The sequence below is a fragment of the Theobroma cacao genome, chromosome 6 (genome assembly GCF_053813885.1).
Source record: "Theobroma cacao isolate CCN51 chromosome 6, ASM5381388v1, whole genome shotgun sequence".
NCBI classification, from domain to species: domain Eukaryota; kingdom Viridiplantae; phylum Streptophyta; class Magnoliopsida; order Malvales; family Malvaceae; genus Theobroma; species Theobroma cacao.
In genome coordinates, this window is record NC_142644.1 from 5589867 (window position 1) to 5660826 (window position 70960).

General features: G+C 35.4%; 6 protein-coding genes and 1 long non-coding RNA gene across 9 annotated transcripts; 6 read left to right on the top strand and 1 right to left on the bottom strand.

Annotated features, from left to right (window-relative positions):
* The first annotated feature begins 2386 nt into the window (after positions 1–2386).
* On the top strand, positions 2387–4061 carry LOC148762010 (uncharacterized). The gene is made up of 3 exons (XR_016026986.1): positions 2387–2483; positions 3131–3214; positions 4051–4061. It is a non-coding gene; the product is annotated as an uncharacterized LOC148762010 (long non-coding RNA).
* A 17696-nt stretch (positions 4062–21757) lies between these two features.
* Positions 21758–33201, top strand: LOC18595510 (histone acetyltransferase HAC1-like). The gene is made up of 17 exons (XM_007023493.3): positions 21758–22145; positions 22444–22867; positions 23800–23914; positions 24159–24453; positions 24537–25037; positions 25161–26971; positions 27149–27445; positions 27541–27819; positions 28426–28554; positions 28656–28856; positions 28990–29132; positions 29237–29549; positions 29735–29874; positions 31059–31137; positions 31260–31652; positions 32168–32385; positions 32500–33201. The coding sequence occupies exons 2-17, from the start codon at positions 22641–22643 to the stop codon at positions 32612–32614; spliced, it is 5256 nt and encodes a 1751-aa protein (XP_007023555.3). The 5' UTR covers positions 21758–22145; positions 22444–22640; the 3' UTR covers positions 32615–33201.
* A 424-nt stretch (positions 33202–33625) lies between these two features.
* On the top strand, positions 33626–40311 carry HCF173 (high chlorophyll fluorescence phenotype 173). Of its 2 annotated transcripts, XM_007023495.3 has the most exons (13): positions 33628–34323; positions 34617–34829; positions 35183–35387; positions 35515–35590; positions 35722–35857; positions 35995–36099; positions 37559–37639; positions 38928–39017; positions 39104–39169; positions 39437–39493; positions 39575–39652; positions 39728–39775; positions 39889–40311. In XM_007023495.3, exons 1-13 carry the CDS (start codon positions 33760–33762, stop codon positions 39958–39960), a joined length of 1791 nt encoding a protein of 596 aa, XP_007023557.1. In that variant the 5' UTR covers positions 33628–33759; the 3' UTR covers positions 39961–40311. The 2 variants fall into 2 exon arrangements, 1 of the variants encoding a protein (XP_007023557.1); XR_001928459.2 differs by lacking the exon at positions 39889–40311 and having other exon boundaries at positions 33626–34323; positions 39400–39493.
* Positions 40312–40680: 369 nt separating this feature from the next.
* Positions 40681–42098, top strand: LOC18595513 (uncharacterized). Of its 2 annotated transcripts, none has more exons than XM_088807158.1 (3): positions 40681–41206; positions 41477–41521; positions 41897–42098. In XM_088807158.1, the coding sequence occupies exons 1-3, from the start codon at positions 40821–40823 to the stop codon at positions 41952–41954; spliced, it is 489 nt and encodes a 162-aa protein (XP_088663284.1). In that variant the 5' UTR covers positions 40681–40820; the 3' UTR covers positions 41955–42098. The 2 variants fall into 2 exon arrangements, with proteins under 2 accessions (XP_088663284.1, XP_017978561.2); XM_018123072.2 differs by having other exon boundaries at positions 40696–41206; positions 41991–42098.
* Positions 42099–42657: 559 nt separating this feature from the next.
* LOC18595514 (uncharacterized) lies at positions 42658–44331 on the bottom strand. The gene is made up of 2 exons (XM_007023502.3): positions 43924–44331; positions 42658–43071 (listed from the first exon to the last, which is right to left on the bottom strand). Exons 1-2 carry the CDS (start codon positions 44176–44178, stop codon positions 42907–42909), a joined length of 420 nt encoding a protein of 139 aa, XP_007023564.1. The 5' UTR covers positions 44179–44331; the 3' UTR covers positions 42658–42906.
* Positions 44332–45269: 938 nt separating this feature from the next.
* LOC18595515 (Ribosomal protein L20) lies at positions 45270–49024 on the top strand. Its single transcript, XM_007023503.3, has 2 exons — positions 45270–45545; positions 48750–49024. Exons 1-2 carry the CDS (start codon positions 45360–45362, stop codon positions 48939–48941), a joined length of 378 nt encoding a protein of 125 aa, XP_007023565.1. The 5' UTR covers positions 45270–45359; the 3' UTR covers positions 48942–49024.
* Positions 49025–51729: 2705 nt separating this feature from the next.
* LOC18595516 (coniferyl alcohol acyltransferase) lies at positions 51730–54336 on the top strand. Its single transcript, XM_018123655.2, has 2 exons — positions 51730–52273; positions 53148–54336. Exons 1-2 carry the CDS (start codon positions 51863–51865, stop codon positions 54111–54113), a joined length of 1377 nt encoding a protein of 458 aa, XP_017979144.2. The 5' UTR covers positions 51730–51862; the 3' UTR covers positions 54114–54336.
* The last annotated feature ends 16624 nt before the right edge of the window (positions 54337–70960 follow it).

The following is a 70960-nucleotide window of genomic DNA, read 5'->3' on the forward strand; positions in this document are numbered from 1 at the left end:
GTTGTAGCGGATGCCTTAAGTCGTAAATCCTCATCGTCGTTAGCAACACTTCAAAGTTCTTATTTTCCGATGTTACTTGAGATGAAATCTCTAGGGATCCAGTTGAATAATGGTGAGGATGGAACCCTACTTGCTAGTTTCGTCGTGAGACCTTCATTGTTGAATCAGATAAGAGAATTGCAGAAATCTGATGATTGGTTGAAACAGGAAGTTCAAAAGCTGCAAGATGGAGAAGCTAGTGAGTTTACACTCAGCGATGATGGTACTTTCATGCTTAGAGACCGAATTTGTGTTCCTAAGGATGATCAATTGAGACGAGCTATTTTGGAGGAAGCTCATTCTTCCGCCTACGCTTTACATCCCGGAAGCACCAAGATGTATCGGACTATTAAAGAAAGTTATTGGTGGCCGAGTATGAAACGAGACATAGCAGAGTTTGTAGCGAAATGTCTCACATGCCAACAGATCAAGGCGGAGCATCAAAAACCGTCAGGTACTCTTCAACCTTTACCGATTCCTGAATGGAAGTGGGAACATGTGACTATGGACTTTGTATTGGGTTTGCCGCGGACACAAAGTGGGAAGGATGCTATTTGGGTGATTGTGGATAGATTGACTAAGTCCGCCCATTTCTTGGCTATCCATAGCACGTATTCTATTGAGAGGCTGGCAAGACTTTATATAGATGAGATTGTGAGATTACACGGAGTCCCAGTTTCTATTGTGTCAGATCGAGACCCTCGATTTACTTCTCGATTTTGGCCGAAATTTCAGGAAGCTCTTGGAACTAAATTGAGATTTAGTACTGCCTTTCATCCACAGACAGATGGTCAATCTGAGAGAACTATTCAGACCTTGGAGGATATGTTACGGGCTTGTGTCATTGACTTTATTGGGAGTTGGGACAGACACTTGCCATTGGTGGAGTTTGCTTATAATAACAGTTTTCAGTCTAGTATTGGGATGGCACCATACGAGGCTTTGTATGGAAGGAAATGCCGAACTCCGCTCTGTTGGGATGAAGTAGGTGAGAGGAAATTAGTGAATGTGGAATTGATTGATTTGACAAACGATAAGGTCAAAGTTATCCGAGAGCGATTAAAGACAGCTCAAGATAGGCAGAAGAATTATTCGGATAAACGAAGGAAAGATTTGGAGTTTGAAGTCGACGATAAAGTTTTTCTTAAGGTTTCTCCTTGGAAAGGTAATAATTTGAAATTTCCAAGAATTAAATCTTATTTGATTATACTATTGTGATAATTTGTGGTATTTATTGGATGATGAAAGGTGTGATTCGATTCGCGAAAAGGGGAAAGCTCAATCCAAGATACATTGGACCTTTTCGTATCATTGAAAAGATTGGGCCAGTGGCTTACAGACTTGAATTACCCCCAGAGTTAGATCGAATTCATAATGTCTTCCATGTCTCGATGTTGAAAAAGTATGTTCCCGATCCTTCTCACATTTTAGAGACACCTCCCATTGAGTTGCATGAGGATTTGAAGTTCGAGGTGCAGCCTGTACGTATTCTAGATCGAAAGTATCGAGTGCTAAGGAACAAGAGCATTCCAATGGTGAAAGTATTGTGGAAGAATGCTCGAATGGAGGAGATGACGTGGGAAGTCGAGAGCCAGATGAGAAACCAATATCCACATCTTTTATTCGAATCAGGTAAGTGAAATTTTGAGGTCAAAATTTTATTTTTAAGGGGGGTAGTGCTGTAAAGCCCGACCTTATAAAATACTATTCATGACATACATGTGATGATAGCATGATTGCATGCTAGGAGAGTCCCGAAAAATTTACAAAAGTCGGTATTGTACCTAGAGGTACAACAAAGCTTATTTAATCCTCGAACTAGATCAAATAGGAATTTTAAGGTGAGATTAAGAGTTTCATAGTTCATGGATGACTTAAAATGGTAATTTGGAGTTTGAGGATCAATTTGGAGTCAAATCGGAATTTTCACTAACTAGGGGCAAAATGGTCATTTGCCACCTGGGGACAAAATGGGAATTTTAGAAAAGATTTTTTTTGACCCCATTTGACTTATTAGAGTATAATTTGACTTATTGAAGTATGATTTGAGGTTTAGAAGTGAAAAATTTTAATTTCGATATAATTTGGAGTATAGGGGTAAAATGGTAATTTTGCCACCTCAGGGGCAAAATTGTAATTTTCCACCACCAGGATATTTTTTCCAGCACATGGTCTTCCTTGTCTTCATCTTTGACCCTTGACTAAACATGTGGTGGAGATAAAATGTTTAAATTTTTAAAATTTTAAAAACGGGCCAATGACATGATGCCATGTGTCATGCCTTTATTAATTTATTATTTTCCTTTTTAAAAGGCACAAAATCAGCCCATCTTCCACCCCATGGCCGGCCAAACCAGCAAGAAGAGAGAGAAAACAAAAACAAAACCCTAGAGAGAGAAAATCAAAGAAAAAGTGTGAATTTTCAAGGAAATTAAGTGAAAAAGGTGAGTTTTTTCTATTAAGCTTGAGTTTTCTTATTCCCAAGCATTTCTCTTTATTTTCCATGATTAAATTACATGTTTTCATGATGAATTAAATTCTGGAAAAATGGGTTAGGAGAGAGAAAGTTGTTGGATTTATTTGATTTTAATTTATGTTAGTGTTTTTAGTTAGTTTAGCATATTTAGAAACAAAACAACAAGAAAAGAATTTATTTTCTCCCCCAACCATTAATGGCTGAATTTACCATGTAGTGAGTGAGGATGAGTTTGATTTTATTCTAGGAGAATTGGTTAAGGAATGATGAATTAAGAGCCTAGAAAAATAATGGGAATTTTCGGAGCAAAAATATGAATTTTTACCCACTAGGGGTATTTTCGTAATTTGCTGTTGGGACTGATAATTTGCACCACACTGAGGGACATTAAGTTAATTTGGGTGCAATTGAGGTATAGAAACTGAAAAGAATTAAATTGGAGTTTAAACGGACCCGTTAGGAATTTAATCGGGTGATAAGACGAATTAGGCCAATACCGGGTTTAGATAGTTACCAGTGCATTTTGCATTCCATATCATGCATTGGTAATCTAAATTAATTTAATTTTGATTTAGTACCAACTTGGTGAAACTCTCGATTTTGTATTGTGTCAAGGTGGTGAGTCCTCCGATAAAGGCAAGGAAATTGCATCCGAGGACCAGTAGACAGAGTGCTTCGAAAGTCTGCATTCTAGACATAGTGAGTAAACTTACTGTCATTTTAATTATCTAGGGTGGTTTTTAGATGCTTTCATGAATTCTATGGAAAAAGGAATTTAAAAAGATAAATTTTCATGTTTTATGAATAAATGAGTTTCAATGAAATTAAATTATAAATTGTTTTGAAATTAATAGTGATTTTGAAAAATAGAGTACACGGAGACTGTTAATTGTGGCAATTTGATTGTTTAAATTAACTGGCTTATGATAAATCGAGCATGATTGGCTAGTTGGCAATTGTATTGAAATGCGAATTGTTTGGTTACCTTGAAAAAACTACGAATTACAAAATTGCCATATCATGTTATTGAGTTTTATTATATGGTGGATTATATATTAATTAATCACTGCAGTAGGGGGTTTCTGTGGACCAGCCTTTTAGAGGGGCACGGTAAACCCCATTATATTCTTACCTCGAACGGAGAGGCGCGTAGGGTATCTCCTGGGGTAAAGTTTAGGGTTCACTTCACGCTAAACCACCACGTGAGGGGGAACTCAGCCAACGCCAAGGAACGGCTATGTTTTCAAAACAAAAACATGATTTATGTGAAATGTGAATTTTAATAGCCTTGGCGGTCTCGGTAGGATGCCTCGGCCAAGGTGTCCCCGAGAATGGATTTATGGCACAAGCCTAGATTTTTATGAGATTCATAAGCCTCTTTACGTGTTTCGAAAAAAATGTGTTCTAATGCTATAACACAGTTTATGATGATTTACTTTATTGTCTCCATGTACTCAACTCTAGATGTTTAGGATGATGTTTGTTTACTCATTGAGATTTTATAATCTCACCACCCTCCTTTCCACCCATTTCAGGTTCAATATAGACTGTAGATAGCTGATCTCATCGAGGACTACAGTGGGATCTGCATTTTCCAAACCGTAGGTTCAAAGTCCTCTTTACTTTTGTTTATCCGGGGGCACTCTTGTTATTGTAAATTAAATTAAATATTTTGGCTTACTGTATTTAAGTATGTATAAATTTATTTAGCTTTTACGTTATAAAAATTATTCACGTATAACTCTATAAATATTGTTTTATAAGAAAATAGAATATTTTACTTAATATTTCTTTTATTTTCTTATTATATTCAAATAACCATAATTTCGTTTTAAATGAAGATTTTAGACTTTTAAACTCATTTTGAATATGAATTGTGTGTTTTGTACTTGTACATTACGTTTTAGCCAGTTTTAAGATTTTTGAGAAAAATGACCAAAATACCCTTGTGAGACGAAAAATTAATATTTTATTTGTTTAAAGTTGGAAACAGCTTAAAATATTTTAGAACACGATATTTGACAATGGTTGCTCACAAGGGAACAGAGAAACTGATAGTAAAGCCTTGCGGGGTTTCGGGTTGACATTCCGGGCAATAAGTGTCTACCGGGACACCGCGGCGGTTGTCACGGGCTCGAGGGGAGTACCGGGTCGTGACAGTTTGAAAAATGAAACTTCAAGCATAAATGCATACCACAAGAGAAATTCTGTTAGGGCAGCATCTAGGTGTTATTCTTGTAATAGAATTGGTCATTTATCATATGATTGCTATAGAAAAAGAAGTGTACAAACAATAAGAAAAATATGGGTTCCAAAAAGATCTTATGTTGCTGCTAACAATCAAGGACCCATCAAGGTATGGGTACCTATTAAGAAAAACTAAATATTTGTTTTGTTGATTGAGCTGCACTCAAAAGTCACATGTTCAAGAGCTCAACTAAAGGGGAAACAGCTTTGGTATATGGACAGTGGCTGCTCAAGGCACATGGCTGGAGATGAAATGCTATTTGCTCACCTAGACAAAAGAAAGTGAGGTATTGTATCCTTTAATGATGATTCAAAAGGTAAAATTCATGACATAGGAACAGTTGGTAAGAACTCCTAAACTTAAATTGGTCATGTATTGTTGCTTAAAGGTTTGAAACATAATTTATTAAGCATTAGCCAATTGTGTGACAAAGGTTTTAAGGTATGCTTTGAATCAACAAAATGTGAAGTGATAGATATAAGCACTAACAAAATCTCATTTATAGGAAAAAGAATAAAGAATAAGTATGTTGTATTTCTTGAGGAACTTGAAATGGATTGTGAAATTTGTCTTATAACAAAAGTTGAAAATGATGGCCAGCTATGGCATAGGAGACTTGGTCATGTGAGCATGCATACCATGTCAAAATTAATTAGGAAAAATCTGGTTATAGGATTGCTTAAGCTTAAACTTGAGGATGATCAAATTTGTGATGCATGTCAATTAGGTAAACAAACTAGAACATCTTTTAAAACCAAGAAAGTTATCTCCACATCTAGACCTTTTGAATTGATGCACATTGATCTACTTAGTACAATAAGTACAACTAGTATAGGAGGAAAATCTTATGGCTTTGTAATAGTTGATGACTACTCTAGGTACACTTAGGTATATTTTCTTGTTCATAAGAACGATGCTCTACCAGTATTCATAAGTCACTATTGGAAGGTTGAGAATGAAAAATGACTAGCTATATTTAGTATTAGGAGTGATCATGGAGGTGCGTTTGAAGGAGATGAATTTGAGAAATTTTTGCAATGAAAAGAGGTTGGATCATAATTTTTCTGCACATAGAACACCCCAGCAAAATAGAGTTATAGAGAGAAAAAACTGAACCTTGAAAGAAATGGCTTGAACTATGCTATGTAAGAATAATCTACCTAAATACTTTTGGGCAGAAGTTGTTAAGATAGTAGCTTATATCCTTAATAGAGTGTCTATAAGAGCCAAGATATCAAAGACCCCATATGAGCTGAACAAAGGTAGAAAACCAAATATCTCTCACCTTAGGAGCTTTGGCTGCAAATGCTTTATGTTAAATAATGGAAAATAGCCTTTAGGAAAGTTTGATGTAAAGAGTGATGAAGCTATATTTCTAGGATATACATTAAACTCAAAAGCCTATAGAGTCTTCAACAAAAGATCTTTAACAGTTGAAGAATCCATCCATGTAGGTTTTGATGAATCCAATACCCTACAAAAGGAAATTTCTTATGATGAAAATGATACGGATTTCCTTGAAAGACAAATGGAAAAGATGAGTTTAGATGATAAGAAAAATAGTGAGGAAAATACCCTAGGTAGAGAAACAAAACCTCCACCCTTAGAAACCTTACAAAGGACTGAAAATCAACATCATGATCTTTCAAAGAGTTGGAGGTACATCAAGGATCATCTACAAGAGTAAATCATAGGTGACATTTCTCATGGAGTTAAAACTAGAAGAACAACTAGAGAGACATGTGAGTTTTCAGCATTTATCTCTCAAATTGAGCCTAAAAACTTTGAGGAGGCAGAAAAAGAGGAAAGCTCGATAATAGGCATGTAAGAGGAACTTGATCAGTTCAAAAGAAACCATGTGTGGTCATTAGTTTCTAGACGTTTAAACCACCCTATTGTCGGCACAAAATGGGTGTTTAGTAATAAGGTAGATGAGCAAGGGAATATAGTTAGAAATAAAGCTAGGTTGGTAGCACAAGGATACAACCAAGAGGAAGGAATTGACTATGATGAAACCTTTGCATCGGTAGCTAGGATAGAAGCCATAAGGTTGTTGCTTGCTTTTGCATGCTTTATGAATTTGAAATTGTTCCAAATGGATGTAAAAAGTGCATTTTTAAATGGTTTTATTTAAGAGGAAGTATATGTTGAACAACCTCTTGGATTTGAAGACTTTGAAAAACTAGATCATGTTTTCAAACTTCATAAAGCCTTGGATAGATTAAAACAAGCTCCTAAAGCTTGGTATGAGAGGCTTTCAAAATTTCTGGTTGAAAAAGGTTATGTTAGAGGTAGTATTGATACAACATTGTTTATCAAAAGATACCTAAATGATTTAATTGTTGTTCAAATTTATGTAGATGGCATTGTGTTTGGTGCAACTAATGAGGCTTTATGCAAGAACTTTGCTAAAGAAATGCAGGGGGAATTTGAGATGAGCATGATGGATGAGCTGAAGTACTTTCTTGGCCTTCAAATCAAATAAAGTGAAAAAGGAATCTTCATCAAACAAGAAAGATACATTCAAGACATGCTCAAAAGATTTGATATGCTGAAGATGAAATCAATTTACATACTTATGAGTCCATCCACCGACTTTATGTAGATGAAAAAGAAAAAGATGTTGATCAAAAGCTATATAGAGGTATGATCAAATCATTACTCTATTTAACAACCAGCAGGCCTGATATCCAATTCTCTGTATGTTTCTGTGCTCGTTTTCAATCTCAACCCAAGGAATCACACTTAACTACTATTAAAAGAATTTTTACATACCCTTTAGATACACAAACTTTAGGGATATGGTATCCTAGGGAATCATCATTTAGTTTAGTTGGATATTCAGATGCAAATTTTACTAACAGCAAAACAAATAGAAAGAGCACTAGTGAAACCTGCCAGTTTCTAAGTAGTATGCTTGTATCATGGCAAGCAAAAAGCAAAATTCAGTTGCTTTCTCTACAGTTGAAGCCGAATATGTATCTTTAGGCAGCTGCCATGCTCAAATATTATGAATTAAACAACAACTAAAAGACTATGGAATATCAATGCATAACATTCCAATATATTGTGATAATACTAGTGCAATCAACATTTCAAAAAATCCTGTACAACATTCTAGGACTAAGCATGTTGAGATTAGACATCACTTTGTTAGAGATCACATAGTGAAAGGTGACATTAAAATTGAGATTGTAAATACTTTACATCAATTAGCTGACATCTTCACAAAACCCTTAAATGAGAATAAATTTTGTGAGATTAGAAGAAATTTAGGGATGATTAGTATGTAGGAGTTGTAGGAAATTTTTTTTTACACATAAAACAGAAGGCATTTAGTCGATTAAGAGAATCTTAATCAACTAAGAGTATTCTGTCACTTTAAATAATAAGACTCAGTGAGTTAGAGAAGAATGAATAAAATAATAAAATAGAATAGTATACCGGGTGAAGGAAATGGGTACAAAAGATCGCCCAGTTGAAAAATAAAAATGATAGGCAATTTTCAAATTTTGAACAAAAGAAAAACTGACAATATTTAAGGGGGAGACAGATGATTTTTTTTTAGAGAATTAAACTACCCTTAACTCCTCCTCTCTACACTTTCTCTCTTTTAAAATCGACCCATCTAAAACTGAAACCCCTCACTTTCAAACTCTTGAAACCTTGAATCAGAAATTTCTGGAGCCAAATGGCAAAATCAGCTCAGTCCAAAGATATTCTGGAGAAGAAAAAGGGTAAACGTCCATTGGAAGAGAGTCTGTAAACAAATGTATAGAAGAAGAAGAAGAAGAAGATAATGTCCACTACTGAGATTGGAAAAATTGAAAAATCGTAGGCAAAGAAAGAATACAAAACCGAGAAAAAGAAAGAGAAAGAAAAATCACTCAAGAAAGGTAAGACCTCATCCTCAAAATTTAGAAATAAATTTCACGAGGATAAATTCAAAAGGATTGAAAATGCCCTTATTACTTGTGATAAAACTATTGATTGGAGTAGTTTTAAGGAGTCTCTTGAATTTCAAATGGTTTTGTCAGATTATTTTGAAGAGATGAAACTGAAAAAATTTAGTACCTTCAAGAGCCGATCCTATAGTCCTAGTCTAGTTAAAGAATTTTATGCTAGCATTGCTTTAAATGAAGATGAACTAGAGGACTCAAAAGACTTCAGTAATGAAGGTTTAAATGTCTTTATGAATGGGAAATAATTTGTTGCGACAGCAGCAGACTTGGGAAGTTTGCTCAAAATTGAATATGAAGAAGGAGATTTTGAAATGTTTGAGAACTATGATCCATCATCTCTATGGGAGATTATAATTGGAAGGAAAGAAAAATACTCTTCTAAAAGTAATGTCGGTCTCATTACAAGCCCCCAAATTAGAATTTTGGATTACTTTATTGCTGCAAACATTCATGGCAAAAGTGACAGTTTTGGCTACATTAGCCTTCATGATTTATGGCTAATGGAGCATGCATTCAATGGCACTCTACTCAATCTAGACAGATTTATGATCGAAAGGATGAGAAGAGCCTATTGAGAAGACAAAATAAATTAGCCTTATGGAAATGTCATCACATCTCTAATACAAAAAAAGGGAATTTCGAGCTCTAAGTATGAAGCAGACAAAGTAAAGAGCAAAGACCAAGCTATTTACCTTGAGAGTTTGCCTAAAATGGGGTATAAACTTGATGGAGAGAAATATGATAAAACCCCAAGGCCACTTTTGGAAAAGAGTCTTCACTCCTTGCTCAACCAGAAACAGCTCCATCACAATTTTCTAATGAAATACTTTTCAACCTGTTCATGAGGATTGATGGAATGTTGACTGATCAAAGAGTAAGAATGCAGAAAATTGAAGAAAAATTGGTAGAGCTCGAAAATATATTGAAGGAAAAAGAAAAAATGCCGTATGAACCTGCAGCTGCTGATTCCTCTGCAACTCCAAGTCTTGCAGAAGGACAAGGTGCTGCAAGTTCTACTTTCCAAGCCGAGGGTCATGAACCTGAAGTGGATCAACCAAGGAAAACCCCCTCACCTGAACCACAAAAGGAAGCTAAATTAGAACAAGGAACTGAGGTGCTTGGCTCACTGGATAAAAATCCTCCATCTCCTCTGGAATCTTAGAAATAGCATCTTTCTCCTTCTCGTTCTGAGAAAGTATCAATCGTGGACTTTTTCATCAGATGGTCAGGGAAGAGCAGGCATAAAAGGAAACAGCTGAAGCACAAGCACAGAAGTCTACATTCACTAAACCAGCTCCCACAACAGAAAAAAAATCGAGTAAAGGAAAATAAACTGCTGCAGCTCCACAGGCCAAATCAAAACCACCTAGCAAAGGAAAGAAAACAATGGCCACCAAGACCAAGTTCCTCAAAAGAAAAAAATTCTCCAGAATAGTTGAAAAAGCTAAGCCATCAGCCATCTCTTCTCCACAAGACCCCTTGAAAATTTTTGATAGATCATCACCTGAACCCTCACCACAAAAATCACCAACAGAACCCTTACCTGAACCCTTAAATGTTTTCTATGGCACTAATGAGTCTACCTGTTCACCCTCTTCAGAAGATGATTGAGCACACTTAGGATTTGATGATTACAAAAAAAGGGAAGAATATGGTAGAAAATTTAGGGGAGACTTAGGGGTAATTTAAGAACATTGACTACTATTTTTGCCTTGACTGTTGAATAATCAAATTTGACTTTGATGATAATGTTTTTGGATACTGATAAACATTGCTGTTTATGTTTTTGGATGTCAACAAGTTGGATGTTGAATATTTAAATCTGTTATTGAAGTTTTTGCCATTAAGTTTCTGCTGCTACTTTGGTGTTGATATTGGGTTGTCATGCTGATGATTGATCTTTAGTATGATAATGTGAATGGATTGTTTTTATAAATGAATATGGATGTTATTTATACTATACTTGTTGGATGATAAATGGCATAGATAAAATCTGGTAACAATATGCTGTTAACAGACACAGCTGATATATTGATGATAATCTGTCAACAGTCACCTACTATCAATTACTCTATATATTTACATATATATATATATATATATATATATATATATATATATATATATTCTGAATATATAATGTCATTATCTGTATAACATGAATAAAAAAATTTGCTAGAATGAATAAGTAAAATAAGCACACACTAAGGGGGAACACACACTTAGGGGGAGAAATCCTCATATTGTGTAGAACTAAAAAAGAATAAAAGGACATTGTGCTGTTAATCAAGGAATGTCTTGTCATCATCAAAAAGGGGGAGATTGTTGGCTCTATTAGTTTTTGATGATAATAAAACATTCCTATTCATTTGTGTCTAATAATTCTATTTGAGTGTGCAGGACAAAAATTGTATACCAATGGTAAATAAATAATTCCATAAGACATATCAAAAAGTATATGCATAATAAGCCATAACTAATCAACAATAAAGAAGCTTTTTAGTTGAATAATGAAAGGTTAGTCAGCTAAAATTCAAATCAAAAGTTGGTGGGCTCAAGAATATTGAGAAACAGAAAAGACTTAGTTGACCAATAAGTGGGTTAGTCAACTTAGAAGCTATTGCTAGAAATCTGGACTTTAAGACAGAACCAACTTAGTCGATAAAGAAGTAAGTTAGTCGACTAAGTGCTCACTGCCAGAAACTAAAAACAAAAAACAGAGACAACTTAGTCGACTAAGACATAAGTTAGTTGACTAAGAGCATTTTGCTAGAAAATTTGCATTGTGCACTAAAAGACGGATTAATGGCCAAAACTGTAACAAAACTGTTTCCAACGGTCAAAAACTGTCTAACTCACTTCAAAGCTAATTTTCCAAGTATAAAAGGAACTTCCAACGGCTAAAAATGCAATCAAGGCTTCCAAGAACACAAAAGAGCTCAAAAAACCAGCAAATACTCTCTGCTCATTTATTGCACTCAACTCTTATCTTTGTAATTATGATCTGCACTTCACTTTGTACCACTTAGATCAAACTTGTGATCATAGGTACACTTTTATCACTTCTCTCCTTGTATTCTTAAAGTGAACGGGTCACTCTAAGGGATTGATTCAAGTTAGGATTGCTTAATTGAGTATAGGTTCTAACTTAGCCTTGAAAAGTTAGGTGTTGGGTTTTAATTGATCCCGGTAAAAACTATTGTGAAAGGTTTTGGCTAAACTTGGTAAAAGCCATTGTAAAAGCTTGGTGAAAACTTGTGAATTTCACTGTTCTTAGTGGATTGATTGAAATATTCTTGGTTGAACAATCAAGGCAGTGGATGTAGGTCTTGGACCGAACCACTCTAAATTCTGCTGTGTTATCTACTCTGTTTTTATTTTTATTTTCATTCCTTATCTTCACTTGCATTTGTCCCCATTTAAAGCAAATTTTTGAAAGAGTCAAATTGTGCTATTCACCCCCCTTTTAGCACATTTACTTAGACCAACATAATCCATGATTGTCTAATTAAAGACCAATTGAGGTGGATCCATAATTATGTTCGAACTATCATTTTTCAATCCACATACTTCAAGACTTCAACACTGAAAATTTGAATTTAGATTAACCTCTTCTTCAATCAGTAATTAGAGTCCTTGTCCAAATCAAATTCTAAAGAAATATAACTCTTAAGGGGATTATCCTATAAGAGCTCACTACATTGAGGAATCCTACTACAAATTAAGCTCTTCTTTGCACATGGACTCCAAGCAAAAACCACACAACAAACAAGCTGGAACATTATCCTCTTAGTCTAAAAAATTGAAATAGCTCCACCTCCCTTAAAACACCATCTTTAGCCAACTCATCAGCAACATTATTAGCTTCCCTTAAAGTGTGCATCGCTCTCTAAATGGATATTAAGTTTTACAAGCATCCAATAATAAGCATATATTGCCTAAATCGCCGAGGTACTTTTGAAGGATTATTGACCCACATAACCATATTCCAAGAGTCATTCTTTATCCACAATTTTACTTGTACATTCTTCAAGTATCTATTAAACAAAAAGAAGGCTTCTCTGATTGCTTAAATCTCTGCATGATTCGCATCATAAACAACAACTGACTTGAAAAATTTGATAATGGTTTCTCCCATACAGTCATGTAGAATCCCCTCAATTCTTGCCTCTCCCAAATTTCTAGCTAAAGTTTCATCTACATTAAACTTAACCCACTTTGCTTGAGGAGCCTCTTGTATGGGATTTTTCCTTACTACCTTCGAATTCTAAGTTATGACTACTTAAACCAGGTTCCTGAAAACGTCTTTAGCCAATTTCTTTATCTCTGGCCACCTAACTTTACTCCAAATAGTAACTTGAAGTTTAATTAAATCAATAGTTGTTCAACATCCCAAATCCTCCCATAGAAACTATGTCATTGCTGTAAAGCCAAATTGACTAAGAAATTGCATAAAAAGCAATCAGCCAAATTTTCATCCTATCACCTTAAATCCTTACTGATCTATAAGCTAAGAAAAAATTCTTTGGATTATTAAGAGTCACCTAATTAACCTCTTAATCAAAGAATCACTTACCCCATAGCCTTTATGTTTTCTCACAAGTGAAGAAAAGATGGTTCACAGTTTCTAGACAATTGCTACAAAGAACGTATTTTGCTTTTCCCTCCCCATTTAGTTTTCTTTTCACTAATTCATCTTTGATAGCAGTTCTCTCACATCAATTGCCACACAAATACCTCCATTCTAAATGGTGCATATCCAGGCCAAATAACAAAAAAACTTAGAGGAAAACATACCGCTCGGAGAAGGTTTCCAAATAATCCCATCCTTGAATCCATCACTTAATGTATGCTCCCTTAAGTAACTCCATAACCTTGTCCACTACTCGAATTCTTAGCCAAAGAGTTGCCTCTTAAGTTCAATTTGCCACTGCCACCTATTCTTTGACCATTGCCCATACTCACATAATCTACCTTCTTTGTTCAGAGCTAACGTAAACAACCTTAGAAATTCCACCTTTAATATCATATCCTTCAACCATGCATCATGCCAAAATAAAATTGAAGTACCATCACCTACAACTTCTAAATTAGTTATAACCTTCAAGAAAAATTTATTAGTAGGCATTACAAAAGATATGATATTTTTCCAAATATTAGAGCATTTACGAGTAATAACAGCTTTGGCTAACAGGGCACACGGATCATAATCATTCTTTGTTGCCACAATTCTTCTTTCTAATTTCCATATCTCCACAACCATTTCGTAAGAAGTCCTTTATTTCTAATTTCAAGATCTACAAGTCCCAGACCTCCATCTTCCTTAAAATCACAAATTGATTCCCATTTGATATAATGCACCCCCTATTATGATTAACTCATTTCTAAAGGAATTTACATTGAATTCTAATTCATCTTGTATCCCACATGGTGTCACGACCCGGAACTCCCATCGAGCCCGTGACAATCGCCGCGAAGCCTCGACAGACATTCTTCCCCCGAATGCCTTTCGAGACCTCGCAAGGCTTTTGTACAAGTTTTTCCATTCCTCTCTCTTTTTTTTTTTGAATAATAAAATAAAATAGAAATATTAATTAAAATAATCTATTTTAATGTAAAACAATATATATATATTTTTGAAACATCCAAATATTAATTTTCTGCACATAAAAACAAAATAAATTTATACATATTGTAACATAGAAAACTGGAATATACAATTTAAATTACAATGACACGTGGGCCCTCAAATAACTGATAAGGTTTAAGTCTATAACCTTGCTTTCTAGGATGCAACTCCGAAATTTACTTCTCGATGCAATTGACAGTCTATTACCTATTCTGAGCCTGAAAAATGTATAGAAAGAAGGGGTGAGATTATAAAATCCCAGTGAGTAGATAGACATCATCAAAATAATCTAAAGCCAAGTAATAGGAGACAATTAAAAACAATTCATCCCAACCCATATAAATAATTGGATTTCATCCAATTACTCAACATGGCTTATGCACTTTTCAAAAACTTGGCCCTTGCCAAAAATCTATTCTCAGGGATACCCCGCGAAGGCATCTTATCGAGACTGCCAAGGCTGTTTATTGTCACACACACAAACACATTTCACCTCTGAAAACACAACTGTTCCTTGGCGTTGGCTGAGTCCCAGTTTCACGTGGTGGCCAGCGTGAAGTGTACTCAAATCCTACCTCGGGAGCCTACGCGCCTCTTCAATCGAGGTAAGCTCAATAATTGGGAATCGTGCCCCTCTAATTAGGCTGGCCCACGGAACCCCCGTCATTGCAGTGCCCACTTTATAATCCACCAACCAATAAAATCACAATAGTATAACATGGCTCACTTAACACATTCAAGGTAAATCAAAGCAGTTCACATATTCTTTAAATCATAAAAATAACCAGTCATACCCACATTTATCATAAGCCATTTAATGTAAAATCATGGATAAACAACACAATCATAGTATAGGTCTCCAATTACTCTATTTTTGAAATCATTATTAAATTTTCAAAAATTTTATAAAATTATTTTATAAAATCTCATTTTCCCATAAAACACAATAATTTTCCAATTAAACCATTTTTTCATAAAATCACACAATTAAATAAATCTACTCTAGATAATTAAGACGATAGTAAGTTTACTCATTGTAATAGGAGTACATATACTCCTATTCTCGGTCCTCGGGTGTAGTCTTTTACCCGTATCAGATAGCTCACCACCTATCCACAATACATGACACAAAAAAATTAATAATTTGTGTCAAATCAATATATATTATTTCAGGCTCTTATCCATGCGTATGCACTAGATAGGGTGTGAAATGTTTGCACAATCGCTTAATCACAATGTTCGACCTAACTCGCCTATACACGGTGTAAATTTCTAAAATCTCCAATTCAACTCCAATTCCATCCATTTCATATTCAATTATCCAATTATATCCACAATACCTCAATGACTGTGATTGTGGTCCAATTTATCAGTTCGGACCATAAATTACGCTTTTACCCTTAGTGGGTAAAAATTTCATTTTTTTTGCACCAAAAATTCCCATTTAATTTCCAAACTCATAATTCATCATTTTTCCATCTAATTCTCTTAAAATAAAGTCAACCTCATCCTCACACACCATTGGCTAGATTCGGCCTAGAGAAATTCATGGAGAAAATGAATATTTTTCTTGTTGTTTTACTCATAAACATGCTAAACTAACACTAAACACTAACATAGTTCAAAATCAAATTAATCTAACAACTTTCTCTCTCTAAACCCATATGATCATATTTGAATCCATCATCAAAACACATAATTTAACCATGGAAAATAAGGAGAAATGCATGGAAATGATAAATCTTAAGCTAAGCTTGAAAAATCATACCTTTAAACACTTGACTCCTTGAAAAATCACACTTTTTCTTTGAATTTTCTCACCCTAGGGTTTGTTCTTATTTCTCTCTCTCTCCTGCTGGTTTTGGCTGACCCTCCAAATGAAGAATTCTGGAATTTTCAAGCCTTTTAATAGGCTTAATAAAATATTATTATTTTATTTACTTTTTTAATATTTTATTATTTTATTTTTTTCTAGCCATCTTTTTTACTTTCTTTTTCTACCACTCAATCCTCTTCACTTATCCATGTCTTCCATGAAATTTCTAGACTTTTCCAAAGTTTTGGTGGAGCAAATTTTTAAAAATTACACTTTTGCCCCCGTAAAGTGAAAAATTACGTTTTTACCCCAAAAATTGAAAAATTGCCCATAGACATATTTTTCATCCCTTATACTCATGCCATTCTCCAATTTGTCAAATGTGATCTAAATTCTCTGAAAATCTCAAAATTTGTCCGCGAGTGGAAAAATTACGATTTTGCCCCTAGATAGTGAAAATTCCGATTTGATTCCAAATTGATCCTCGAACTCCGAATTACCATTTTGAGTCATCCCTGAACTATGAAACTCTTAATTTCACCTTAAAATTCCTATTTAAATTAGTTCGAGGCTTAATCGACTCAATAGTACCATTAGGGGCAATATCGTCTTTTAATTATTTTTCGAACTTCCTAAATATACAAACATTCTATCGAGCATATGAATGACATTATAATTATTTTACAAAGCAGGGTTTGACACATGGCATCATAAATAAAGACATAAAAAAGATAGGCAGACTATTGATAATTAGCTTTAATAAGGTACCTTTGCCTCCTCTAGATAAGAATTTGGACTTCCATCCTTCCAATTTTTCCTCTACCCGATTCATTAAAAGTTTCCAAATCTTCAAGGAGGCTAGGTTCATACCCAAAGGCAACCCTAAGTATGAAGTTGGTAAACTATCAACTTTGTAATTAATTCGGGGCAGCCCAATAATTCAAATCATCTTTACTAACTTCAACACCAAATAAATTACTTTTCTTAAAGTTTATTTTCATACCAAACATAATTTGAAAAAAATGAAGCATTCTTTTCAAGTTCAATAATTCTTCTAAATTAGGCCTACAAAATAACAAGGTATCATCAGCAAAACTATAGATGCGAAAGATGTGTTCTTGGTCATCAATGATCACACCATTACAAATGAGATTCTCTTTAGCCTTGCCCATCATGAAACTGAAATCCTCAACTACTAAATTAAATAGAAAAAGGATAAGGGGTAGCCTTGTCTCAAACCCCTTTACACTTTAATTAGCTTGGTTGGAGAACCATTTACCAAGATTGAAACTGAAGCAGTTTTCACACATTCCATTATCCACTGACACCACCTTTTACCAAACCCCATTTTTTTTATAATAAATTCTAGAAACTCTTAGCAAACACTATCATAAGCTTTCTTAAAGTTAACCTTTAACAATAGGCCACATTCTTTAATTTTATTCAAAAGATCCACCATTTCATTTGCAATTAGCACAAAATCAAGTAATTGCCTACCAACAATAAAAACAAATTAGTGTTCCCTTATTACCCCACCAATTATTTTCCTTAATCTATTTGCCTATAATTTAGCAATTATTTTATAGACATATCCCACTAGACTAATGGGTTTGTAATCACCAATAATATAAGTATTCTTCCACTCAAGTATCAACGTGGTAAAACTCTCATTCACATCATGTCCCAATCTTCCAATATTGTAAAAATCAAAAATAAAAGACATTACCTTCCTTTTCATCATCGCCAATTGAGTTTTGAAGAAATTCAAGTTAAAACCATTTGGATTAGGTGCCTTGTTTCCATTACTTTCCTTGATTACCTCCTACGATTCTGATTCTAGAAACGAAGCCTCCAAACCCATCATAGATTGTTTCTTTAGCCTTCTAATACCACATTGTAGGTCTGCCAACCTCATTATTTTCCTTATAGAAAATAATTTTCGAAAATACTTAACCATTTCCTTTTTAATTATCACTGAATCTTCAATCAAATCAGTGTTAACCCTTATACTACCTAGTATGTTCACATGTTTCCTTTTCGAAGCCATGGCATGGAAGTATTTAGTGTTTCTATCTCCCTCAAAAATCCATTTAGATCTAGATTGTTGCTTCCATTTACGTTCTTCAGTCTTATTATATACATTCCAAAGTTTAAACCTTTCTGCATCACCCTATCTTTCATTTCCCAATCAATATGATTTCTTACCAATCTACCTCAATTTCTTGAATTTCAGTTTCAAGAGCCTTAATCTCGAAAGATCACCCCCAATTGCTTTTTGGTCCATTCTCTAATAGTTGGTCTTAGATTTTTGAGCCCCCACCATAACATTGGACTTTTAGAGTTCCTTGTCTTTGCCTTATCCCAATTGTCCTCTATCAAATCTTGGAAAGTACAATTATCAAACTAGTAATTAAAGGTGCGAAAAAGTTTAGGACCCGAATCCCAACTTTTTTCTTCTAATAACACTGGATTATGATCAAACAATGAGCTTGATAAGCATTTTTGGACCAATGTTTCAAAATAATTTTACCAGTCCGAATCAAATTAAAATCTATCTAACCTATCAAAAATAGCCTTCCCTTTTTGCTACTTCATGTGTAATTTCCCCCATCATTGGTAAGTCAACCAAAGTAGCATCCTGAATAAAATTAGAAAAAGCATTGGCAGATCTTTAGACATCACATTTACCAATCTTCTCATTTTCAGTTTTTACAGTATTAAAATCCCCACCCACACGCCACCATATATTCTAAGATTGAATTTTATACAATAAAGAAACCCATAAAAGAGATCTTTTTACCTCATTATTTGATGCATACACAATTAGAAAACCATATTTTGTGGATAACCCATGAATTACACCAATTACAAGAATGAAATGCCTATTCAAGACATGTTCCTCCACAGTGAAAAAATCCTCACACCATATCATCATAAGTCCCCCAGATTGACCGTCCGCCTTCACACCGAATCCTTTCACTCATTCTTTACACCACGTTGATTCATATGAATTATGCACAAGATTTTTCAATTGCGTTTTTTGAAAAAAATACAACATTTTGATTCTTATGTTTAATTAATCTTTTAATAGTTTTTTTCTTTTCACCCCTACAAGGTCCTCTAACATTGCAAGTAAGTATCTTCATTAATAAACACTGTATGCACAACTTAAAATAGATCCACTACTATGAACTTACTAGACCCTGTTCCTTCTTTCCCAGGTTGTCACGGTTTTTAATGCACCTTTTTTAACAAACTTAAGACCTATTATTGCTTTTACTAACCATGTAGCCTTAGCATTCTTTTGAATTAAATCACATGCCAAATTTTGGTCGTTCTTAAAGAAGGTTTTAGTTGCCGCACCCTATCTAGAATTGCTGTGTAATACCTTGGCACATTCAAAAATCTTACTTCTATTTTAAAAATTCTTCCTACCTCTTGGTTTGCCCTTCTTTCTCTTGCTCACATTATTAATCCCCATATTTTCACCATGTTTTGGTCCCTTACTGTGCTCTTTATTTTCTATTGACACCGACTTCCTTAAAAGTATTTCATCTTACTTAACCTAATTTTCATTTTCTATCTAAAAAATCTCCGCAACTCCTACATTTAAATCACCATTATCATCACCAATAAAACTTTGAGACATTAATCGAAGTTCCTCATCACTTGACATTAAATGATAACAATCAATAGCTAAAGGCGTGATGGCTAATGGGTTATATGTTTAATCCGACTTCAAAGAATGCTTTGCATTCTCCAAACTCTCTTGATCCGCTTTCACAAATTGACCCCAACAATTTCCAAGAGCCTTAAAGAAATTAACATGCCACGAATGAATTAGAATTTCCTTTACTTTCACCCAACACAAGAATTTCGATTTACTTATGCATGTCTCATAAGGGACCAAGCTTGAAAACCACTATTAAAAACAATCCATGTAGTTAGTTAGAAGAACTTCCATTTCCTCCCTACTATGGAATGTGCAACCATACGCAGACTCGTAGTTTCTCTAATTCAAACCATTATACCTTTTGTAGTCAATTGTTGTTCCATAACCTGAATGTAGGACCTCTCTTTTAAGAATCCCAATGCAATTTTCTTCAACCATTCCTTGTTCACCTTATGTATGAACACATTGGTACTTTCCCTTTTTCTCAACCTTTTTGCTACACCCTTTTGATCTCACCCTTATGTTTATAAGCATTAACTAATGCCTCTTTAAATGTACAGCAGACAAGAATGGACTGCTTTACACGATCAATTGGTGAATCGTGCCTCAGTCTTCCCACCTCAAATGCTTTTGTGATCGTGATTTTTCTTTTAGAAAACACCATCCCATCCCCTAACGGATTGTTTTGTTTGCTCCTTCTCAAACCGGAATCTCACAAAGGCATCATTCGAATATCCCTTTCTAATATTTTGTGAAATAAACACATCCACAACAATGCCAAACTAATCAAACACTACCTTAATACTAGCCCATGACATACTTACCATTAGATTATCAACATAAACTATGAAGAGTGATCTCCTCCATCGTGCCAACTCAAATTTCCTATGATACCTAGTGCCTTGAAACTATTGCTTGCAGAAACCCATGGTTGCTTCATCTCTTTCATGCTGACCTATAAAAAAAAAAGAAAAAAAGAAAAAAAAAATCTCTTAACTCTTTCTCTCATTTATTTTCGTAACTGAAACATAAAACATTTAATAGATTTAACAAAATTACATATCAAAAATCTACATAGCAATTTAATTTTTTTTTAATGATTAACACTCATTATTTGAGGTATGGCAAAAACATGCACAGAATAACAGTTAAGGGAAAAAGTCTAAAATTGTAATTGAATCAAGTTATTAATTTGGATTGAATATTTGAACTTGTTTCGTTCGAGTTAGAGTTACTTGAACAACAAATCAAGTTGAATTGAGTTTGAATTTTGTAATACTAAATTTGAGTAAGTCGAGAGTTTTATTTAATTTTTTATTTTTTTAATAATCTTAGAATATTTATATACATATTTAATTACATAATTTAAACTTTTATTTAAATTTTAATTTCCAATTCAAGTTTGAACTCCAGATAAATGAATTAATGAGATTTGAGTCTAATTGAACTGAACCTTAAATAATTTAATTACTTTTTGAGTCGATCGAAAGCTCAATTCTTTTAATCGAGTTGAGTTCGAGTTTGGCATTGCATTGACTTGGCTCGACTATACCTTTGAGAAAGATAATCCATTTATAATTTTAAAAAAAGTTAATAAAATTATGTAGCATCAACAATCATGGCAATTTTAGTGTATAGTTTTGCTTCTAAAGTATTAATATGGAAAAAAAATTTGTTTAACTCCGTAAAGGGCATTGAAGTAAATTTCACATAGGCACTTCTTTAACAGCTTTCCTCGGAGCCCCGACTTGTCTATTTATTTCGGCTCACAACCATCTTCGTCATCCTCCTCATTAAATAAAAAGTAAAATTGCTATTAGTTATATTAAAATATTAAAAAAGGTCATAAAAAATCGGGAAAAAAATAAAAAATAATCATCGTCGAATAAGTACAGAGTTACTTAAAATTTCTATTATGCAGAGCGTGAAAAAGAAAGAAAGGGAAAAAACAAAAAATCCCCAATTGAAACCCCTCGTTGTTTTTTTTTTTTTTGGCAAACCCCAAGCACAGAAAAATTAATTTGATTCCCCCCTTTCCCTGTTTCCCCTTTTTCTCTTCGCGATCTTCTCCTTCTGCTCATTCTTCTTCTCATCTCCCTCTCTGTCTTCGAATCGTACGCTCGTGTCAATTTTCCATTCGCACGTGCGACACAAGCGGTGTCTTGCCGATTCTTTTGTCCTTTTTTATTCCGATCGTCGTCTTCGTCGTCTTCGTCGCAATTCTCGGTCTTACCATCGGAATTCTCGAAGCTCCGATCGCAGCTGCTCTTGCTTCTGCTTTCAATTCGCATTTTTTCCTCAGGTTCGTTTTTTAGGGTTTTCGTTTCTTTTTAATGTTTTTATGAAATTGATGTTCTTTTTTCTTTATTAACCTAGGGTTTGTTAGTGCTTAGTGCTTAATTCTCTAATTAGGATCGTGTTATATCTTGAATTGTTAAATTGGGGTTTCCGTTGCTTCATTGACCAAAATTCCCCAATTTTTCGTCCAATTTAGCCATTTTGGGTTTCAATTTTGTTAAACAATGTGAAATTGTTGCAATTGAGATTGAATCATTGGAATTTGAGTTAATTTATTCAATTTGCTGAATATCTGTAAGCAGGGTAAGTTTAATTACAGAAATGCCATGAAAGGGATGTATTTGAAGTGACAATTATAGGAGGGCAAAAAGAAAGAAGCATGAGTGGTGGTGGATGGTGCGATTGTAACGCGAGAGTGTGGAATAAGTTATGCAGTGGTTGTTTCTAGTTGTGGTAGTTACAAAGACAAGGCGAAAACGAAGAAGGAATAAGGATAGAAATGAATGTGCAGGCGCATATGTCGGGACAGATATCGGGGCAGGTACCTAATCAAGGGGGATTGCCCCAGCAAAATGGGAACCCTCTTCAGCCTGCCCAGATGCAGAATTTAGGCGTTGCTGGAGGCATGGGTGGTGGTGGCGTTGTTGGCGGTGGAGGTCCTCCGCATAATACACTGAGTATGGACCCTGACCTCATCAGGACACGGGAATTTATGCGAGGAAAGATGTAAGATTTTCTATAAGCAGTAGTATTGATTTGCCTTGTTGTATGAATTGTTTGTATCTCCTGATTGATTTAGTTTAATTGCAGAGCAATTTGGAATAAAAGCTGCATTAGATATTGTGTGAATGCTGTCTGAATGTTATTTAATACCAATTGAAGCTATTTATGTTTCATCATTTTGTATGTGTGTGCATGGACGATTGTACACGTTTGTGACATGCATGTGCTGCTGGATGCTCAGTTGCATGTCAGTACCATTCTTTTGTTATAGATGGTGGCAAAATATTCAAATTTGTTTTTCTACTTCTACAAACTGTGTATAGAAGTTAGCATACAAAAAATAACTAAGTCACAAGATGACTTTAGCACTTAATTGTCTATATTTCGCCTAAACTCAGTGATCTATGTTCAGTATGATTGGTAGAACTCTAGTGTGAATAGAACAGTGAAAAAGTGTGATAATTGGCATTGAAATAGTTGTGTATCTGTATGTGTAGGATTTTATGCGCCTGTTTATAATGTTGATTCTGCATGAGATATATATTGACGTATGCATCATTCAATGGTATTTTCAACAAACTTAAGGGGCCACTGTCTGGTGCAACAGGCAAGGCTTCTGGTTTAAGTTGTTAAAGAGTTCTCTCTCTTGCTCTTTTTTTTTTCTTTTTCAAAAGAAAGGAAAAGCTAAAGGAAAAAGACCTTGTTTATTTTTTCTTGTCAAGACTCCTCTTAGGTGGGTGAACAAATATGTGATGATTCTTGTGATTTCACATTGATATGTAGATTGATATAATCATTACTGCTATTTAGCTTCTATGTGAGATCAGTCTATTTATCAAGATTAGGCATTTCCGTCATAGAATTGTTTTGTTATTATATCTGTGTATAATGTTCATTTTTGATAACTAGTGCAAATTTCAATTTTTTTTTCCCAGCATTGAGGTTTTAAAATTGCGGCACCAGCATCCTATTACTGAGGCATCAATGATCAAGTTTCTGGATTTTGCAAAACGGTTGGAAGAAGGTCTATTTAAGTTCGCTCAAACAAAGGTTAATTCTGTTGTCAAATTTCTATGTTTTGAGAAAATCTGTATCTTCATTGATGTTTTTACCCATTTCATTTGTATGGTTCATTGCTGCTGTTATTTCTTCACTTCTTTTCTTTTTATGTTTGTGAGTTTCTTTCTCACTGTAGAAGCACATTATTTTGTATTCTTCTGAAGAATTTTATGTCTATGTGCTACAACTTTCTTTTTTCTCCCCTTATTTCTGATACTTGGAATATGTCTTCTAGGAGGAATATACAAATTTGAGTACTTTAGAGCACCGTTTACAGAATATAATAAAGGAGAGCAGAAGTGTGCACAACCAACGACATCCGCAGCTTGTTAATTCGGCATCAGCACCAGTTGGTACAATGATACCCACCCCTGGTATGTCACACAGTGGCAATCCTAGCATCATGGTCACATCTTCTATAGATACTTCTATGAGTGCTGCCAATGCAAGCATAGCTCCTACAACTGTCAATACAGGAAGCCTGTTGCCAACTGGTGGCATGAATAGTAGTTCCTTCAACCGATCTGAAGGTAAATTTGAGCCTTGCTGTTCTTTTGTAATCAGATTTAGATAGCATTTTCTACTGAGGGTAACTGAAATGTTACTTTTGTAGGAAATATATCGAATGGGTATCAACAATCACCTGCCAATTTTCCTATTGCTTCTGGTGGAATGTCATCAATTGGTGGGCCAAGAATGACAAGCCAAATGATTCCCACTCCTGGATTTAATGGCAATAGCAATAACAGTAGCATTAGTAATCAGTCTTACATGAATAATCAGTCTTCCAATAATGTGGGTGGGCTTTCAACTGTTGAATCAACAATGGTATCACAGCCACAGCAGCAAAAGCAACATGTTGGTGGTCAAAACAGTCGTATTTTGCACACGCTTGGCAGCCAAATGGGTAGCGGCATCAGGTCTGGCTTGCAGCAGAAAACTTTTGGGTTTTCTAATGGGTCCCTAAATGGTGCATTGGGGATGATGGGCAACAATATGCAAATTGTAAATGAACCGGGGACTTCTGGGGGATATCAGACTGCCACACCTTTTGCTAATACATCAAAACCTTTGCAACAACACTTTGATCAACATCAGCGACCCCTAATGCAAGGTAATATCTTGCTGTCATTTGTCTGTCTCGCTCTATTTCCTTTGATTTATTAATAATGAATCTGAAAATGTAATTTATTATTGGGATACGGGTTGTCTCAAAGAAAGCAATTCTTTTTGTCAGGTGATGGATATGGAATGAGCAATGCTGATTCTTTTGGGTCTGGAAACTTGTATGGCACTGTGACATCTGTTGGATCAGTTACAAACTCTCAGAACTTGAATCCAGTTAACTTGCAGTCTATGTCCAGAACAAATTCTTCTTTGATGAGTAATCAGTCAAATTCACATGGTGTGCAATCGGTGGCCCATATGAGGCCGCCCCAGTCCATGGATCAGTTTGATAAGATGAATTTCCAACCTTCAGTTTCTTCGAGAGACAATATTCTTCAGTCTAATCAACAGCAACAATTTCAGCAGCAGCCCAATCAGTTCCAACAACAGCAATTTGTTCAACAGCAACGTCACCAGAAGCAGCAAAATCAGCATCACCAGAGTTTGCTGAACAATAGTGGTTATAGTCAGTCTCAGCTGGCATCTGATAAAGGCAGTCAAGTGAAGCGTGAACCTGGAGTTGAAAACCATGAGGAGGTTCTACATCAACAAGGTCCTGAACAATTTCAGCTCCCTGAATTGCAGAATCAGTTCCAGCAGAACCATGCTGAAGACCTCTCTACTCAGCAGGATATATGTTCATCACTGCCACAAAATTCTCAACAAATGCAACAGATGTTGCAGCAACACCAATTGGTTCCAGAGTCTCATAATGATTATAAACTTTCAGCTGGAGCACAGCCTGAATCACTTGTGCAGAGTCAGTGGCACCCTCACTCACAAGATCGGGCTCAAATGCCAGGGAACATGTCACATGAGCAGCATGTCCAAGAGGATTTTCGTCAGAGGATATCTGGGCAGGATGAAGCTCAACGTAACAATTTTTCTGCAGATGGATCTACTATTAGTCCTGTTGTTGTTCCTAGAAGCTCATCAGATCCTTCAAATTCGAGGGGTGCCGTCTCTAGATCTGGAAATGGGAGCCATGATCGGCAGTTTAGAAATCAAGTGAGATGGCTTTTGTTTCTGCGCCATGCACGTAGATGTAAAGCCCCTGAGGGTAAGTGTGATGGCTATTGCTTTACTGTCCGAAAGTTGTTGAGTCATATGGACATATGTGAATCAGCTCAATGCTCATATCCTCGTTGCCATCACTCCAAGATATTGATTCGTCATCACAAGACTTGTGCAAATCCTGCATGCCCTGTTTGTGTTCCTGTTAACAATTATGTTCAGGCTCAGAAGGCACGTGCTTGTCTAAACTCTACTTCTGTTTTGCCATCTTCTGATGGTGGTTCTACTAAAACATATGATGCTGGAGACATTTCAGCTAGAGTGACTTCAACAACTGCATCAATTGATACTTCTGTAGACATACAGCCTTCACTAAAACGCATGAAGATAGAGCAGTCTTCTCATCAGTCTGTTATTGCTGAAAGTGAGGTTCCTGTAGTATCAGGTTCTGCTGTTGTTGAACCTCAAGGGTCTCAGGATATTCAGCGCCAAGATTACCAACAAAGTGATAGGTGTATGCCAGTTAAATCTGAGCCCATGGAAGTGAAGACAGAAGTCCCCATGAGTTCTGCTAAAGGTAGTCCTACTATTATTGAGATGAAGGATGCTGTAGATGACAATTGCAAACAAAAGACTGATGGTGAACCTATTACATCTGATGACTTTGGTGGTCCACCTAAGCAAGAAAAGGTTAAGATTGAGAAGGAGTCTGACCCAGCTAAACAAGAAAATGCAACACAGTCTTCTGAAATTGCAGCTGGAACTAAGTCTGGGAAACCGAAAATAAAGGGTGTGTCACTGACTGAACTGTTCACGCCTGAGCAAGTTAGGCAGCATATTACAGGCCTCCGACAATGGGTTGGTCAGGTATGATTTATTGTATTGTTGTGATTTGTTTGAGGCACTGTTTTCTAGTGTTGTATGTAGATCATTGATGAGTTGTAGGAGATGAATATATGTGTTAGTTTACTACTTAATATACTAGAAAATGGACTTGGAGATGGAAGAAGATGTTTGATGATAGCTATTTTCTTTCTTTTACAGAGTAAAGCAAAAGTGGAAAAGAATCAAGCAATGGAGCACTCAATGAGTGAGAACTCCTGTCAGTTATGTGCAGTTGAGAAACTTACTTTTGAACCACCACCTATTTATTGCAGCCCTTGTGGTGCTCGGATTAAGCGAAATGCAATGTACTACACAATGGGAGCTGGTGATACACGACATTACTTTTGTATTCCATGCCATAATGAGGCTCGTGGAGATAGCATTGTTGTGGATGGAAATACCATTCAAAAGGCAAGGCTTGAGAAGAAGAAGAATGATGAAGAGACTGAAGAATGGGTATGTTCAATACATGCTTTTTGAGTATTATTATGTTTCATGATAGTCACTAACAGTTGCTCTTACATTTTTTTGTCTTCTATAATATTGTGCAGTGGGTTCAATGTGACAAGTGTGAGGCTTGGCAGCATCAAATTTGTGCTTTATTTAATGGTAGAAGGAATGATGGTGGGCAAGCTGAGTATACATGCCCCAATTGTTATATTGCTGAGATTGAAAGAGGAGAGCGCAAGCCCTTACCTCAGAGTGCTGTCCTTGGGGCCAAAGATTTGCCAAGAACAATCCTTAGTGACCACATAGAGCAGCGATTGTTTAGGAGACTGAAACAGGAAAGACTAGAGAGGGCAAGGGCTCAAGGAAAAAGTTATGATGAGGTGATTAATGGATCATGATCACATGATGACAGTTGATTCTATGTTGTATATGATGTCCTTTCGCTACTTTCTTGTTGCTGAAAGGCATTCAGAATTGCTACAAATTCACACACTTACACTAAAAAAAAAAAAAGAACAAAAGAAAGAAAGCTATATTTAAATAAGTTAGCTTGTTCCTAGGTAAGTTATATCCTGAGAAACAAAAGCTGTTGAGGTAATATAAATTGATGCATATTTTGCTGTTGATTGAGCATTTTGCTAGGATTTTTTTTGGGTATAATTAGGAGAATAGTGAAAAATTGGGTAATTGGATCGTACCTACTTTTATGTTTGAAAGGCCAGATGGCTTTGTTTGGTGTTTTGCTTTTGCTGCCCCATTTCTACGTCACGTAACCACAGCTTAATTATCTATTGGACCAAACTTAGAACTTCTGATTCCTTTGACTAGGGACCATTAACTTTCTTCTATATGTGGAATTTCTTCTCAGTATTACTGTTGATTCTTTTTTGGTCTTGTGGAAGAGCATGTTAGTCCTCTCCAGTGGCCGTCAATTGTTATGGACTTATGTGAAATAAGCTTATTTCTTCTTTCATCAATATTTACAGGTTCCTGGGGCTGAGGCACTTGTAATTAGAGTTGTTTCATCAGTTGATAAAAAGCTGGAAGTAAAGCAGCGGTTTCTTGAAATTTTTCAAGAAGAGAATTATCCACCAGAATTTCCATATAAATCAAAGGTTTGAAGGATATAGATCAAGTGTTATACATGCTTGTACGCTGAAAATGGCACTTTAATTGTAATTATGAGATGCTTATAAGTTATAATTTTCTCTTTTAGGTTATTTTGTTGTTTCAGAAGATAGAAGGGGTAGAAGTATGCTTGTTTGGCATGTATGTTCAAGAATTTGGATCAGAAAGCGCATTCCCAAATCAGCGCCGAGTTTATCTGTCATATCTAGATTCAGTCAAGTATTTCCGGCCTGAGGTTAAAGCAGTCACTGGAGAGGCTCTCCGTACATTTGTTTACCATGAAATTCTTGTAAGTCTAAACTCTTACTGAATTCTGTTTAGTGATATTATTTTCATGATTTCCGTTTTACATATACTATCAGTGATCTATTTAGTTGAGATTATTTGTCTGACTTATTGGATTCTAAACCTTAATTATCCAGATTGGATACCTTGAATATTGCAAGAAACGTGGTTTTACAAGTTGCTATATATGGGCTTGCCCTCCGCTAAAGGGTGAAGATTATATCTTGTATTGCCATCCAGAAATTCAGAAAACACCTAAATCAGATAAGCTGCGAGAGTGGTGAGGCAAATAGTTGTCAAAATATTTTTTAATTACTTATTTTGCATTATTTTTTTATTAATTCATTTTGTTAATTTCCCTGATATGCATGAATTCTGTTTCAGGTATTTAGCAATGCTAAGGAAAGCTGCCAAGGAAAACATTGTAGTTGATCTCACTAATCTATACGATCATTTTTTTGTAACTACTGGTGAATGTAAGGCCAAGGTAACAGCAGCTAGGCTGCCATATTTTGATGGTGATTACTGGCCTGGGGCTGCTGAAGATCTAATTAATCAGCTTCGTCAAGAAGAAGATGGCAGAAAGCTCAACAAAAAAGGAACTACTAAAAAGACTATAACAAAGAGGGCTTTAAAAGCATCTGGTCAGTCTGATCTCTCTGCTAATGCATCAAAGGACGTGCTACTGATGCATAAAGTAATTTCCTTTCTTCCAGATCTTTCAGCTTTTTTTTTTCCTCTATGATTTTGTTCAGTTTAAAGATAGTGGATGTGGTAAATTACAATTCTTGCTATCTTAGAGTTGAGATTTTGTTAAAATAATGACCCAAGGGATTTTAACCGGTTATATTACTCTTTCCCCTCCTTTTCTCTTCAATTCAGCTTGGTGAGACCATTTGCCCAATGAAGGAAGATTTTATCATGGTTCACTTGCAGCATTGTTGCACTCATTGTTGTATTCTAATGGTATCTGGAAACCGCTGGGCCTGCAACCAGTGCAAAAACTTTCAGCTTTGTGATAAGTAAGATTGCTACTCTTTTTGGCTGTGTTTTATTCTCTTGTATAATTTATCTCTCTCTCTCTCTCTCTCTCTTTGTGGGCATAGGAGTATACTACATGTGATACTCTAGCAGGCTATGATTTCCTCAGTTGGATCATATGCATAGTAATATGATTCTCTTTCATGAGAACCTATAATTTGTCAATCAGATCTATTTATATGAGAGAAAGGTTTTGGGTGGGGGGGTGGGTGGGGTGGTGTTGTGCTCTCTTTCGTACTCATTGTTAAGCATCTCTGTTACATTGTTTCTATTATTTATTTATCAGGCTTGAATCTATGCTAGGGTTCAGTCTTTTTCTGCATTTTAGAAATTGTTGAGTGCATTTCTGATTTTTGACTATTATAAGTCCAGCCTAATTATTCATACGTGAATCATACAGAATTATTACTACCATAATATGAATGCTAGTTATTTAACCGCTTGGGATTGTTATTATTATTATTATTACTATTATTTTTGCTCTGCCTTTGGCATTACATTCTAGATATGAAACATTAATCACATTGGTTGATGATTTGGAATTATGGACTTTTCTTAGTCCTTCACAGTAAGACAAACCATGCAAGTCTTTCAATCCTTGGTATTACTACTTTTGTTGTGAAAGAGGCCACTGTTGGTTGAAGATGTTGCATGATGGGCTTTCTTTTGTTTAAGTTTCTAGGAATTTATTTTTGAATGAACTTCTGGTGGAGAGAGTCCTTTTTGGCAGAAGAGAAATCTTCATTTTGGGGGAAAAAGAAAAGACTGTAGGAAGTTACCATACCTGGTACAAAAGTTTCACCTGCCAGTTGACATGTCAATTCCAATACTAAATATTTGCTTCTTGTGATGTTTCTGAGTGACTTTTTGCCTTAAATTTCAGTTTAGTGCAACCATACTTTTGCTTTTAGAGGTTAGGAATCTGACCATTGAGCTCTTAAAAAGCTGAGTATTTCCCGAGTTTCTGTAATTATACTGGTAAAAATTTCTAGACTCAACCCCCATCTCCCTTCCCTTCCCCCGATTAAAGGCCAAATCAATTTTTATCTTTGGACCTTTTCTCCTTTTATTGTCTTCATCTATTTATATTTCAGTCTGCTTCTGCCAAGTAGGAGAAAGTTCCAAGAGAAATGGATCTGACGTTTGCTTCTTTGTACCTTCACAGGTGCTATGAAACAGAGCAGAAACGTGAAGAAAGAGAGAGACATCCCATCAATCAAAGGGAGAAACATGTGCTCTGTCCGGTAAGTTTCTCAGAGTACTACTTTAATTTACATTTAGTGTTTGTGTATGTTGCTGCTTCCGTATGCAGACTTTTTTTTTTTTTTTTCTAATTTAAAATTTCTGGAAAATTGTCATTTTGCAGGCTGAAATTAATGATGTACCTACTGATACAAAGGATAAAGATGAAATTCTTGAGAGTGAATTCTTTGATACTAGGCAGGCATTTTTGAGTCTTTGTCAAGGGAATCATTATCAGTATGATACCCTAAGGCGGGCTAAACATTCCTCAATGATGGTACTTTACCATCTTCACAATCCAACTGCCCCTGCATTTGTCACGACCTGTAACATATGCCATCTGGACATTGAAACTGGTCAAGGTTGGCGCTGTGAAGTTTGCCCTGATTATGATGTATGCAATGCATGTTACCAAAAGGATGGGGGCATTGATCATCCTCATAAGTTAACAAATCATCCATCCATGGCTGAACGTGATGCACAGAATAAAGAGGCTAGGCAACTACGTGTTCTGCAGGTACTTTTTTTTTTTTGTTAAAAAAAGTAATTTTATTTAACTCTTTTGTAATAAAGAATTGTCTCAACTGTATGAATGATTAGTTGGGCGTGGTTAATTTGCTAAATCTCATCAAAACATATATGTTTGTATTTTTGTGTGTATTGATGGTCAAGTATATGTACTTTCAAAGACCAGCAACAGCCAATATCTGACAATGGCTTGTATGTGCACCCCCTTTTGTTCTTTTTTTGGGGCTTGGTGGTGGCACCTATAATTGGCATGATAACATTAGAAAGTTTGACTAAAGAACTCTCAAATTGGATATTTCTTAGATGCTATTGGCTCTCTGCACTTGAATATTGAAATATGTGAAATTCTAATTTGGATTAAAGTATCTATGTTCCCTGAATATATTATTTTCCTTCTGATTTGGCTAGTAAATGGTTGGAAAAATGAGTTCATGACTATATGTGTGCAAACATGGCAGATTTTGGATATGTTCTTCTAACATAATTGGTTCCTGAAATTTGCAGCTTAGGAAAATGCTTGACCTTTTGGTGCATGCATCACAATGTCGATCTGCACATTGCCAATACCCAAATTGTCGGAAAGTGAAGGGGCTTTTCCGCCATGGAATACAATGCAAGACACGTGCTTCTGGTGGTTGTGTTCTTTGTAAGAAAATGTGGTATCTGCTGCAACTTCATGCACGCGCATGCAAAGAATCTGAATGCCACGTACCACGTTGCAGGTATATGCATGTGGCTCTCAAACCCTTGAACAGCCATATGTTATGCTCCTTTCTCTGTTTGTGTTCATGGGTTTAATTTAAAGCTAAAAATGTTAAATTTGTTAATGATTACAGAGATCTTAAGGAACATTTGAGGAGGCTTCAACAGCAGTCTGATTCACGGCGTAGGGCTGCTGTGATGGAGATGATGAGGCAGAGAGCTGCTGAGGTTGCTGGTAATTCTGGGTAAAACCAAATTGTAAATATGGATTTGGATGTTTTGATGAAGAATGCTCCCTTCTACACAAGGAGGTAGAAAATAGTTTTTGTGCTGCTCCAGCGGGTCACTGCTTGGAACTAGGGCAGTGATGGGGAAAACCGGCGGATCTAGAAGGTCAGGTCAGAAGGGGATAGGCAAATACTATACTAGAAGCAGAACAGATTGGTTAGGGAAGAATTCTTTCATTCAGAAACCCGTGACTGAATTCCCTACAAAGAAAGCAAAGGAAGTTGTTTACGAGGTCTGCCTGCAACGGTCGCTAACTATGCCCCATGGAGTTGGAAGTAGTGATGTGTGTCAGTGGCCTGATATGGTGATTCTTTAAATTTTTATCTTGTATTCTGTGGAATGCCATCCATCCCTTGGTGGCCAGTGTACCATAATTGTTCTAATCTGTCTAAGAATGCTTTCTTACAGAGGAATGTGGGAGGGAGGTTAGTTTCCTTTTTTGTTTTTTTTGGGTTCCTTTCTATGTTTTCCCTTTGGAACATTTGACCCCCCCTTTTTGTAGAATGGCTTCTTATTTAAAAGATGGAAAAATAAGTAGCATTGAACAACTGCAGCAAGCAATTCATTTTTAGTCAAATTATTCTTATATAGCTCAATCAACGTGTGTTTGATTTTTACTCTGTTCCTTAATGCTAGCTAGCGTCAAATTTTTCTTTCTGTGGAGCATTATGTTTAAAATATTCAATAAAGATATCCCGATTTGAATGTTATTTTCTTGCATGGTCTGACGAGTTGAATATTACTGATAGCTGGGCGTGAAGAAGTCAGGCAGGCAGACAGGCGTGTGTTAAAGGAATGAAAGGAAGCAGGCATGTCAACGTGGCGCGCTTGTTGGCAACTAACTGAGTTACACTCCCAAAAGAACCCAAACCTCTAATCAAGATATGTGGTCTTCATTTCTCTCTTGCTGCTTTGGCGTCTTCCTTTGATTTTGACATCTCAACCTTCAACCACCCCACCATTCTTTTCATTCCCCTTCCCTACCAAAAGGTGAGAAAAAACCATGAAAGAAAACAAGAAAAGAAGGGAATAATAAGAGACTGACTATAATCTAAGCTACATCTAAATCAAAGCTGCTTTTCCAGTCTAAAATTACGAAAACAGCAATGAGTGCTGCCACGGCTACTACAGCAATGAGTGCTTCGACCGGTTTAGGCCATGGTTTTAACAGCAGCCCCATCTGGCTGAAATGGCAACCTTCTCCTTGTCAGCGTTCCACCTTCCTTATCCTACGCGCTGCTTCCTCTCCCAACACTGGCAAAGGCAACAAGAAAAAACCCAAAGCTAAAAAAACTTCTCCTACTCCAACTCCTATAACTACAACAACAACAACTACTACTTCTACTGAATCTATTTCACAAGACCAACCGCAACAACAACAGCAGCAAGTTTCGTTAAGTTTGGATGACGTCAACCCAGTGGGGTTGGGACGTAAATCCCGACAAATATTTGATGAGGTTTGGAGGAAGTTCTCTGGGTTGGGGCAGATTTCAAGGACAACTCGTGTCGATGATAGGGAAGCTTTGGATGCTTTGCTTATTAGAGAAGGACCCATGTGTGAGTTTGCCATTCCTGGTGCTCAAAACACCACTGTCCTTGTTGTTGGTGCCACCAGCCGCATTGGACGCATTGTTGTCCGTAAGCTCATGCTCAGAGGATATACTGTCAAGGTTGCTTTGCTTTTACCACTTTCTTCTCTTTTATTCTATTTTCCAAGTGAGCGAAAGTCTAAGGGGCTTGAGTTCTAATAATTAGATTTCCCATATGTAAAGTTTCAAATTCTAACTTGGAATTGAAACTTGTTTCTCTATCTGCTTGTTTGGTTAGTGCAACAGCTTTTTCTTTGCCTAAAGAGGTAGAAAACTATAATGTGATAAATTGTAGAGTTGAATTTCTCTAAGATTTGTAGCTTTAGTTTTATAGACCTAAAGATAATGCTTTTTCCTTAATTCTGTGATTAAAGGCTTTGGTGAGGAAGGCAGATCAAGCGGTGTTGGACATGCTTCCTAGGTCAGTTGAGATAGTGATTGGGGATGTGGGTGAGCCTTCCACCCTTCAAGCTGCTGTAGAAGGTTGCAACAAGATTATCTACTGTGCCACTGCTCGGTCTACTATCACTGGGGATCTCTATAGAGTTGATCATCAAGGGGTTTTAAACCTCACCAAAGCATTGCAGGTTTGTTCCAATTTTGAGCATGTGTTTTACTCCCGTTTATAATCGTATATGCACATATGAATGCATGATCCTTCCAAGGCTAGATTTTTCATCAATTCTCTAGAGGCAGTAAATGCCCTTTTCTTTTTCATTAAATTTACTTTCTCTACTTGTCCAAGATTTGGGCATTTCTCGAGTGAACTCAGTATAACATTGTCTACTTCTATACAGTTTTATTACCATGTTTTAGACTAGCATACTGATAAACTTGTTCATTGCAACTTGTGGATGGCTTCATGGTGGATTGATTATGGTCTATCTATTTTTCTCCCTGAAAAATAGCTTTGGTGAACTGATATCTAACATCACTGCAGGACTACAATAATAAACTGGCACAAATTCGAGCAGGCAAAAGCAGCAAAAGCAAGCTTCTGCTTGCAAAGTTCAAATCTGAAGATTCATTGAATGGATGGGAAATACGTCAAGGTACTTACTTCCAGGATGTGATTGCTTCGAAGTACGATGGCGGAATGGATGCCAAGTTTGAGTACACTGAGACTGGACAAGCTGTTTTCTCAGGTAATTTCAGTTGAAATGTGACGCATGCCTAGCCTGAAGCAATTATTTACAGTCTCCATATGTTTTCTTGCCTGTGGCAAATACAGGCTGTTCTGTCTTTAACTCTGTTTTTAATTCTCAACTTTAGGCTATGTTTTCACCAGAGGTGGGTATGTTGAGCTGTCAAAAAAGTTTTCACTTCCTTTGGGTTGCACTCTTGACAGGTATGTAGCACTTCCATTATCGATATAACTTTTTACTTAGTAGAAGCTGACTGTTGTTTGATATGTTATTGACAGATATATTGATTCCACCTTAAAAATGTACCTCACTTTATGAAATATTTGGTGTTCAGGAATGAAGGTCTAGTTCTCTCTCTTGGTGGCAATGGAAGATCTTATGTTGTAATTCTTGAAGCTGGTCCTTCAGCAGATACAACTCAAAGCAAATTATACTTTGCAAGAATAAACACAAAAGTAGGATTTTGTAGGGTAATGATCTCTTATCCCTCAGAAAGCTATGGGCTTTCCATCGTGAGCATTCCATGCATCAATTCTTTTTACTCTCAAGATTTTGGTGAAAGGGTATTGATTAGGTTACGTATTTTCCCCTTTCCTGTGATTGACAGGTCAGAGTGCCGTTTTCATCATTTCGTCCCGTGAAACTAGATGATCCACCATTAGACCCATTCCTTGTACATACATTAACTATACGCTTTGAGCCACGAAGACAGGTTTGTGTATTTTGAAACTTGCCCTGTATCACCTAGTTTGAAAACTTGTAGAAGTATAAGGGATCGTTACCTACATTTATTCTCAAGGTCTCAGGACAATAATTCTTTGAATGGTAATTGAGTTTGTGTTTTTGGCTATCATCAAATCTTTCTGAGGCTGGTTTTTGTTACTATTATCAAGTATGTTATGAGTTTGAAAATGACATGTGATATTTTTTAGAATCTGCCTAAGGAAATCTTGTTGTTAATTTAGGTTTGGTTATATAGATTCTTCATTTTCTGTTTTTGGTGGAATCTTGAGGTCAAAGCTGTAGAATTGTTAACTAGTGGATCTCTTTGGTGATTTGACTGCTAGCTTGGTATTTATTGAATATTCGAAATGATTTTTGAACCAGGAAGAAATTTAGCATGCCATTGTAATTGATCACCTTATTGTTCTCATTGTTATTGGTTGATACTTGATACTGTATATGGCTATCTGTTATGGTGTCAAATGAACTTTTGCACTAGTGCTGTTTGATATGAATAAAAAATTTCATAATTATACAAATGATAGAATACATTTCTATCAAAAATACATTGGAACAATGATTTGTTTGCCCTATAAATTTGTTCTTTTGATTCTTTACTACCATGGACTAAACTTTGTGAATGCTGCTTTTTCTGGGGTAGAGATTGTCATTAATGTGGAGCTGGCTCATTCATTTTTTAAATGGAAATTTGCGGACTACTGCATAGATATTGTAAATTTTGATTAACAGATTGCTTCAGGTGTTTTAAGTAGTGAGAATTTATGACATATTTTGAGCTTTTGGTGGTCGTATTTTCGTCAATAATACACTTGAACGATGATTTCTGCTTCCATATCACCATTATAGATGGACTACTAATATTTAGATTAGATATATCTAGGCTTGCATGTCAGAACTTTGGCCACAAACACACCCAAGAAGTGGCACTTGAAAATCGAATTATGCATTTTAGAGTAGCATGCAGAAAGTTTTCTTTTTGCTGCCAGTGGCAACTCCACTTTTTGGTACATGATTTAATAAATATTCTTATTTTGGCATTTGTAATGAAAATTTTGTTATGATAGCTTCTATCAGTCTATTCCAAACATCTTTTCTCAAGTTTCAGGGTCTCCAGAAAAATTGTTAAACATTTTTGATGACATCATGTCATCATTTTCTTTTTGCTGATGAGACCAGCAAAGTTTATTCTTTTCCATAGTTTTCTACTGTACCGTTCAAACGAAAAACTAATTGTTTTTATTTCTTCCTTGGACATCCCCTAATTGGTCAGAAGTTTATTCTTGACCTCTTTTTGTTCTAGTGCTAACATCACTCATACTGTTGCTACAGTAATTTCTGATGATTTATCCAATTTCTTATTCCCCTTGATCAAATAACAACTATTCTGCTTTTAAAACTTCTGATTCTTCATATTATCCTTGCTGCAGAGGCCTGTTGAAGGACCAGCAGGAATGAAGCAAGACCCCCGAAGTTTCAAGCTTATATTGGAATATATAAAAGCTTTGCCTGTAAGTGTTTTATGTATATTCCTCCTTCATTGACAGAAAGACCTTCAGTTTCTCTTTTTTCCCCATTTTTAGATGTCATGCTATCATTTTATGCTATAACATCAAAAATAACCACTGCTGCACCTTTTTCTGGTAACATTTATGAAGAGTTTCTGTTTTGAATCATGTGATATGGTAACCATTAACTTTAATGAGTTAAATGCAAAAAAGGCATTGCTGCTTTGAGGCTTAAGCCTCTGCTTGTGGTGTACATACGCTTTTTTTTTTTTTTCTGAAAATCATGATTTACATACAATAAGGTGATATGGATGGGGTTGCAAACAACCAGTGTTATTTATTTTGCTTTTTTCATATAGTTTGCTCAATTCCACCTATGCGTGTGCATGTAGGCACATCCGCATGTGTGCACGTGCATCAATGTCAATCTGCAGCTATCATACCTGTCTCTGTCATAACAAGCATGATTTTTAGTTATTGTCTACAACATTTAGGGTGATTTAAAGGAGAAATAAATGGTTAATGGCTGAAAATCAGAATTCATTGATCTGAATTTCAAGTTAAATAATTGTATCATTTTTCCAATTGCATCATGTGAAGCCTTGGTTCCATCACTAAAGCTGTTCAGTGTCTTAAAATCTTCTGATTCTAATTATTTATTCATTGGGCATTTTTGAGGTATCTTGAAATGAGTCAACCATTTACTCCAACTTGGAGGTTTTGGCTACCAAGTTGAATAGATTTATGAACTTTTTATTTGCATAATTTGAAGCCTCAGTTCCATCAATGAAGTTGGTGAGCCTGCAAAAATCTTCCTATGACTAATTAATTATATTTTGGGTCAATTCTTCAAGTTCCATGGTTTTCAGCTATGTTGAAGTGAGTCAACCATTTAAAATTAACTTGGAGGCCTTGGCTTGCATGCTAAAGGGTGGAGTGGATAAAGGAAAGATGAAAAATAGTACAAAAAGCACTATCTATGACTGATTATTGTTATTATTATTATTTTTGAGGTTCCAAGGATGCAAAAGTGCTAAACAATGCTTATGGATATTCCCTGTGCTCAATGTGGCTGTTAAGAGTGATTTCTTGTTAGATGCTAGGTTATTGATTGGAGTGCAATATGTTTGTTAATATACTGCATGATCTGGTTCAAAATATTTGTAAAAGTAGGACAGTAATACCTCATAAGGGACAGAGTTGAAGTTACAACCTAGTCCATCAGCTACATTTTTAAGGAGATTAGACATTTTCTCCCATTGTAAAATAATTTTGCCTTGATATTCTGCAGACTGGGCAAGAAACAGACTTTGTTTTAGTTTCGTGCACAGGATTAGGAGTTGAGCCAAACCGAAGGGAGCAAGTTTTGAAAGCCAAGAGGGTTAGTCTTATCTTTGTGCTCATGTGAAAATCATTCCTTCTCTGTTTTCCTTTTCTTACTTCAGTTTCATGCTTGAGTTTTTTCAGGCTGGTGAGGATTCATTGAGAAGATCGGGTCTTGGGTACACAATAATTCGCCCTGGTCCTCTAAAGGTACTACTATACCATTCTTGGCAAGTTGCTGGGATTCAAATGCACTTCATTTAAAAGTAAAGTGTTTATACTAGCTAAAGTGCTCCAGTTCCTTCACTATAAATGGTTAGAAGGCTGAATGTTAGTTTAACGAGAGAAAATCATTAGGGAACTCCTGTATATTACAATGAGAATCTACTGTTCCAAATGTTTTCAAACTTGTCCCATATTCACCTGTGGTTTTTTGACAGCCAAAATATGTGCTGAATCAAAGTTTGGTGCTTACAGGAGGAACCTGGTGGCCAACGTGCTCTTATATTTGATCAAGGAAACAGGATTTCTCAGGTGAGAATGCACTATTAGTTTGGACTCTAATAAATTTTATTGAGTTTGCCTCCTGTCTAACTACTTTCTCTCTTTCATCAGGGCATTAGTTGTGTTGATGTGGCTGATATCTGCGTGAAAGCATTGCATGATCCAACTGCAAGGAATAAGAGCTTTGATGTGGGTAACATTGATTGCCACGAAAATTTTAGTTTCAAGTACGATGGACCTTAACAGAATCTTGTTTTTGTGCAGGTATGTCATGAATACGTAGCTGAGGAAGGGAGGGAGCTTTATGAGCTGGTGAGGATCAATTAATACCTTTTCTAGTATTCAGAACTGAATGTAGTTGCTTTTAATTGCTTGTAAACAATAATGACTTGAACTAAAGAAGCAGAAACATGCTCTTTCTACAGGTTGCCCATTTGCCTGACAAAGCAAATAATTATTTGACTCCAGCTTTGTCTGTTTTGGAGAAAAACACTTGATAATTGTTTGAGGATAACATGTTATCATCCTCTGAGGAAAAGGATCCGATTGTAACGACATCTAGAAAGGAGGAAACAAGAAGCAAGAAGTCTCCTAACTTGATGATATCTCTTTGGAAGTCAGCAACAAAACAATTTCTGTGTTCTTTTCTGCCCTGATGATGAGCGTTGTATAGGTCATGCTTGCTCTTTTTTTCTGTAAATCCATATGTAGGCTGATATAGAAAATGTGTATGTATGGCGGATAGCGTATAGTGTATATGGAAAGCTCCAGATAATGTGGAGTCTTGTCGAATATTTTAATTCATTTTACACTGTAATGCAAAACATCATCAACTGTTACACAAGTCATATTCAACAGTGTTTACATTCTTTTATGACTTGAATTTATTACCCCTTCCTCCTATTCCAAGTTCTCAATAAACCACATGGACAGAGGAAGTTGGTAATAAAATGTTTAAGAAATTGTCTTTCTTTCTCCCACTATATTTAATCTTCCATTTTCATATATTGCTGAATTAACTGAGCGCTTCAAGAATGATACTGCTGTTGTTTGCTTTCAAGTCATGCTCATGCGCAATTCATGTGACTTGACATAAATTTTATACTACTATTGAGTCAGATGGATTGAGGTAACTGTGATCTCTTGTCTTGATTACAGGCCACAAAAACAAAGGTCAACACGTGGATCAACAAAATGACACAAGATAACTCTTCTGAGCTAGGACCCCGTAGGACCACCAACAACATGAAAATTTTTGCTGAAGAGATAAGGAAAATGTGGCAACTCTTGTTTTCTTGACCCCTGCTAAAATGAAGAAGCAGAATTGACAACAACAAAGAGTTACACATTCACCATAATGCTAATTTGTGGCCCTGGTGCTGCCTTTTGTGTCAGAACTTCATTGTACTGTGTCAACAGCAATAGCCGCAACAACATTGCCAGCAAAAGTAAAAGCTACCTCACCAGATACAGCCGCAGATGCCACCTGGCATCTAGCTTCCTTGCGGCTGCTGCTCTTATGGTCTCTGCAGCTGGGGCTGCTGAGGTACCCCAAGATTCAGAAACTCTGTCCAACATACCCCAAACGCTTTCAGGAGAGTGTGCATCCTCCAAAGACTGCAAGAAACCTAGAATCCAGCGACCAAAGTCTAGGAAGGCTGAGTCATGCACTACCAAATGTCTCGCCACTTGCATTAGAGGTGGTGTAGGCTCTCCTGGAGAAGGTCCTCTTAATATCAGAAGGTACTGAAGTTCCTTCCAAGGATCTATCTCATTTTGCTTGGCCAAGGCCGCCCTAGAGAACAACCACTGGCAGCCTGGCTGAAGTAGACCCTTTGCTAAACTATGATGATCATACACGACCATGCTTAAAGGAATAAAAACACAGCTGATAGAAAGTTGTCTGTACTTTCAATAAATTGATCTTGGGTTCCTTATATGTGTGCTCCTTATATTCTGCATTAACACATTACTTCTGAGAAGATAATTGATGGTCTTTTTCATCCTCTGCAGACCTTTAGTGGTTTTCAAGGAAGGATTTCGAAGTCGCAAGTACTGGTACTATCTCTGAATTCCTCTTATTATAATTGGCAATATATTGTTGCTAGCATCACCAGTCAATTTTGCTTAGTTACCTTATTTAAGCTTCAATTAAGCACTATATTGTAAAGGAACTGAAGATATGAGAGTTGAATTATTTTATCTGATCTCATACAAAAAAATTAGTTCTGTTAGCTTGGTAGAATTACATAAACGTAATTATCTATAAATGCAACCAATTGTAAGAATGAAAGAATTTCTGCAAGGAGTCAGGTAGACTCGTCTCTATAATCTACACCACTAGAAGCTTTGATGGCAGACTGCCTATACTTCAGCAAAAAGTTCCTGGCCTTCAATAAACATTGGCAGAGTAACATTATTTTTTTTTTGAAGGCAGAGTATTACTTGCATCATGGTTCAATTGTCCTTTGGATGTTCATTTTCTTTCTAAATTATGACCCAATAAGTTCCTTTCTTTAATGTGCAGCTTGGTGGAGTGTTCCGATATTTGTAACTTGATTGGAGATGAGGATTATGGACCTTGAATTGTATATGATTTTGATGCTGCAATGTGACAGGAATTTTCATTTATTCATTCTTGACTCAATCTTTTGATCATATGCTTTTGCATCACCATATCGTTTGACCACGATTATCTTATCCAAGATATGTTTGTGAACTCCTAGATGCATGATTGAAGAGCTAGAGAAAACTTTGTATAAATGCTTTAGCTCTACACCGTGACAGCCGCTGCTGGCCTTTGCAAATTGCCATAAAACCTTGTTATTCTCCTGTTGGTATGCTCATTACTTGCCTTGACATGATATCTTCATAAAGAAAGGTTATGAGGCTTGCTGTGTCAAGATGACCAAGTGTCTCCCGAATATGCATCAGTAACCACAACCGACACAAATATGGCATTTCCTCATTTTGCGGAGAGGATAACAAATCGAAAGGCTAGGAAGCAATCCTTTTATGACATTCAGTACTACAGCTTCTAGCTTTTTGCTTGCAAACATTTACATGTAATTACCCAAAATGATAAATGAAAGAAGAATAGGACTCTGATATCTGAATTAGATTCTTCATCTGAATCCACAGAATCCTCTGAATCAATCAATTATGTTTCATTTTGGCACGGACCACCGTATGCATTAGAAAAGAAAGAACATCCATTACTGCAGATAATGAACTATAAAAATTGCTGTTACAAGATAAAGATCATCTTGGCAGACATTGCTTCATGCTCTTCAATCTTTGCTTATCACATAAGTCGCTGTTCTTTACATCAAGTGATTCTCCATTATTCAACTAGAGATTTGAATGTATGCTCTTTACACTTTATTTTTCCAAGAAAAGTGTAGACAAAACAAGTATGTCAGAGTTCCCTATATATATAATCTTCAAAGCCTCGATAATGGTTTGATTAGAGCAAACAAAGAAGATGCTGGTGACACAAATGGAGACTTCCCACTAAGTTGATGATCATCTTGCCTTCGCTCATCTACTTCATGTTCACCCTCAGTTTCTTGCTCTTCATTAGCTTCCTTCTCAGCATCATCCACCATCTACTCAAATGACCAATTAGAAGTAAAGACTAAAGAGTACCAATTCATAAAGTGAACTGAATTGCTTCTAGGACTTCACTCTATATATTTTGTAGTTTCAAGCCGTCTTAAAGTAAGAGAAAGAGTACAGCCCCAAAGATGAGTTAAGAAGAACAAAACATGAAAGTATCTTAAGAACTGGGGACATTGCTTACAAGCTCAAAGTTCTCAATCCTAAAACAGGTCCAATAAAGTAGGCATTTTGCTTTTTAGTTAGACAGTTTAAATAGTAAGAATAGAAGTAAGTCCATATAAAGCAGCTCCACCAGATACTGCTTGAGGAAGCATACTGCACTTTAATAGGCTTAAACTGTTTTAAGAGCATTTCTGGCTTGTCTGTTCATGTGCAGAACGAAAAAGAGAAGCTGAATTTCATCCCTGTTCCTACTTTCTTTCCTTTTGTTGTTTTTATTTATTTTTCAACTCTTTTCTACCAGCAACCAGACAAGAGCTGCCGAGTTAAGAGTTGAGAAAATCCCTTGCAATGAACAACAGTAATCATACATGTACAGTTAATCACATATATACAACTCAAAGGGTGAGACTTGAGTTCCCCTATAAGAAGGGTTGAGGAGAAACAATGAAAGCTGAACAATTCTGTATAGCAACTAGGCAGGACTTAATTAATTACCAGTTTACCTCCCAGTTCATAACCGAAAAGATCAATAGTTAATTAGCAATGAATTTCAACTTGGACCACCTGAACATCCTAGTCCTATCTAGCCTCATGCAGGTGCAACCATTAATCAAGCATGTAGAATTGGGGTCTGATACGACGACTAATGGTTAAGAGAAAAAGAGAAAGAAATGTACCTTTCTAGTAACGGCAGGGGAGAGTGAAGGAAGAATATCTACAAGATGAGTCTTGATACGGTGCAAGGCGTCCTTGGTAAGACCATGAGCAGCAACAGTAACATCCCTCACCACACTCTCCAACAAGTGCCTAGCATTCTCCAAAGCATCAGCAGGGACTGCAGCTGCGGCCAGCTTCTCCAGCACCCTCTCCTTTATCACCCCAAGATTTCTCCTTATATCGGCTGCCAATGCCACTCCCTTCATCATGACCATCGCCTTGAATGTTTTCCTTTGTTTTTTTTTTCTTGTTCTTGCTTTGGTTTTGCTCTGATCCCGATTGCATGGTGCGGAGAATACAGCTCCCCTTGCCCCACCTTGGCAACTTCAGTTTTTGGCGGTAAGTGCTGGTTCTAGTGGTAGTGGTTAATTTGCGCAATGGCAAATGGGAAAGGTCCATGGGGTCTATCTTTATATATCTTGTACTATATTCCTGGCTTGATTTGCTTTTGACAATGATTTGTCGGGTTGTCTTACTGAAATTAGCTATATGCTTTCTCATCTTCTAGCCTTGGAAGGACCGGAGCTAGCAGCTCCACCAGTACCATTAGTTTTTAGTGTCGTTATTCACACGAGCATATACCAATCTTATTTAGCCTTGGGCTTAACAGACAACCTACATGGGAGTTTATTTTTGGAATCAAAGATTTTGTTAGTAGAATATCACAATTCATACTGATCTTTTGAAATTTCATTTTGTTTTTTTGTATAATGTTCTTGAATTATTTTAAAAAATTTAAATAAATTTTTATTTTTTATTATATTTAATACATTTTTACATTTTTGTTTTAATTCAATAAACTTTTATACTTAACGTTCATTAACTGTTATTAGTCATCTTGTTATTTTATGACACGTGATATTAATGTGAGATATTGATATGTCATAATGAAAATGACTTGACATTTTAATTTGACATTGTGATATGATCATATGATATTTTTCACTTTTTACGTCAACCCCTAGTCAGTGTTAATTTCAACAACATAAATGACAATGATATTTTAACTCATGACAATTAACCAACCGATAATTATAAAGATTTATTTGATCTAAAATAAAAATATACGAGTTTGATTGAATGCGGTAGTATAAGAACTTATTTAAATTTGTTTGAATATTTGACAAATTTTTTTTCAAAGAATTATTTATGACGAAAATGAAAAACCATCATTCGTATTTGGGCTTCAAACTAAAACCAAAGACTATAATGAGCCCATAAGATTGTCGGGCTGAAAAAAGAAATGAGCTAAGAACTCTGATTGAGCCCAGCCCAATTTGTTTACCCTCGATCCTACTAGCTAATGGCCGCTGCTGCGCGCGGAGTGCCCTTGTCGTCTAAGCTTCTCCTCTGACTTGAGGCTGGCAACACTCGACACGCAGACCCAGGGGAAAAAATGAACAAGAAGGAGATACTCAAGTTGGCAAAGGGATTCAGGGGAAGGGCAAAGAACTGTATAAGAATAGCAAGAGAGAGGGTTGAGAAGGCCTTGCAGTATTCCTATAGGGACCGCAGGAACAAGAAGCGTGACATGCGTTCTTTATGGATCGAACGCATTAATGCTGGGACTCGTCAACATGGCGTAATCTCTCTTTTCCTTTCTCTCCCTTTTTGCGTTCAACTCTGTTAATATCTTCATTTGCTTTCTATTCCTCTTCTAATTAAAAAATTCTTTATGTTTCCAATCCCTTCGTTTCATGTAATCATTTTGGGTAACATCTTTCTGGGTCTTGTCATGGTTTCGGTTTAATTAGCTTTGAAATGAATAGAGTGATAGAGTTTGAGACTTGTAGATGGCATTTTTGCGCCCCCAACTTGTTACTCTTGGCTTGTGGTTTTGCTTTGAGCTCTCATCTTCTCTGTGGTTTTCTTTACTAAGTGTTAGTTTTTGTGCCTATGGTTAGTGAAAAATAAAAACACCATTAAACATGTAGGCTCGAAATTTTTATATGGCCAGAGTTTGAAGTGCTTTATGCAAGACACCTGTGTATGTAGGAACATAAAAGAATTTTAGCGGAGTGAGACAGTCTGTATCTGTGTCATTATAGACATGTTAGCATTTTAACATCCCTCCTTCGAGTCTCGCATTCTGGTTTTAGGAAGTCTATTTTATCAAAGGGAGCCCATCGATTGAATTTCGTTGTCATAGAACTGGTTTCCTTTTCCTCTGTTTGTATCATTTTAATGTTTGAAAAAAAAAGGAAATAGGATTTCCTGAACAAAACATAGTGGACCTCTTGCATAGAATAGGAGAATGAAATAAGTTGGTATTGGTTAAGTAAATTAGGAAGTAATGGGAAGCTAGGCTTAGCTCAAGTTGTTTGGAGGTGTAGGTTTTAAGTTAACATCCTAGGTTTGCTGATGGTGCTTTTCGCATATATGCAGCCTAAAAAAGAAAAGAAAAAGATAGTAACGATGAAAATGAGTAAAGTAAAAATGATTTTATGAATATTTTTGAAATAATAATTTAAATAATAATGAAATATTCATGATAAAATCTATTCAAATGGTTAATTATCTGTTTGGATTGAGACAGAGATGAGGAGGGGGGGGCAAAAATTGTCATATTTGTCTTATTTGAATAGCAAAGTCATCAAAGAACTAAATAGAAGAAACATGACCATTTGCAGTTTTTTTTTCTTAATCAGCTTTTTGAGTGCCTTTGAAGGTGGGGAGATTTAGAATTGGATAGAGATTGGACTATTGCAGTTTCATATAATTTAAAAATGTTGCATAAGTTCATGAATAAATCAAGGACCAAACTAATCATATTTTTCTCCTTGTTACTTTTATCCAATATAAACAATCGAAAGGAAATAGAATTTTACTTGAATCATATCTCTGCACTTTTTTGCCATCATTTTTCTCATTTTCTTTGGCTTAGCCGGAGCTTCTTAGAAGGTATTGTTTGAGTATAGCTGTTCTAGAAGTGCTGTAGAGATAAGGTAAGATGGCGTTTGATAAACTTAATGCAAAATTAATCTTAAATGTGGAGGACTATGTGATAGTATTTTTTTTATTTTTAATATAATAAAAAATAAAAAACTCAACATTATTAAATTAATTTATAAGGCTTTGAGTGCAATATATAAATATAACAAAGAGATAGTTTGTTTATTAGAAATAAAAAAACAAATGAAATAAATAGAAAAATTGGACGAAATAAAAATGATGAATGTGAAATAATGTAATTCTCCATATAATTCTATGAATTATTGAAGAGTAAAGTAAAATATAAAAATTTTCACTAAATGTTTGTTACTCTACATTAGTAGCACCTTTTGTGTCCAACTTTCCAACCTTTTGTGTACTCTTCCCTTTCATTGATAAGTTTCTTGTGTTTGATTAGTATACTTTCTTCTTGTATGTCTCCACTCCTATCATATTATATATGCCTTATAAGTTGTTTTTTCTTCTTTTAGAATATTTTTACTCATTTGCACCTCATCACCTTTTGCACTGCAATCAGATCTTCTCTCCAAAGTTCCACTATCTTGATATCACCTTAATATCTATTCGGTTCATCGATATTATTTCATTATTACACTTGCTTCAGTCATCTCATTTTCTATCATGAGATCTCTTGGACACTCCAACGATAGGCCACTTGGAATCTAAATATGTCTTTCTCATAAGGTGCTGTTGGAATACTAAAAGCATCTACTGATCCTTAGCCAGCATTGAATATGGTTGAGTCTATGATTATCTGATTTTGTAATTATCCTCACCTTGCATGAGTTGACTGCTATACAGTTTGGAGCATGAACTGGCTGCGGCCCACATGCTTGTTGGACATGCTGCCCATATTCATGTACTGCCTTGGCGGTTGACTATGGACGCTATAGTTGCTGTCTATGTGCCTGTTTATCTCTCTTTTACTCACTATTCTTTGTTAACTCTCATTTCACGCGTAGAGATGCTAATGGAATGAGTTTGGCAATAAGATAACTTTAACCATAATTATTAGCTGACTGTTTCCCGTTGACATCCTTTGTTACACAATCTCCACCTGTGTTGTAGTGGAACTGCTCATCATACCTTAGCTTATTACTATTATGTTCACTAAAGATTACATCTTTCGTGATTGCTTGTTCCTACTTGCTACCTTTTGAACATGCTTTTGTTCATGGATCTAGCATATAAAAATTGCTGGAGTTAGGTGCCATAATTTTCTTATATCATTAAAAATTGCTATTTCAGTGGGGAAGTAATTTGGTGAATTGCTTTTAAGTTGTGTTCTTCGACACAAAAAACATTTGATAGGCTCTTGAACTTCCCAAAGATGAGATAGTTTGGTGTTTTAAAGATAAAGATCTAAATCAACCTTTAGGTTTCTCTCCTTTCTCATGGTTGATTTAGCCTGGCAAACTGGAAGATATTGATCTATATATTTATCGTGACTGTGTTGCTTGTTTAATTGAAATTTCTTACATGGGGCCAGAAAGAGCAGCTTCTAGTTATTTATTTGTAGGTAAATTATTTATTTATTCTTCTTTTAAAGAAGGAATAAGGAAGGTTGTGAACTCAGTTACTTTTTCTTTTTTCTTTCCTCCCCTCAGAAAATGAAGATAAGACTAAGAAGAGGAAGTTAAAAAAAAAAAAAAACCTGTTGCAAGAAATATGGCTCAGACGTGTTGTCTGTTATTTCTCACATATCAGAAATGTGGTCATTGCTCTTTCAAGGCTATTGCTTTTGTATGCTGATTGTAGCATCAATCTGTGTGTTGAACTTTGTTTAAGGAGGGATGCTAACTTTTGCTGTTTCTATTATTTGTTTTATTTATAGGTAAATTATGGTAACTTCATGCACGGACTGATGAAAGAGAACATCCAACTGAACAGGAAAGTTCTTTCCGAACTATCTATGCATGAACCATATAGTTTTAAGGCTCTCGTAGACATTTCTCGCAATGCCTTCCCTGGAAACAAGAATATTGTGCTCCCTACAAGGAAGGCAAATGTTGCAATCAATGTATAATTGCTTATTTGGATGTTTTACTCAAAACTTTCTATTAAACTTTGTTAGAACAGAATCTTTTAAGAAGGAATTTTGTGTTCCAATTATTGCTTGCCAATGCAAATATTTAAATGCCTAATTCTATTTGCTTTTGAGGCTGTCAGTTGCACCATGCTTGGTCATGCTTTTCTGACTTATCCATTTTGCTCGTGGATGCTTCTCTGTTTTCTTGTTAAGCATGTTCTCATTACAAGCACATATAAGAGTTGTAAAACAACAGGTAGACAGCTTAACAAATTGAACTTATTGTGGTGAAGCAATTTTGAAAATGGTTACATATGATACAATAATAATATCATGTACATTGAAAGACTACTGAGTTCAATCCTAGGATTATTCTAAGGAGCCCCCTCCTTTCGCAGAACCTCCACTTTCCCCACGTCAGGATTTGGATCGATGTGGTTTCTGGTAAGATTATGTTCGGCTGATCGATAGTTCTGCTAGGTGCTTTTGATTTCTTTTAAAGTTGTTATAAAACAAATAAGAAGGCTTAATTGATTAAAAATGGATAAATAATTAGAATGTTACACCAATTGTAAAACGATTGGTCTACATACAAGTAAAAATAACGTGTTTTGTGTTTGTGTTTGTTTTATTTATTTATTTATTTCCCTTGTGAAAGCAAAAGGCTTGACTTCTTAATGTATGGCCACCAACTTTAGTGAGTCATATGGGAAAAACAAGGGGCTGATTTGCTGAAATGTCCAAAACAGGGTTATTATAATTGAGAAAGTCTGAGAACCGAAATGATAAACAAATGCTTGTGGTTGTTGGATGACTGGAAAATGACATTTCTTCCAGGTAACTTAATAATGCCTACAAAAAACGGAGGCTTTGCCGGCCAAGAAATTGGCTTTTATAATTTATAATGCAGAGGGGTAAGCTACGGCCAATGATAGCCAATTTTATATGCAATGAGGAAATTATTTTTATATCAGTAGTTGTCTTGGTATAGTGTTACAGGTCAGGGAGTTGGAGAACTTGGACTTTTCAACTTGATACTCCCTTTGGATTGGAGGGAAACAAAAGCCAATCAAAGCTACATTGTTGAAAGAATTATACAAATTGATCATGGAATAAGCCAAACTGGTTTCAATTTCTAATCTGGAGGTTTGAAACTTAGCTTTTTGGATGGACCAGGTAACTCTACTTGTATAGTTCAAAATCATCTGTTAAACAGAAAAAAGTACTGGCTTTCTTTGATAAAACTGCTACCAGCATACAGATTTTGTAAATGATCATGTAATTACAGGGATATTAACTGGTAAGTTACTCGTTATTTTTGAAATACCTTAATTCAAATCTTATTATTTGATGGGGTATTCGAACCTTACAAATATCTAATTAAAATTTTTAATTGTTACCTAAATCTATATTCGCACATAGTAAATATTCGAATATGAAATTAACCATTATATTTTCGTTTATGTCAATTAAGCTGTTAACTATAAATCCATTTAGGTGTGCAAGCTGCAAATAAAGATTACTCTATTACAGAAAATTTCCATATTTATTGCTAGTGTCATTTATTGGATTTAATTATACCGGAATTATGAGAAGGACCATGAAAAGGAAGCAATACTCATAGATATATAATTTATAGCCTACATATCTATCAGTCTTTTGCTCATGAAATATAATATTAACAGTTAAAAACAGCTCGCAGAAAATGATAGGCACGATTGTCTTTTTTGTTTTTTTCCTATAATTAAACTCAAAAGACAAGACTAACAAACTAAAGGTCTAAATATATAATTGATTTGATTTACCTCTTGTAAGAGGTAAAAGGTCTTGAGATTTAGGTGAGATCTTGGTTATGACGACAAGGAAAGACAAGTAGTTAACTTTAGGGCCGTGGGTAAAATTGGGGACAGTGTCCAAATGTAAGAACAAATTAAGTCATTGTCATTTGATTATATTCTGAAATTGTTGTAAAATGTTTGCCATTGCATGATTCGGTGAAGGGCATGCTGTCCATTATTAGACTTGATAATTAATGGAGATAACTATATATAGCATTGTCTAACATATATATGTAATATGTAAATATACCTTATATATGGTTGGCTTAGTATTACAAGTTATTGTGAAAAAAAAAAAAAGAATGATAAGATAAGAAAGTTAATAGTATTTATAACTCAAAACTATTTACTGTCAAGGTTAAATGATTTCATCTTATGGTGATCTTATCTTTGGATTAGACATGAGCAAATAATGCAGAACTGAAATAGGAAAATAATCAAGGAAGATGAGTTGTTGTATCAGTTTTTAGTTGGGGGATGTGCTTTCAGTATTCAATAATTGATACAAATGAGTATGAAATGCATACATCAACTATTGATTACAAATACCATGATGGGCTTTTCTACCATTTTCAAGTCATTATCAAAATGTATTAACATGAATTTGGTCCTATCCTTTCATCAGTTTTATGGAAGGCGCCTGTTTCAAGTGCAACATACTTCATTGTAGGACAACACAAATGAGCAGAAACCCTCCATTTTTATGTTGAACGAGGAAAGGTTTTTGCATTTTGTGTTCTGTAATTATTCAAATTTACCTGTTCTTTCTTGTTTGCAAAAGGATTTGGATAGATTGAATTAAGAAAGGAACGCTATAGAGTGGGTGTTGGTGGTAATCAGCTACCGTGTGAAGCAATAAATATGTTTTGTATTATATATATCTAGCTTGGATGTAACAGTCTAACAGAACAATTTGTCATTTACATTATCGATTATAATAATACTTTTGTCTCATTTTCTTTGAAAAAGAAATTGGGGTTGAGAGGAACATTATGTGATTCTCCCTTTTTTTCTATAAATTCCTACCTTCTCCCTAATCCAAAGCAAAGCCAACCCAGGTATCTCTCATTTTACTTAGAAATGGGGTCAGCTAAGGGAGATTTCATGTTGTCAGTGGGCAAGAAGGAGGTGGTGGCAGCGGCTCTTCCATTCCAAGAGCACTGGCTGCCACTCACCAACCTGGACTTGCTTCTGCCAGCACTTGATGTTGGACTTTTCTTCTGTTACAAGAAACCTACGATGAGTTTCGGTTCCATGGTTAGTGTTCTGAAGAAGGCCTTGGCTCAAGCTCTTTTGTCCTACTACGCTTTTGCTGGGGAGGTCGTGACAAACGCTCTGGGGGAGCCTGAGCTTCTCTGTAACAATCGAGGTGTGGATTTCATTGAGGCTTATGCAGATATTGAGCTTGAAAACCTCAACTTGCATAACCCTGAGGAGAGCATTGAAGGCAAATTCGTACCTGAAAAGAAACATGGTGTGATCTCAATTCAGGTAAGTCACCAGGCATGTTTGAATGCTGGCTCACCTTACCAAATAAAAATGATTTATCTTTGTCCTGGACTCAGGACAATACTAATAAAATTATTTGTTGACTGAGAAAAAAGGAGTTTGAAACTCTTTGAAGTATGAAAAGGGGCAAGTGTTTGATTTGTGTTTTTGTTAGTTTGTTTCTCTCTTTAAGTTGAATAGTAAGCCAAACCTCATTTTCCAATATATATCTTCCATCTTGTTTTATATAATATAGCTCTCTTGTATAATATTCAACTCATTTCTCCTCTTCTAGATTAATTTCTTCAATTTTCCTAAAACAGCAATATTGACTATATATACATATATTTATTTATATATAGATGTAGTCAGTATCATCATTTAAATTACTGGGAAGTCAGTATCCGTATCTATGAAAGAAGAAGTTAGGTAGTAGTTGATACCCCTTTCAAACATTTGACTTGTTCCCATAAAATGTCCGGCTAAAATAGATAAAAAACCTAAGGAGGAAAAGGTCATGAAACAACAGCCCTTCATATGATGACTATGGGACACCAAATGGATTGAGGAGTCTGACGTCACTAACCTTATCCTTATTATTATTGTTATCATTAGTTTTTTGGCACTCAAAAGTCGTGTGAAAAGAAGTATTGTGTGAAGTATACTCAATGGCTAACTTGATTGATCTTTGGGGAAGCTTATCTATATACATACTGTTCATTCCTATTGGAATTTGGTCTTATTAAACTTGAATTACAAGTAAAGTAATTCATGGATTTAATTAACCTTTTGTTTTTTCTCTGAAATCGAGGTTAGATTGTTTAGTACAATCTTTTCTCGTTGAATGCTAAACTTGGGATCCATTCAATTTTGACAGGCAACTGAACTTAAATGTGGGGGCATAGTGGTGGCATGCTCCTTCGATCATCGAATGGCTGATGCCTACTCAACCAACATGTTTCTCGTGTCATGGGCTGAAATAGCTCGCTCGAAGCCGGGTTCGGTTGCGCCATCCTTTCGTCGATCTCTGCTGAACCCGAGACGCCCTGGGCGCTTTGACCCTTCCCTTGATGAGATGTACGTGCCAATACCCTCGTTGCCCCCTCCGGAAGAGTTCCATGAACCTACTGATCATCTCATCAGTCGCATTTATTATGTTACTGCTGACAAACTCAATGAGCTTCAGTCGCTTGCTTCCTCCGACGGACACAAAAGGACCAAGCTTGAGTCTTTTAGTGCATTTTTGTGGAAAATGGTGGCAACTGTAGCTGCCAAAGATGGAGACAAGATATCAAAAATGGGGATTGTTGTGGATGGGAGGTCAAGGTTAGGTGAAGGAGACCAAGATAAAGCAACTCTCATGGGTTCTCATTTCGGGAATGTGCTATCCATTCCGTACGGATCCCAGACAGTGGGTGAACTTGTTGAGAAGCCTGTGTCTTGGGTGGCAAAACAGGTTCATGATTTTCTAAAACCTGCGGCGGACGAGGAACATTTCCTGGGACTGATTGATTGGGTTGAAGCTCACCGCCCTGAGCCTGCGATGACAAGGGTATACTGCGTGGGCAAGGACGATGGGCCAGCTTTGGTGGTGTCATCAGGGCAGCGTTTCCCAGTTTCAAAAGTAGATTTCGGATGGGGTAGCCCCACGTTTGGGTCCTACCATTTCCCATGGGGTGGGCTTTGTGGATACGTTATGCCGATGCCCAGTCCGGCGGGAGATGGTGACTGGGTTGTCTATATGCTCCTCTTGAAAGGGCAGTTGGAGCTAATAGAAAAGGAAGCTGCAAATGTGTTTAGGCCCGTGACTTTTGATTATCTTACTAAGGTTTCCTCAACCTAGGTTTATCATTTAATCATACATATGTTAGTTGTTACATCACTGCAATCAGAACATAATTATCTTTGCGATATTAAATTTTCTCGAATTTTTGAAGTTGGTTAAAGTGTACATATTCGATGGAAGTTCTATCATGCATATTAGTGGTGTAGATTTACATGAGAACAACCACATGGTGGTTGTATTTTATGTGTTGAAATATATATAATAGTCCATGTTTGCCTTATTGTCACCGACTAAGCCCTATAGCCCGTGCGACGCTTGGGTGGACACTACCACACAAGTAAACTAAGAAATAGATTATATTTGAGCAAGCACACATTATAGCCACAACTTAATTTATGAAATGCAATAGCAATATCATAAGGCATAACGAATGTATATGCAACCACTAATCCACAAAATGTTGATGCAAATAGGATTTAAATGGGATTCAAGGAACCAACAAAATTAACTTCAAGATGATCTTTTCAATAGACGTTATCTTTAATACTTATTTCACTCTCACCACTTGGTATATAAAGGGGAATAATACGAATAGTTTTAGGGATACAATGAAACCAACGTCTAACTTAATCTTACACTTTACTAAAGTAGACTACTAGATATACTTAAGGGTTTACAAAGTTATTCGACCTTAGAGCCTATATTTTGTAGCAAGTAGATTATAAAGAATTTGGACGCTTTTTGTAGTTGATGGAAACTTAATTGTTTATATTAATTTTTAGAAAACAACACTTCTCTTACTTTTGATTTTTATGCTCTTGTATCTTTTTTTTTTTTATGTATCAAAATGATTCGCAACATGTCCTTTATATAAGCCTACAAGTGTCTCTTCTTCAAGGACACAACCCTTTTATCAAGGCACCTTTTTGTCTTGAATATACCTTTGCATATGACAAGACACAACCCTTAGATAAAAGTATTGTTTCAATAGTCACCTTATGAAAGAACAACTATTCATTTTATAAGACAACTTTTGAGTTACAATATGAAAAGATAACTTTTCATATCACCTTATGAAAGGACAACTATTCATTTCATAAGAAATAACTTTGTAGCTTCAATATGAAAAGATAATTTTTTATATCCGAACTTTTGACTTGTGATGTTTTTCTAATTGTCCCATAACCTTTGAGTTAAGATAGCTTTCCATACTAAGAGACAATTCTTTTATTTTGAAAATACACCAACAATCTCTCACCATTTTCAACATTTCCAAATACTAACAATTTTGGGAATCTTATGCATAAATGAAAGTATATCGCAAATTTGAACCTTCATTTACTGAGTGTGGTTGGTTCTAGTCTGAATTGAATGGTTAACCAAGCATTGAACCATAGATTCTTCATTTGACTAGTTGGGTCACTGTCATAACGTGCAAGTCCTGGAACCTGACTGCTAGACATGGTTAACTTGGGGAGTCGCCACTAATCCTTTTTCTACCTAGGTGTGATTGGCCACCTAACAAATTTGTTCTATTCGACAAAATCCTAAATTAAATTTAGGTCCGTCAAAAGAACGATAAACTGGTCTACGTATTTTCTAGAGTTAGGTTCGGGAGTACGGTTACGCACAGGGAAAGATTAACACCCCCGGGATGCTCGTTCCACGAATGGTACCATTTAATCGTATATTATCCTAACCCATTAATTTTATTCTTATGTTTCCTTAATTATTATTTATTTAATTTATCTTTTATTCTATTAGTCAAGTCAAAATATTTTACGAGTTTGACGTACATGTGATGCAATTGTGAAATGCATGGCATAAAATCGAGATAATACCAAACGAAAATCTTTTATTGAGTGTACTTTTCGAATCTGCCCATCATACTGGTGGGATCCGAGAGTATTCTCTTACTTAGGAAAATACATGAGAAACTTTCCTTGGCAAGTTTACTAGGTAAATACCATCATCGGGATAGTCGTTTGCGAGTAAAAATAGTATTTTCGTGAATGCAAATCCTAATGCGGGCAAAAGCTTTTTATCAAAGATATTTCTCTGAACCCTTCATCATACTGGTAGGACTTGGAGATATCTTTTCACTTAGGGAGTTTTTTTTGAAGAAACTCGCCTTCGCAAGCTTTCTTGAAAAGTCCCATCATCAGGTTCATACTTGTATACATAATATTTCTATATGTCATGACATTTAACAATGCAGCAATAGTATGTGATGCACTCATGAATGCAATGTTTGTTTCTTTCACAAAATTTACTACTTTTCTTTGTGTGCATTTTTTTTTCACGAACAAATATTTTTATATTTATTTATTATTCCATTTTTATTTCGTTATGCATTTTGCTATATAAGTACTTATTTATTTTACTATATGAAATTTTTCAGAACCATATTTTTAGACCAAGTATTTTCTATTATCCGTAATTATTATTATTCAATCATATGTATTTCCTATTTTTGTATTATTATGATTAACAAATTTATTGTTATCATTAATTTCCTATTTCTTTTATTTTGTATATTTTGATTAATTGGTAATTGAGTATATAATTTTTATTTCATTTAAAATTAGAAACATTGGAATTCCAAATTAGGACCCTCCCATCGTACTAGTAGAGTCTTAATCGAAACCCCCTAACCTAGAGAAGTTCACTCAGAATTACGACTCCTCGCGTTCCGAATGGACATCCCATTATTAGTATTGGTTCTAAAGTGATTATTATATATTTTGTATCATTTTTATTGTTATTGTTATTTATTATTATTTTCTTAATTATCATTATTATTATTTTTGTTCATTACTTTTATTATTATTCTTTTTTTTTATTCTAAAACATTCTATGGTTTTCTTTTTGATTTTTTATTTCTATTTGAGCTAAGCAGATTTTTAATTAAATAGAATGGATAAGCCCTAAATAACAAGTCCAAATCCACAATAAATGGGAAAGGCCTCACCTTGCTTGGGTTAGAGTGATGGCCCAAGTTATCTGGTCTGCATAGGAGCATCCCGAGCTTGCTTTGTTGGTCCACTGGGCTCCCCTCTAAACGCACCATTTGGTGCTCCAAAGACTCCCTCAAACGACGCCGTTTAGGTGTTGATCCCTTTTTATTTTGTACTCCACTGAAACGGCACCGTTTAGACTCTAAACCTGTGTATATAAGCCTCATTTTTTCTTTTCTCTTATTTTCACCTTTCATATTCTCTCTCTAGTCGAGCACCCTCTCCCTTCTCTCTAAAAGATTTCCTTTTCCTTTTCTCCCCTCTAACTCCGACCAAATCTTTCTTCCTTTCTTAGTTGGCGGCCCTAGCCTCGTTTGTCTCTCTCACCACCAGACCTAGCCAAACACCCCTTTCTTCGAACCTCACCACCGGCTGGATCTCACACTATCAGATCTGGCCAAAGCGAAACTCTTTCCTCTTTCCTTTCGACTTCTTTCTCCTTTGTTCCCTCTCTTTCTCTACTTCTTTCTCCTTCCTTTCCCTTTTCTCTCTTCGTTAGCATCTGCTCCCCTTTTACTTCTGGGCGGTAAAGAGTCGGCAGCCTTCCCCTTATCTTTCTCTCTCAAAACCTAAAGAAAACCAATCCTCAAACTAGCTTACGACACCTTTTTTTGTTTATTTCTTTTTGGTATTTTTTCGTTGTGAGTTTTGATTTTTCTTTGATTGTTGCTAAGGTAGTCTACTAGTAGAACTTGGGATTTTTTTTTTGTGTTCTTGATTGTTGGATTTTGTTTGAAGAAGATAGGGTTTTTGGTTGCTTTTCTTCGATTTGATTTTTTGTTTTTTTTTTTTAAATCCTCCCCCCTCGGTTGTTATTCTACCCCCTTTTTAAAAGCTAGATTGTCTAAATTTTTTAACAATTTAGAGGTGAAATCATGCTCTTCCGAGCATGATTTACAAGGCTCTGGCACAATGGGGGGTTGGTAGCTAAAGGTGTCCATCATTCCCCCAAATTCAGCTAGTTTTTAGAGGCATTAAATGCCTTGCAATTATGAATTAGAGAAGGAGGATGAGCACATGCTTAGTGTGAGACCTCGACCTTTTTAGCGTCGTAACTAGGTGTAGACACGATAACACGGGTCAAGAGTAATTTCATCATTTTCTTAATGAGCCCCTAGAAGTAGGCTTTCAAACAATGTTAAGGCCTAAGTAAGGCATAAATGAATGATGAAAATAAGGGTAAAAGGACGAAGAAAATAAAAATAATGATGATTTCCGAGGTAAAGGCAAAATGGTCATTTTTCATATCAGGTCAAAATTTTAAGTTTTTGTAAACTTGAGTATTTTTAGACCATTGTGGACTTCGCCTCAATGTTAAGAGAGTAAAAAGATTGCATAAAAAATTAGAGAAGAATAAACTAACTTGCTGAGGGCATTTTCGTAATTTAAGTGGAGTTGGATAAGCTTGAGCTATAAATATCATCTTCTAGCAGCTTCTTCTCACGTTTCCAACAGCTTCTTCTTCTTCTTCCTTCTTCCCTTTCACGTTTCTTCATCCTTCATGGGAGTTCTCTTCAAGCTTCCATAACTCTTTCAAGCTAGCTCCACTTTTCATACTTTTATGCACCCTTTCATAGAACCTTTGTGCTCTTTCACTCTTTCACTTTAAAACCCTTGAAAAATCTTACTTCCATATTTTCTCTCACTAACTAGGTGTTTAGAGAGAGAAAAAGGGAGCTTTTATGCTAGCTTGGAAAATTATTGAAAAGAATTTCAAATTTACAAAGCTACCAAGGTGAGTAATAAATTAGAGTTGATTTTTTAAGTGTTGAGAATGGCTAGTGATTTGACTTGTGAGTGTTTTGTAGTTGAGATTGATCATTCATTTTAGAGTGATTAGGATAGTGAAAATAGATAGCTACTTAATGGCAATTGGATGCTAGTTAGAGATAGCTTTTAGAATTTATAGTTGTATGAATTGAGTTAATTGTGATGCCAATGTGATGATAGGTTCTTACGAAGCCCCACCCCCCCATTTGGACCATTAGAGGAAGTTGGAGTTGAGTAAAGATTTAATGAATACTGGTGAGTGAACTTGCATTTCAAAATTGTTTTGGGAATGTGAATGTATTTGCACAAAACATTTGAATGATTTTATCCAACTTTTCCTTAAAAATCTACCTAGGGAACAAACCTTTGGTGAATGTTTCTATCTTGTGAAAGTGTGCCATATAATGGTTCATATGTTATCACAATATGTTGATATGTATAATATGCATTGGATGTTCTTTTTTTTTATGTGATAATGATGACCTAGCTATGAGCGTGTGGGAGTGCACATGAGCTGATGATGACCCAGCTATGTGCGAGTAGGGAGTGCAGATGAGCTGATGATGGTGGGATGGTATACATGATGATGTGTATATATACATAGATAAATATGTGTGTTATAGAAAGTTCATGAGTATGGTATATGGTTGTAATACATGTGAATCTTGCATGTTAAACCTTAGGAATTTCTAAGCATGTTCAAGTTGATTTTGTCTTTGCAGCTAAATGGCCTTTCCTCGAGAGAATGGAAATTTGTTGTTGGTGTTCTGTTTCTCGCTACAGCGAAAAACTCTCGGGTTTGGAGGATTACATTGGCTTGATTCTCTCTGCAGCGAGAATGTATTCTCGCTGCAACGAGAAAGTTGCTGAAGCTTTTCGCTGCAGCGAGAAACATTCTGTTTCTATTGCTTGCAACTTGCTACAGCGAGAAACTTTCTATTTTGGCCACTTGAATCTCGCTGCAACGAGAATGCTTTCTCGCTGCAAATAGAAACTTTTTGTCCAGCATGCTACCTTGTTGGGTTTTGCCATATTTTCCATTTCTTTAACATCTTGGTTGAGCATGGACTTCCAACATCAAGGAATTTATTTAATTAAGTTTGAAATGAGGGGGTTTGGTGAGAAACCCTCGGCCACCTAAGAAACCCTCAGTCAGTTGACAATTTGAGCCAAATTTCACTGTAGTGAAAATTCATTCTCGCTGCAGTGAGGACCCGTTGTTTTACTTGACTTGACTTGCTTGAATACTATTAAAGTTTTCACTCTTCAAATCCTTTGTTGTGCATGGACCTTTTCGTCAAGTGATTAACTCATTAAGGGTTTAATGAGTGGATTTAATAAGACCTAAACTAAATTGTATTGTTTTTGAAAATAAATGCATCATGATTTCTTTAATTTTTCCTTATCGTTTGCTTGTTCCCTTCCTTTGTTTACTCACTGGGTTTATACTCACTGTTTTCAACTTCATGTTTTCAGATCAAGGGGTAGCAGATAACTAGGTCGAGGTGTCCTCGTAGATTCATATCGTTGGTAGGTATCTTGGCATTCCTTAGCCGCGCCTTCACCTTGGTCACTCTACTGGAAGCCCAAAGTCATTTTTTGTTGTAAATACGTACATGTGATGTAAAGTACTAAGATGTATGCCTTAGACCTTATATATATATTTTGATTGGTAATGCCACGACGAGTTGGCAATCGTTATCAATATTTCGAATTGAAATTATGAAATGTGACTTTAGCAACTTTGATGGAATGATAAACAGGTCATCTAGATAGGCTTGCTTGGGCTTAGTGGGCTACGTCCATTGGGCCCATGCATCGATCATGGCTCGAAAATTGGGTCATGACACTCAGTCTTTTCCCTGTGTTTTCTTTTTTTTTTAAATTTTTATTATATTATTTAATTATATTATTTATTTATTTTGGTTCATATATATATTTTAGTTGGGGAATAGGTGTCTACAGTTACCCCTCTTTGCATATTCTTGAGAATTAAGAATAGTGCAAAGACATAGACACATTTCTCGGACTAGATTGAGTTTTTTTTTTTTTTTTTTTTTAATAACCAAAAAAGCTCTTGATCTCAAAATGACGCTGTGTAACTTAAATTCTCTCGTGCTAAAATAACTGGGCTTAGACGTCTTGGATACTAGTTAAATTGGGCTTAAACTCCTTTATGCCAACGTAACTGGATTATACATCTTGGATGCCAGCTAAATTGGGCTTAACTCTTTTTGTGCCAACATAGCTAGACTTAAACATCTTGAATGATAGGTAAATTGGGCTTAAACTCTTTTTGTGTCAATATAATTGGACTTATACATCTTGGATGCTAGGTAAATTGCGCTTAAACTCTTTTTGTGCCAACGTAACTGGACTTATACGTCTTGGATACTAGCTAAATTGGGCATAACTCTTTTTGTGCCAACATAGCTAGACTTAAACATCTTGGATGCTAGCTAAATTGGGCTTAAACTTCTTTCGTGCCAATGTAACTGGACTTATACATCTTGGACACCAAGTAAATTGGGCTTAAACTCATTTTGTGCCAACATAGCTAGACTTAAACATCTTGGATGCTAGCTAAATTGGGCTTAAACATCTTTGTGCCAATATAACTGGGCTTAAACATCTTGGATGCCTGCTAAATTGGGCTTAATCATCTTTGTGCCAACATAGCTAGAGTTAAACATCTTGGATGCTAGTTGAATTGGGCTTAAACTCCTTTTGTGCCAATGTAACTAGACTTATACATCTTGGATGCCAGGTAAATTGGGTTTAAACTCCTTTTGTGCCAACGTAATTGGACTTATACATCTTGGATGCCAGCTAAATTGGGTTTAACTTTTTTTGTGCCAACATAGCTAAACTTAAACATATTGGATGCTAGTTAAATTGGGCTTAAACTCTTTTTGTGCCAATGTAATTGGACTTATACATTTTGGATGCCAAGTAAATTGGGCTTAAACTCCTTTTGTGCCAACATAGCTAGACTTAAACATCTTGGATGCTAGTTAAATTGGGTTTAAACTTCTTTTGTGCCAATGTAACTGGACTTATACATCTTGGATGCCACGTAAATTGGGCTTAAACTACTTTTGTGCCAACATAGCTATACTTAAACATCTTGGATGCTAGGTAAATTGGGCTTAAACATCTTTGTGCCAATATAACTGGGCTTAAACATCTTGGATGCCAGCTAAATTGGGCTTAATCATCTTTGTGCCAACATAGCTAGACTTAAACATCTTAGATGCTAGCTAAATTGGGCTTAGACTCCTTTTGTGCTAATGTAACTGGGCTTAAACATCTTTGATGCCTATATAATTGGACTTAAACATCCTAGATACTAGCTAAATTGGGCTTAAATCTCTTTTTGTCCCAACATAACTAGCTTAACATCTTGGATGCCATCTAAATTGAGTTTAAATCCTCTCATGTTTATTTATTTTTTACTTTTTTTTTCTTCTTTTTCAATGAAGGACTCAAATCTTTCTTCACTTAATTGCTTGAAAACTACATTACTTGATATTTGTTTGAAAATTTTCAAATTTTGATGATGCGTGGTCATGTGCATGATTGGACATGTATGCATGATTGAATGATGGACAAATGATGCATTGCTTCCCTTTGTTTTGCACCATATATTCATCACTTGAAAGATCCTTTTTCTCGACTTCACATCTTTTGACGATGTTCTTGCACAGTTGCCAATTTTTGCACCTCCAAAGAACCTTCTTGCTAATCTTGCCATATTGATTTGGATTCTTGAAACCACTTTTCCACAATGGATGTGAACAAAAGCTCACTAGTTCATATTGGATTTCAATGCTTCCACACCTCTTGATCATGAAAGCTCTTCCTTGCATTGCTTTTTTTTTTTGAAAAATGAATTTGTCTTTTTCAAAAGTGCTTGTCTTATCTCACAATGATTGAAGGATTTTCCTCACAAAGATCGTAAAAACTCTCATTTTCCTTATTTTTCTTTCATTTTCAAAGACATCTTGATTTTGACAAAATCATAACAAAATTGCCCTATACAATTATTTTCATGATAAAAAATAGCTGGATCTTGCAGCAAGAATGTATCAATTCCACACTTTTCTTGTTGAAGTGATAAAATATCCAAGTTTGGGAAAACATGTGATATTTGAATCTCTTAAGAATTAATGATTACTATTTTAAATGACTAGGGTGGGTTAAATCACAATTTGATCTTTATGGATTGAAAGGTTTAACAAATTAAAGTCTTGTGTAACAAAAAGGTCTTGACATTTTATGGGAAAAGAGGATCAATGCTTCTTCTTCCAAGCTCACAAATGTTGCATGATTTTCTCAAATTTATACTCTTTGAAAGTCAAATTCTTCATAAAAAGACTCATTTCAGATCGTAATCAATTTTGACACTCTCTTTGTCTTATATTTATGGCATTTTGATAGATGTCAAGACTAGCTTTAGAGACTTAAGATTTGCAAGGTTATTTTGGAAGAGAATGGTTCAAAGTTTAGCATTGATTTTATGACAAATCTCAAATGTTAAATTCTTTAGACATTTTGAGGATCTCCAATGCATTCTGGTTGCTTTGAAATGATCTCTCTATCATGCTTCTCATTAGTCAAAATAACGAGTGGTTTCGTAAGTTCTCATTTTTTTTTGCTTTAGGCTGCCATTTCAGGTTTTCACCCTAAAACTCATTTTTTTTATCTCTTTTTCTTTTTTTTTTCATTGATCGTTCCATCATGCACTTGAGAAAAAAATTCAAACTCTATCCAAAACGGATTGATGGATTCACATGGACAATCTTGGCAAAGAAAAAGAGGCCAATATCTCATTGGTTTTATGATGGCGTTTTCTAGAAGAAAAGCTCTTCAATTTAAGCATCCACATTTGATCAAAATGGACTTTTAAAAGCATGTAATGTAGGTTAAGGTTAGGGGCTTTGATAGAATGGGTAAAAAAGCTTAAAACATGTATTTAAGGGTGATCAACCTAGGATCATTCATGTGAAACTCTTTAGACACATTTATCCTTTTGATTTTTCCAAGCATGTCTTTCCATCAATTTTCCTTTTCTTTCTTCATCACTTTTTGATCATCTTTTTTTCATTTTTCTTTTTGATGGGTTTAAAACTCAAATTCTTTTGCACTTGCCTCTTCATACAGTGTGTTTTCTCTCTTGAAATTAGATCTTAGTCTCTATATTCCTAGACAAGATTCTCATACATATTTGCCCTTCCAATATGAGAGGTGATCCTTAGTTAAGGTGCATTTAGAAAAAAATTTGATAGGCTCAAAGGGGTAGCAAACGGATAATTTCTCATTTACGAATGGGAGAATGAAACATGGTCGTTTCTCATCTCAAATATGGTTACTTGCCTTGAAGATCAATCCCTAGAATGGATGAATTTCTTTGTTTTTTTTTCCTTTCCTTTTCTTTCTTTGGAATTGTTTGAATGTCTCAAGTACATGATGTTACTATCAACTTTTCTCACTATTCTCTTATTTTTTTTCTTATTCTTTTTTTTTCATACCTTCACAACTCAAAGCTTGACTCAAATTTTCCAAAATGAAAGATTCATTGAGGATGCCCTTCCTTGATCAACCACTCAAACGAAGGCTTAAGCAAACTTTGAGCAACCCTTTCAAAACCTTCAGAGATTTCACTTCAATCCTTAATTTTTCATATTGCCCCTGTTAGCATTTCTAAATGAGAGAAAAACAAAAGTTATTTTACAAGTCGAGTGTCTTGGAAGTATTGAGAAATTTTTTTTCTTCTGATCATCTTGCCCCCAAAGTATGGATGAAGGACAACTTTAGGCAATGGGTGGAAAAACTCGCATTTTGGTTCTAATTGAAAGAGGTTGAGTGGTTTCGATGTATTTGAAGCTCTGGCTAGTCTTGACACTTATCAAATTACCAAACTCAAATTCTTTCCAAGAGTGCAAGATTTTCTTTATTTTTTTGAAAAAGATGAATTTTACCTTGTCACAACATTGATCATTACTTAAATGAAGACCATCATCCTTATATGTCAAATGATGAGATTGATGAGGTTTCAGAGCTTTTGCTTTCTTTTGGATTTAGGCCCTTGAATGGCTTTTATTCACTTGGTTTAGGCATTGAGAGTGCTTGAAGATATGGTTTAAGAATGTTTATGAGAATGAGTTCATTTGCAAATAGCAACCACTAATTCTTTCGAGATTCTTTTCACCATTTATTTTAGAAGAACATTTTTCTCTCTTTTTTTTCTTTTTCATGTATGATTTTGGAAACAAATAGTATGGGGTTTTATTTTTAAATTCTAAACTCCTCTTTTTTGAAAAGAAAGAAAAATAAATAAGTAAAAACCAAAAGAAATTTGAGCAATTTTCAAACTCGATTCAACTCATGACAACATGTGATGATGAAAACTAAACATACAGTCATCTCAAATTACATGATCATGCATGAAGATAAAAGTCCATAGTTCAAAGAGTTTTCGCCCTCAAATCATGTACATGACTAGAAAATGATCAAGGATTGCCCCCGAATTGACATACTACTCAATTGCTCTAAAACTCGAGCCTTGCATCTATTACCCCTGATTTCTATAGTTGTTGACAAGTTCATTGAATTTAGTTGGGTCTGCATCGACTAAGGCTTGAACTTTGTTCTTGAATGCAATGCAATTCTCCGTGGAATGACCTTCAACCCCAGAAATCACATTTAACCTTTGGGTTATACCATCTTAGGTAATGAGGTTTCCTAGGCTTGGTAGGAATAATGGAGATCTTATGGTTCTGTACCAATAAAGGGAAAAACTTTGCGTAGGACATTGGAAATGAATGGTACACTTTGGCTTTCTTTCCCTTGTTGGTTTGAGGGTATTTCGGATTAATTTCTTGGTCACCTGAAGTGGACATACAAGGTGGAGGAGCTTATGTAAGTGATGACTGAACGAAAGGTCGAGGTAAATTATGGACATATGCTGATGGGTGTGAATGAGTGCCCATAAGATCTCCTTCTATGTCACAAAATTTCCTTTTGTTTCTCTTTTCAAAAGTCATTGCTTGAACTCCTTTATCAACAGCATCATATTCTCTTTTGACAAGATCATGTACTCGAAAGTCTACGATTCTTCCCTTTTTTATTCCATCTTCAATCCTTCCCACCGAGAACACCAGATTTGCGAAATCTGAAGAAGCATTACCCACCAATTTGTTATAATATGGAGGAGGAAGAGTATCAACAAACAGAGAATTTAATTCTCTATTAGTAAGGGGTCGTTGGACTTGTGATGCTACTTCCTTCCACCTACAAGCATACTCCTAGAAACTTTCAGAAGGATTTCTTTTCATGTTTTGGAGGGTTATTCAATCAGGAATTGCTTCTAACCTGTGCATGTATTGTCCCAAAAATGCTCGAGCCAAATCTCTCCATGTGCAAATACAATCTTTTTCCAACTTACAATACCATTTCATCACAACTCCTTTCAAACTATCTTGGAAAAAATGAATGAGAAATTTCTCATCATGGGTATATAGAGCCATCTTGTTGCAATATATGATCAAATGTGCCTTAGGGCATTTTGGTTCCATCATACTTTTTAAACTCCGGGACTTTAAACTTAGGTGGGATAGCCACGTTAGGCATAAAACTTAATTCTGTTGCTTTAACGAAATCATAGAGATCCATTCCCTCCATGGCTTTGAAGCGCTCTTCTAAAAGGTCATACTTTTGTTGCATTCTTGATTTTTCTCTTTGTCTTGATAAGCCCACTTTTGATTTTTCTTGTTCGTTAGAGTTGTTCAAGTCAAGTGTAGGAACTTGATTAGAAAGATTTCCCCCTAAAATTTGCATAGTTTGCCCTTGTGTTGACGATTGGCTTAATCCTTGAAAACTTGAAGATCCTTTGATAGTCCCCCTCATTTCCTTAGCATTCACTATCTCCATTAGCTTTGCCAACTATTTTCTCATCTCTCCTTGAGTCTTCTCCATCTTGTTTATCAAATTTGATTATTCATCTCCCATGATTCTAGCTTGAGCCCTTGTATTGTGCCAATTGTAAGTGGGTTCCCTCGAGCTTTTCTCCTTTCACAAGATGAAAGCAAATTATACCAAAGATCTTTTTAGGTCTCTCGCTCTTTCAATATATAATTAAAAAGAGATCTTTTATTCGTGAAAATCAACAATAATCTTGTTTCTTCTTTCATGGAATGTAGTAAAGTCAACTTGCAACAAAGGAAGATGACTGATGCATGCATGTGTGTCCAAATCGAAGGATGTTTGAATGCATGATGTGATGATTAAATGTATGACGAGTGATTTAAAACACAAAGACACTTGATTATTTCAAACAAACTCTCTTTTTCATTTTTTATGGTTTTTTTATTAGAACAAATATGAAATGATTGCACATAGATGAAAATATGACATGTGGATGTATGCATGAAATGCTATAATGCCTTGATGCATGGATGATATGAAATAAGATGGAAGACCACATTATTGAAAATCATTTTTAATGAAAAGTAGAAATTTTTTTTTAAATTAAAATCCCTATATTTTGTGGTTTAAAAAAAATAAAAGAAATAAAAAACCTTTTTATGTTTTCTCTTCTTGTTACCTAAATGAGAAACCACATTTTTTTTCTTTTCCATTTCACAAGAAGCATCATTTTTTCTTTTTACCTTCCTCATTTATTTTTATAGAAGAAGAAGCTTTTCTCTCTCTTTTTTTCTTGTTTTCTTTTTTCTTTGGACAAATGGAACCAAAGAGCCTTTTTTCTTTTTTTTTTTTTGAGAAGACCTCTCTCGAAGGAAATGCTTCTTTTTTTTGTTTCCTTTCTTTATACTTTTGTTTTTTTTTTAACGAAAGAAAAAAAATCCTCTCTTTTTCATGTTTATCCTTTATTTTTAAGAGAAAGTAGAGAGAAAAGTATAGAGAAATAATGAAAGTAAAAATCTTGTTCTTATTTTTTTTAAGATGGAAACGAAAAGAATTTTTTTGTTTATTTTTTTAAAAAAAATCACTTTGACACATGTTATTTTTATTTTATCAAAAAGCTATTAGGACAGATTCGTTCCTTTAAGTGTCCTAATTTAGGGTGCACTATTCATTACAAGCTCGATAAGGTTCTACTTGTGGGAAAGGGCCCTTATGGCACTCTATATGCTGGCTTTGGTTTTGAATGAGTCTAAAGGTTCCCAAATCATTCCTCACTGTCATCCACACGGACTAGTAAGGCACCCCGATCCTCACCCATTACAGGCTTCAAACGGACTGGGTTCGATCTAAGTGGGAGTCTCCACTAGCCCATGCAAAGGTTATCACCTCACGAGAGTGTAGCTACTAAACCCCCTCCTAATAAAAGACAAAGCCCGGGTAAAAGGCTTATGCATGAATGCAACATGTGTCGTGTGTGTGAAGGAACATACCAACCTTTGACGAACCATCTCACATCCCTCTATCCTAAACTCCCCACAATTTAAAAAATTAATAAAATAATGATCATAAAACAATTAACGCACAAAACCATAACACATAAAAAGTGCTCAAATTTAAAGAAAACACTACATTATTGAGGGCTTTAGGATAAACTATGATTAATTATGCCTCGACTTTCTCTCGTCCCTAGTGGAGTCGCCAAGCTGTTGTAACATACGAGTCTTGGAACCCGACCGCTAGACGTGGTTAACTTGGGGAGTCACCACCTATCCTTTTTCTTCCTAGGTGTGATTGGCCACCTAACAAATTTGTTCTATTTGACGAAATCGTAAATTAAATTTAGGTTTGTCAAAAGAACAATTAACTGGTCTACGTATTTTCTAAAGTTGGGTTTGGGAGTACGGTTACGCACAGGAAAAGATTAACACCCTTGTGACACTCGTTCTACGAACAATACCATTTAATCATATATTATCCTAACCCATTAATTTTATTCTTATGTTTCCTTAATTATTATTTATTTAATTTATCTTTTATTCTATTAATCAAGTCAAAATATTTTACGTGTTTGACGTACATGTGATGCAATTATGAAATGCATGGCATAAAATTGAGATAATGCCAAACAAAAATCTTTTATTGAGCGTACTTTCTGAATCAGTCCATCATACTGGTGGGATCCGGAAGTATTCTCTCACCAAGAGAAATACATGAGAAACTTGCCTTCGCAAGTTTACTAGGCAAATAGCATCATCGGGATAGTCGCTTGCGAGTAAAAACAGTATTTTCTTGAGTGCAAATCCTAATGAGGGTAAAAGCTTTTTATCAAAGATATTTCTCCGAACCCTCCCATCATACGAGTGGGACTCGAAGATAACTTTTCACCTAGGGAGTTTTTTTTGAATAAACTCACCTTCACAAGCTTCCTCGGAAAGTCCCATCATCAGGCTCATACTTGTATATGGAATATTTCTATATGCCATGACATTTAACAATGCAGCAATAGTACGTGATGCACTCATGAATGCAATGTTCGTTTCTTGCATGAAATTTACTACTTTTATTTGTGTGCATATTTTTTCACGAACAAATATTTTTATATTTATTTATTATTCCATTTTTATTTTGTTATGCATTTTGCTATATAAGTACTTATTTATTTTACTATATGAAATTTTTCAAAACCATATTTTTAGACTAGGTATTTTCTATTACCCGTAATTATTATTGTTCATGCATATGTATATTCTATTTTTGTATCATAATGATTAACAAATTTATTGTTATCATTAATTTCCTGTTTCTTTTATTTTGTATATTTTGATTAATTGGTAATTGAGTATATAGTTTTTATTTCATTTAAAATTAGAAACATTAAATTCTAAATTAGGACCTTCCCATGGTACTGGTAGAGTCTTAATCGAAATCCTTTAACCTAGAGAAGTTCACTCAGAGTTGCGACTCCTAGCGTTTCGAATGGACATCCCATTATCAGTATTGATTCTAAAGTGATTATTATATATTTTATATCGTTTTTATTGTTATTGTTATTTGTTATTATTTTCTTAATTATCATTATTATTATATTTGTTCATTACTTTTATTATTATTATTTTTTATTCTAAAACATTCTATAGTTTTCTTTTTGATTTTTTTATTTCTATTTACGCTAAGCAGATTTTTAATTAAATAGAATGGATAAGCCCTAAATAACAAGTCCAAATCCACAATAAATGGGAAAGGCCTCACCTTGCTTGGGCTAGAGTGATGGCCCAAGTTATTTGGTTTGCATAGGAACGTCTCGAGCCTACTTTGTTGGTCCATGAGCTTCCCTCCAAATGCACCGTTTGGTGCTCCAAAGACTCCCTCAAATGACACCGTTTAGGCGTTAATCCCTTTTTATTCCTTACTCCACTAAAACAGTGCCATTTAGACTCTAAACCTATATATATAAGCCCCTATTTTTTTTTCTCTTATTTTCACCATGCATTTTCTCTCTCTAGTCGGCCACCTTTTCCTTTCTCTCTAAAAGTTTTCCTTTTCCTTTTCTCCCTTCTAACTCCGATTGGATCTCTCTTCTTTTTTTAGCTAGCGGCCTTAGCCCCATCGGTCTCTCTCACTGCCAAACCTAGCCAAACACCCTTTTTTTCGAACCTCACCATAGGCTGGATCTCACACTGTCAGATCTGGCCAAAGCGAAACTCTTTCCTCTCTCTTTCCTTCCCTATTTTTCTCGTCTTCTTTCTCCTTCCTTTCCTCTCTCTCTTTCTATCGACGTCTGCTCCTTTTTTTGCTGACGATCCTTTTTTGCTTCCCGGCGGTAAAGAGCTGGCAACCATCCCCTTCTCTTTCTTTCTCAAAACCTCAAGAAAATCAACCCTCAAACTACCTACGACAAATTTTTTTGTTTTTTTTTGTTTTTGGTATTTTTTTGTTTGTGAGTTTTGATTTTTCTTTGATTGCTTTGATTGTGGCTAGGGTAGTCTGCTGGTAGAACTTTACCTTAATTTAAGTTTCTCCACACCTCTAGACATTTGTAGTTTAATTATAGTTTTATAGTTTAATAAAATAACAACTTAATCCGTCAAACTAAGTTAAGAGAGAGAGACAATAATCAGATGAAGTATTGAGGGACATCATAATCTTAGGTCTAGTATTAAGTGAGTTTTATAAAATAAATTTACTATTTAA

Excerpts from the sequence above, each read along its gene's own strand:
- LOC18595510 (XM_007023493.3), top strand. The coding sequence starts at position 22,641 with ATGAATGTGCAGGCGCATATGTCGGGACAGATATCGGGGCAGGTACCT. Across the intron at positions 31,138-31,259 it reads AGAAACATGTGCTCTGTCCG|GCTGAAATTAATGATGTACC; the intron begins GTAAGTTTCTCA and ends GTCATTTTGCAG. Across the intron at positions 31,653-32,167 it reads GGCAACTACGTGTTCTGCAG|CTTAGGAAAATGCTTGACCT; the intron begins GTACTTTTTTTT and ends TGAAATTTGCAG.
- HCF173 (XM_007023495.3), top strand. The coding sequence starts at position 33,760 with ATGAGTGCTGCCACGGCTACTACAGCAATGAGTGCTTCGACCGGTTTA. Across the intron at positions 39,018-39,103 it reads AAGTTTTGAAAGCCAAGAGG|GCTGGTGAGGATTCATTGAG; the intron begins GTTAGTCTTATC and ends GAGTTTTTTCAG. Across the intron at positions 39,653-39,727 it reads CAAGGAATAAGAGCTTTGAT|GTATGTCATGAATACGTAGC; the intron begins GTGGGTAACATT and ends GTTTTTGTGCAG.
- LOC18595513 (XM_088807158.1), top strand. The coding sequence starts at position 40,821 with ATGCTAATTTGTGGCCCTGGTGCTGCCTTTTGTGTCAGAACTTCATTG. Across the intron at positions 41,207-41,476 it reads GGTCCTCTTAATATCAGAAG|ACCTTTAGTGGTTTTCAAGG; the intron begins GTACTGAAGTTC and ends CATCCTCTGCAG. Across the intron at positions 41,522-41,896 it reads TTTCGAAGTCGCAAGTACTG|GCAGAGTATTACTTGCATCA; the intron begins GTACTATCTCTG and ends TTTTTTTTGAAG.
- LOC18595514 (XM_007023502.3), bottom strand. The coding sequence starts at position 44,178 with ATGGTCATGATGAAGGGAGTGGCATTGGCAGCCGATATAAGGAGAAAT. Across the intron at positions 43,072-43,923 it reads CCCCTGCCGTTACTAGAAAG|ATGGTGGATGATGCTGAGAA; the intron begins GTACATTTCTTT and ends TCATTTGAGTAG.
- LOC18595515 (XM_007023503.3), top strand. The coding sequence starts at position 45,360 with ATGAACAAGAAGGAGATACTCAAGTTGGCAAAGGGATTCAGGGGAAGG. Across the intron at positions 45,546-48,749 it reads CTGGGACTCGTCAACATGGC|GTAAATTATGGTAACTTCAT; the intron begins GTAATCTCTCTT and ends TTTTATTTATAG.
- LOC18595516 (XM_018123655.2), top strand. The coding sequence starts at position 51,863 with ATGGGGTCAGCTAAGGGAGATTTCATGTTGTCAGTGGGCAAGAAGGAG. Across the intron at positions 52,274-53,147 it reads ATGGTGTGATCTCAATTCAG|GCAACTGAACTTAAATGTGG; the intron begins GTAAGTCACCAG and ends CAATTTTGACAG.